The sequence below is a fragment of the Achroia grisella genome, unplaced genomic scaffold (genome assembly GCF_030625045.1).
Source record: "Achroia grisella isolate CSIRO2021 unplaced genomic scaffold, CSIRO_AGI_Agris_v1 utg809, whole genome shotgun sequence".
In the NCBI taxonomy this organism is placed as follows: Eukaryota; Metazoa; Arthropoda; class Insecta; order Lepidoptera; family Pyralidae; genus Achroia; species Achroia grisella.
The window spans coordinates 81,377-148,510 of record NW_026713030.1 but is presented as its reverse complement, the minus strand read 5'-3'; the positions used below and the strand labels follow the sequence as shown (position 1 = coordinate 148,510).

General features: G+C 34.2%; 2 protein-coding genes and 1 long non-coding RNA gene across 3 annotated transcripts; all 3 read right to left on the bottom strand.

The window, feature by feature from the left end:
* Positions 1-6,935: 6,935 nt before the first annotated feature.
* LOC131851905 (uncharacterized) lies at positions 6,936-10,973 on the bottom strand. The gene has a single exon (XM_059202459.1). It carries the CDS (start codon positions 10,971-10,973, stop codon positions 6,936-6,938), a length of 4,038 nt encoding a protein of 1,345 aa, XP_059058442.1.
* Positions 10,974-11,051: 78 nt separating this feature from the next.
* Positions 11,052-13,026, bottom strand: LOC131851904 (uncharacterized). The gene is made up of 3 exons (XR_009357902.1): positions 12,815-13,026; positions 11,987-12,180; positions 11,052-11,190 (listed from the first exon to the last, which is right to left on the bottom strand). It is a non-coding gene; the product is annotated as an uncharacterized LOC131851904 (long non-coding RNA).
* An 11,071-nt stretch (positions 13,027-24,097) lies between these two features.
* Positions 24,098-53,524, bottom strand: LOC131851901 (putative inorganic phosphate cotransporter). Its single transcript, XM_059202456.1, has 11 exons — positions 53,400-53,524; positions 50,288-50,409; positions 45,803-45,982; positions 44,938-45,076; positions 44,246-44,463; positions 43,378-43,527; positions 35,002-35,134; positions 33,060-33,184; positions 28,963-29,082; positions 24,952-25,097; positions 24,098-24,172 (listed from the first exon to the last, which is right to left on the bottom strand). Coding segments are annotated over exons 1-11 (1,380 nt in total). The 5' UTR covers positions 53,446-53,524; the 3' UTR covers positions 24,098-24,171.
* Positions 53,525-67,134: the final 13,610 nt, after the last annotated feature.

The following is a 67,134-nucleotide window of genomic DNA, read 5'->3' as shown; positions in this document are numbered from 1 at the left end:
TTAACTATAATATAAACGAATATATCCTCTTAATACCCAAGGCTCATATAAACACCTCGCAATAATTAAGAAGCACGCCAAATCATCTCATATATAATCAGATCACGTAGTCACGTGCTAAGCTTTGAATGTTCTGTAAAATTTATTCGTTTTCCCTACTGTTTAAATGCTAACAGTACAAGAAGGCGTCTAAACCGCCACAGGAATCTCTATTGCTGTCTTAATGAAGTGCGCATCTGTTTAGTTTGAAACCGCGGTTGCTTTTATCCGGCTCGAAGGATCACTTTATATATGACTTGGATTATATGGGCGAAGACAGAAAAGACCACAGAGTAAGTTGGTTAATTGGGGAAAACAAAGAAAACAGGTAAGCAGTGCATTATAGCTTAATAACGAGGAAGACTTTATACAAAGTCATCTGCTATCTCTCTCTCTGTGTTGCTATCTCTGTCTTATCTACGTCTACCGCCAGTTTACTGTGTAAATTCCAAACCGCTCTCTAGCTGCAAGTTAAGCAGAGCTAGTGTTATAGTGTACTAGACAACTAATTTAAGGTACACAAATACATTTATATATTTTTTTTAAGATCGTTGTATCTTTAGTTAATTTAAATGTATTTATTGTGCAATAAAGTGTTACAAAAAACAAACAAACATTTTTTTGTAAATACACAAACAGAAATTTATACACAGACATATATTTTTTTTGTAAATACATAGAAATCATCCAGAGAGATACAAACAATCATACTCATGAATACAAATGTCCGTACCGTGCGTGGATTCGAAACCGCGACCATCGCAAGTAAGGCGATGTGCTAAGCCGCTAGACCACAATCAAATGCAGTATAAAAATGCAAATTCTCAGATGTTGTTACAGTTTTGTCAAATCCACAAAATCCCTATCCGCTTTTATAATTCATCATTCAAATTTTCAAATTCAAATTAAAATTATGAACGCTAAATTCGCTTATGAACGTTAAATTTTATGTATTACTAGCTGTCTCGGCAAACGTTGTTTTGCCTTAAAATAAAAAATAAAATTTAGGGGTGGACTACCCCTAACATTTAGGGGGATGAAAAATAGATGTTGGCCGATTCTCAGACCTACTCAATACGCTCACCAAATTTCATGAGAATCAGTCAAGCCGTTTCGGAACGAATGTTATGGGAACGAAAACTGTGACACGAGAATTTTATATATAAGATATTTTTTTCCCTACCGTCCAGTTCAGTATATAGATCCAATTGAGAAGAACTGGCAAGAAAATCAATTGAATATATATTTTTTAAAGCCAGTTTATTTACAATGTATATTTATGTAGGTATCTATATCTAACATTAAATGAAAATCCCGTGCATGAACAACTATTGCTATGCACGCTCGTCATTTTAGTAACCGTTTTTTTTGTGTTATAAAAGGGGACTAACGAGCATGCGGCTCACCTGATGCCAAGTGATTACCGCCGCCCATGAGCACCCGCAACACCAGGAGAATGCAAGTACGTTGTCGGCCTTTTAAAAAGGAATAAGCTCTTTTCTTGAACGTTTCAATATCGTATCCGTTCGGAAATAACATTGCTGGAAGGTGATTCCACAATTTGGTTGTGCGTGGCAAAAAGTTTCTAGAAGACCGCACTGTGGAGGACCGCCATTCATCCAGATGGTCAGGATGGTATTTTAGTTACCGTATAAAAATCATTTCTTTTTATGCTACTTACTGGTAGAAAAAGTATAAACACCTATATACATTGCTGGAAGGTGATTCCACAATTTGGTTGTGCGTAAAAAGTTTCTAGAAAACCGCACTGTGGAGGACCGCCATTCGTCCAGATGATCAGGATGGTAATTTAGTTAGTAAGACCGTATAAAAATTACTTTTTATGCGGTCTTACTTACTGGTAGAAAAAGTATAAATACCTATATTCTCATTACTAAAAATAGAAATATAAATATTCTCATGATGACTCTCATGACGCAGTGTAATGTCACCTCTCTCATTAATTGGACATACCTGTCTCATGAATGGGATTCTTTCTCGTCCAAATTACAAACCATAAGCAAAATATACAAGGAAAATGTATCTCGACGCCCGCCGAAAGGAAAATACTGGACAAATTATAAGGAAAACTAACATCATCAACAACGCACCGGCCCACGTAATAAATTCCAATTTATTACGATTTTTTTTCTTTAATAATTGCAATTTTAAGCGTCTAATAAATGTTACAGGTGTATCTTATAGGAAACTAGCTGTGTCCGTGACTTCGTCGTGACAATGTATAGCATTTTTAATTATTTAGGCTAATTTGATGGCCTCGGTAGTCTAACGGTTTAGCACACTGCCTTATTTTATAATGGTCGCGGGTTCGATTCCTCGCACGGTACAAACATTTGTATTAATGGGTATAATTGTTTGTATCAGTCTGGGTGTTTTCTATGTACAATATGTATGTATTTACGGAAGTAAATGTATCCATGTATTTATATGAGTTGTCTAGTACCCATAACACAAGCTTTAGCTAGCTTAACATGGGTCTAGATGGCGCTGTGTGAATTGTCTTGAGATTATTATTTATAAATTAAAAAAGCGAAACAAAAATTGTCATTTCTCGACACAGTTTCAAAAATGACGAATTACCATACAAACTTTCATACCATTTTTATTTTACCCCCTTAATAATAATAATAATAATAAAACTCTTTATTGTGCATAAAAGAAACAAATAATTACAAAAAGGAAATAAAAAATAAATTTTACAAATTTACAAACTTACAATTTACAAACTTAATGTTTACAAAATTTGATAGTGATATTTATTTATATTTAATCCACAGACTTTCAGCTTTAGAAATGACGATACTTCTATAGAATCTTTCAACTGCCCTTTAAACACCTTGGATGTTTGAATCTTATTTTTTATATTGTTCATTAAATATAAATGTTCTGAGGAATTGTTCGACATGATGCCGACAGCCGCCTTTTACCACCGCACCGCTCGCCATCGACAGGGAATTCATCACCACACACTGGGACCTTAGTGGTCCCGAACAGTGCGGTTTCAGAAGAGTTTCCTCCCGCGTACACTTAGATTGTGGAATGAGTTTCCTGCCGATGTTTTTCCACGAGACTACAGCATGGGGTTTTTCAAGAAGGGTATATTAAGGTTTCTTAAGGGTCGGCAACGCGCAAGTGATACCCCTGGTGTTTCAGATGTTCATAGGCTACGGTAACCATTTACCATCAGATGGGCCGTATGCTTGATTGCCACCATAGTAGTATAAAAAAAAAAAACATAATAAGCGTAAAAATATAGCTTATATATGAGAATAACAGATAATCTATAGATTTCATGCAGCAGAATAAAACGTTGTCCTACAAACACGGATATATTATAGAACGCCAAAATAGTTATCTACTAATACATATATTAGATTGTTTACCTTGAGTTCATCCTTATGTGAAAATCAGGTCATCAACAGGATAATAGAAAATAACGTGATTATTTTACGAAAAGGTAACTACTTCCTACATACGTGACATTGTAAGATGATAATTGAAAGACGTCGCTGGTGTTGAGGTAAATGGAATGTATATTGTCCTTTGACACATTCAAAGTCCTTGCTGCTCATCTTTTTTATTAATAAATAGTTACCCGCCCTGGCTTCGCACGGGTGTACAACTAGCTACTCGCCTGGACTTCGCCCGGGTGTACATGTATTATACATATAAACCTTCCTCTTGAATCACTCTATCTATTAAAAACCGCTTCGAAATCCGTTGCGTAGTTTTAAAGATTTAAGCATACATAGGGACGGATAGATAGCAACAGCGTCTTTGGTTTGTACTATGTAATGAAGAATTATATACTCTATCTTACTATATACTTTGTTTTTTATTAATCTAGAATTTTGCTATATCAAATTCAGATTAAAAAATCATTTATTCATGTAGGACATTTTAGCTGCTTATGAACGTTAAGTTTTTTATATTATAATTTTTCCCTACCGTCCAGTTCGGTATATAGATCCAATTGAGAAGAACTGACAAGAAACTGGTAAAAAAAAAAAAGAATTTACTTATTTTTTCTTTTTAAAATACCAGTTTTTTATGATGTGTTTCGTTATAAGTATAGTTTATTTACAATGTATATTTATATAGGTGTCTATGTCTAATATTAAATTAAAATCACGTGCATGAACAACTATTGCCATGCACCCTCGTCATTCAAGTAATCGTTTAGTGAGTAATAGGCCTTGTTCAGTAAATATGATTTAACAGATGTTTTGAATTTATCTAAGGGTAATTCCAATATATCCTTTGGTATCTTATTGTAAATTTTTATACCTATTCCCATAAAAGACCTATTGACATTTTCTAAACGATCCTTATAGTTAAGGAAAAAGTTGGAGTCGTGTCATATCACGGCCGGTAAATCAACTACTGACGCTGGTGTAGCTTTAACAACTAAAAACATAGAGCATCGTGGAAGATGCCGAGAGCTCCACCGACCAGAGTACAACTCTTAAATTATGAATGAATGAAGGATTTTGGGCTATGACCTATAACACTGAGACCTGCATAGATCTATTGTGCTAGCCCATTATCAAAGTTGAGACTTTGTCAAACGTCCGCTGTGACCCGTGTAGGATGGAAATAATGTGTAAATAAATATTATATTATAGCTAGTAGTAGTAATATATGTTTTGCTTTCTGCATTTTTTTCAATATCTCGAATTCTGTCTGCCAGAAGAGTACTCCGAACTCAGGGTAGATTTGACATATTATAAGAGCCTGTAACAGACCTACACGAATAAGAATATTTTGGTTTGATTTATCTGCAATAGGCTGAGTAAAAAGCCATCTGCTTGGATACTACTACATACTTCATTTTCACCTACTTTTGCTGTCAAGTTACCTTTGTAAACTGTATTTCTATTGTATGGTGTACATTAGATAGTAAAATTATATGATAAGAAGCATAACATTAGTCCTTAGTGAGTACCCGTCAATAAGATGGTCACATTCATATCTATCGACGATGGTAAACGATCAATAAAAAAATGTATAAAAAGCGCCTGATAATAACATAACAGCAATGTTTTGAGTAATACCGTTTTTGCATTTCGAATCGAATCAGGTAGGTGTTATTTTACGGAAGTGCATTTCACTACTTGATGGATTTAAATTATTTTGTTTAATTCCGCTATAATCAGCATGTGTGAGACTACAAATATTCGGCGTGGAAACTGCCGTTACGACCTCTTCAAATGGCGATCAAATTCCGACCGTTATTCAGTCTGCATATATTGCGATGGTGATGAGATTTCGGCAACCAAACAGCGACTAGATTTGGTCGCTTAAGATTATATATATATATATAGTAATAGACCTACATTAGTAATTTGAAGTTATTTAGTAGACCAGTTATTTCTATACACACTATTAATCGAAATATATATAACTCAAGGTGACTGACATAGTGATCTATCAACGCACAGCCCAAACCACTGGACGGATCGGGCTGAAATTTGGCATGCAGGTAGATGTTATGACGTAGGCAGCCGCTAAGAAAGGATTTTGATTAATTCTATCCCCAAGGGATCAAAATAATTTTTAACCTTTAGTCTACTTTTATTTAAAAAAAATAAAGTTAAATTCCACGTGGACGAAGTCGCGGGAACAGCTAGTATTTATATACTAACATATTTATATTTCCAAATTACAAAACTTATCAGAGACGACATATTTTACTTTTTATAAAACCAGACAGCTACCAGAGAGCATCACTCTACATACATCAAACATACATAAACTAATAAAGTTGCCGTATAAAGACATATTAAGAAATAGAATAGAATAGAAAATTATTTATTCAAATAAACTTATATTGAAGCACTTTTGAATAGTCATCACATTTTTTTACCGCTCATTCGGACAGCTGTCTCATTACAAGAAGAACGAGCAAGAAACTTGCGTGTTGCTCTTTTAAATAATTTTATTCTTACTTTACAATTTAAGTTTAAGTGTGTGAATACAAACTACCAATTAGCACTAATTCAATTAAATAATCAAATAGAGAAAATATAGAATACACCACAACTGGTTAAATTAATAAGAGGAAATCAGTCATAGTGATTAGAGCAGACCAGTCCCTACAAGCAGCACCCGTTCACGAGTATGATGAATGAGCCTGCCATCACTGCGCTCGACCAAATGTGTGGATTGCTTTCTCCACATAAGATATTTTGATATTTTAATTTAAATATTTTAAATAGACCTACATGAATAAAGATATTTTGAAAATTGAAATTTATTTCTTTTATGGCCAGTATATATTATTAAATCTAAGCTTGGATAGTTCTAAGAATTTGAAAAATATACCTTCTAGTGCCTTCACGTGTTGGGTCGTATATTTCCATATTTTCTCGGCGAACTATCCCAAGGGATTTATGCTTGCAGCGTGACTGCACTAGTGCTAATGAAAGTTTATAACATGTGCTCTGTAAGGGTTTCGTGAGAAATATACATTAGAATATTGTTATTAATTACTGTAATATTATATTTATAAAGGTGTATGAAAGTGGCACAGGTGTCAGAGAGGTTGAAGAATAATCGTCTATCGTGGTATGGACATGTAATGCGTAGGAATGAGGATAATATTTTAAGGTAGGTGTTACATATGAATGTGAATGGTTATAAGCGCAGAGGAAGACCGAAAAAGAGATGGATGGTGTTCTGGAGTAATCATAGCGGATTTTCGGGAATAATGAAATTAAAAGACGCAGAGTAACTTGTACGACTTCTATATTTTTAACTTAATAAAAACTACAAAATTGTATGAGCACAAATCGCAAAAGTGTAGTATTTGCGTAAATAAAATAAGTAGGCGCTTTGACTTCACAACATGCCCCCCGGCATTGAAAGCTACGCTTTCAATCAGACTCCGATGATACTGGTAATGGGCAGATTTTGCTAAAGGCTCGCCGAATAACTCCAGTGGATGTCCGGATATCAGCAACCCGTACTATGCCGTCAAGACCAGGATGAACTCCCACAACTCTTCCCAATTTCCACTTTAATGGCGGAAGATTATCCTCCTTAATTACTACCAACGTATTCAATTTTAAATTATCCTTGCAAGTACGCCACTTAACACGTTGTTGCAATTCTGCAATGTACTCTTTGCTCCATCTAGCCCAAAAATGTTGTCGTAATTGCTCAATGCGTTGGAACCGTGTTAATTTATTTGTGGAATGTCTTTGATAATCTCGGTCTGGCAAAGAAGTCAGAGACCGCCCAATTAAAAAATGGCCTGGGGTTAATGGATTATAGTCCGCAGGATCCGAAGAAAGTGGTGTCAGGGGTCGAGAGTTCAGCACTGCTTCAATTTGTATGAGAGTGGTGTTAAGCTCTTCATAGGTTAATGTACAATTACCCAACACTCTCTGTAAGTGGTATTTTGTCGACTTTACACCCGCTTCCCATAAACCTCCGTAATGAGGAGCATACGCCGGAATAAAATGGAAGTCAATGCCATCACAGGCTGCACTTTCGCCTAAAGAATTACAATTCGTCTTTAGAAATTTTGAAATGTCGTTGTATGCACCCACAAATGAGGTACCATTATCGGAATAAATATTGACAGGTTTACCTCTTCGCGAAATGAATCGACGTAAAGCAAGTATATAATTATTACTAGTTAAATCGCCTACCAACTCTAAATGAATAGCTTTGGTAGTGAAGCAAACAAAAACTGAAATATAAACCTTTACTAGCTTACAACCGCGGCCTTGTCGACTAGCGGACATAATAGGTCCGGCATAATCGACACCGACCGTTTCAAAGGGATAGCCACCAGAAAGTAGGCGCTGCTGTGGTAAATTTCCCATCAGGGGGGTTACAATTTTACCCTTCATGCGTGTACATCTGATACAATTGTGATAACAGGTTTTCGCTAAATTTCGCCCGCCTATAGGCCAATACCTTTCTCTTATAGATGCTAGCAACAATTGAGGACCGGCATGCATTAGCCGTTTATGCTCATAAATAAATAATAATTTTGTAAAAATGTGACTGGACTGTAAAATTATAGGATGTTTTTTATCTTGTGAAAAATTTGAATTATCAATACGACCTCCGACGCGCATTAATTTATTTTCGTCCATAAAGACGTTCAGTTTTAATAGTTGACTGTTTTTTGGCAAATTATCATTATTTAACAGTAACTTGTACTCGGGAAAGGATTCATATTGACTATTTGAAATAATTAAAACTAAGGCGTCGCGTAAGTCTACCTCTTCTAAAAAATTTGATACTACAAATACCTTTTTACAATATTTGATAAATCTTAAAACATAGGCAACTGATCGCAATAGTCTTAAATAATTAGAAAAGCGACTAAATTCAATGAGCCCACAGGAATTGTTATTGTTAATAACAATAGCATTTAGAGATATGTCTGGTTTAATTTCTGGGAGAACTTCAACACACTTCAGTTGCGTAGGCCACTTCGACAAGTCATTCATGAGAAATTGCGGACCAGACCACCATAAGTTTAAACCTTGCAGATTACTAATATCCACACCACGAGATATTAGATCTGCTGAGTTTTCATCAGTTGGTACGTGTCGCCATGTACAATTTTCTGTCCTTTCTAAGACTTCAGCAACACGATTACGTACAAAAGGCTGAAGTCTAGAAGGCAGCATACGTAACCAACCTAAAACTATGGTGGAATCTGTCCAGCAGTAAGCTTGATCTATTCCCAATCTAAGCGACGTGATGACCTTATCATATAGCCGCGCTCCCATCAACGCACCGCACAGTTCCAACCTGGGTATTGTAGTAGGCTTAATAGGAGCTACTCGGCTCTTAGCCATTAACAACCGAACCATAACTTCACCAGAAGTACTGACGCTACGCAAATAAATGCAAGCTCCATATGCACGCTCTGAAGCGTCCGAAAAAACATGCAACTCTAACGACTTACAGGAGTCGCAAATAACAATCCTCGGTACACGAAGATCGTTCAAAAGAGGCAAAGTTTTACGAATGTAATTCCAATGACGATTAATATCATCAGTTAATGGTTCGTCCCAAGCTAATTTTTTAATCCAAAGCTGCTGTAACAATATTTTCATATTAACTATGCATGGAGCCAAAAGTCCCAATGGGTCAAAAATTCGAGCAATCATCGAAAGAATATCACGTTTTGTATTACCATTAGGAACTAGAGAACTTATTGGGAAACAGAGTTCATCAGAATCTGTGTGCCAACTAAGACCTAATAACTTATTTGGCTCATCACTCCCAATATTCAAATCGAATGATGATGCTTGAACGTCCTGAGGATCAATCATCAAAAGAGGATTATTCGATTTCCATTTTCTTAATGGCATACATGCAGAAGCAAGTACATTAGTAACTTGCTTACGTATAGCTTGAACTTCAGCCAAATCGTTACCGCCCGTTAATAGATCATCAACGTAAAAATCATGTTGAATGATCTCGGAAATTTTATCATCCTTGCAGTCGATTCCTAACTGCTTTAGACAGCGTGTAGCCAGAAATGGAGCACTGGATGTTCCATATGTGACCGTGTTCAATATGAATTTTGTAATTGGCTCAGCTACATTACTACGCCACAGTATTTGCTGCAGATGTCTATCAGACGGGTGGACAATTATTTGTCTGTACATTTTTTCAACATCTGCAGACAAAACATATTTATGCTGCCTAAATCGAAGCAATATGGATATCAAATCATCTTGGACGGTGGGACCAATCATTTGGATGTCATTGTAAGAAACACCTGAGGTCGTAGGAGAACTGGCATTAAATACAACACGGAGTTTGGTGCTCGTGCTACTATCTCGCATAACACCGTGATGAGGAATGAAATATTCCTTTTCATCTACCTCAGGCTGTTTATATTCTGACATATGGCCAAGCGATTTATACTCTGTCATGAAGTTGCTATACATATCTCTCAATTCAAGATTGCTCGTCAACCTACGCTCTAAAGAAAATAAACAGTGTTCCGCTCGATGAAACGAATTACCTAAAACAGAAGAATCATGTTTAAGCGGTATACGGACGCAGAAACGACCGTCATCGAGGCGCGTTGTGTTCGCAACAAAATGTTCCTCACACATTCTTTCTTCCGGAAAATAATTTGATTTGGAGCATATCTCTTCCAGCTGCCAGAATCGTGTCAAGTCAGCTCGAATGTCGTCCAAATCATGACTTGCACTAGAATCAATTTTATTAAAATTACATTTTATATCATTTAAATGCATAATTGTGTCATGATGACTAAAGATAGGACCTGAAATTATCCACCCTAATCTGGTTTCGCACAATACAGGCTTTTTCTTACCTAATATTATTCTCCGCGTCCCTACCAAATCCCAAAAGAGATCGGCACCAATCAAGATATCAACATCTGCTGGTACAAAGAACGTAGGATCCGCCAAACTAATGTCAGTAGGGATGTCAATATTAGAAATATTAATTTCGTGACCGGGTACATTACTTGTGATTGATGGCAAAACATAACATTGAAGCTCAGAAGAGAAACTGTTATTCAACGACGTCATGTGCACATGACAAGTTTTGCCTACGCGTAAAGTTGCGTTATTTACACCCATGATTGACTTATCTACCTGACAGGTTTCCAAATTTAATTGTCGACACAATCTCTCAGTCATTAGACTTGATGTACTACCACTGTCTAATATTGCACGTACTATATGTTCGTGATTATTCTTGTCATATAATTTTACCAACGCAGTAGATAATAATACATCACATTGAATTTTATTATAACTAGACATATTTGCTGCTAAAGTTACATTGTCAGAAGCAGCAGTCGTTGAAGACGACGCTAAATGTGTAGTTTCGGATACGACTCTATTTTCATTACGAATATGATGATCATATGAATCAGAGTGTTGTGTCGACGCTTGCATATTTTGCAACCTGGCCTTTTGCATAGATTAGCAAAATGACCTACACGAAAGCAATTGAAACATACCTTAAAACTGGGTAGTACCTTTAGGCGCGCTTCAACGCTCAACGCAAGAAACTGGGGGCAACCGGTTAGACTATGGTCACCCTTACACTTAGGGCAGATTCGATTATGTGATTCTGCTGTATTGGAATTCTGATGTGGATGACTGCCATGAACTGAAACCATAGATTTTAATTTCATAGTCGATTTATGATTTAAATTGCCCTGATTGACACGTGAAAGCTCTAATGTTTCAATCAAATCTGCACGATTTCGGATAAATTCTAGAAAGGTGTCAAAGGTAATTGAAGTATCTTTATGTGAATGCCCCTTAAATTCCTCCCACTCTCTATAAGTTTTACTATCTAATTTATGGGTAATAATATGGATTAAAAGGGTATCCCAATGTTTGACAGGTTCACCTAATGATTCAAGTGCCCGCAAGTTTTTATTTACCTGATCAATTAACCGCTTTAAATTTGCTGATGACTCCTTTGTTATTGCTTCCACATTGAACAAAGAAGACACATGATTTTGTATCAACAGACGTTTGTTATCAAATCTATCGCACAAAAGTTTCCACGCAACAGCATAATTACTAGATGAAAACTCAACTGATTGAATTACCACGGCAGCAGAACCCTCTAACGATGCACGCAAATAGTGAAATTTATTCACTTCGTCTATTTCATCATTGTTGTGTATAAGGCTAGTAAAGGTGTCTCTAAATTCCAAATAATCATCGTATGAACCACTGAATCGCGGTAGCTGGATGGTCGGAAGACGCACCAGCTTATGATTATTGCTCGCTCGAGTACCTCCATCACTACCCATATTGCTCATAGTCTCAACATTAACATTTTGTAAACCTTGGGCTTTCGCGATTGCCTTGAAATATTGTGATTCAAAGTCGGAGCGCTCTTTAAATTGCTCTTCACTATTATCAACTATACATTCAAGGCGCAACTGTACCTGATCATACTGTTCATACAACGACTCAATTTTACCCATACGTAATTGTAATTCTCTGGCATCCGAGAGACTTAACGGTTCATCAGTTAGTGTATGCAAATAATTAATAAATGCAGTTAAACGGCCTTTAAAACTGCCTCGCTTTTTTATTAACTCCTTTTCTTCGGTCATTATGGGATTCGAGTGTTGTCGACCTGGAATTTATACAATTAAAAAATTAATTCTAATTAATGAAATAAAGATCTACGATCAATAGGTATGAATATAAAATATTAAGCTAACAATATGTTAATTCGATAAAGAAATATATTTATATGTATATTATATAAATCTAGTAAATGTACTGTAAATGTTGTGACATTACATATATTACATATGCACAAGCATAAGTACCGATTCAAATTGACATTAATAGAGAAAATACTAGATTGTTTCTTAACTTGCTGTCGTACATACGGCAAATTATTTGTTTAACATAAATGTACAGATTCCTTAAGTACCTAAATTGTAAAATAATATAGAACCTGACAATAAAATTAAACACCAAACACCAAAGTAACATTTAACACAAAAGAATTAGTTATACCTACTTTACTTACATACAACTGACGTGAATAACTATTGAAATTTGCAATTATAAGGCATATATTTTGATAATTAACTCAAACAATGTAGCATTAGTGCTTACTATACTTAATTAAGTAGATTTGTAGTTAATTTTAGCAAATTATGAAAAAGTACTAATATTATTCACAATGCAGTAGGTAGGAAACCAATGAAGTTAAAATAAAGTGATACAGATAAATAACGTAATTATCGTTTACTAACCTTAATAAAGTTTTTGATTTACTTATAATATTACCTGTAGAGTGTTGGGATAAGTTTATTATATAGTAATTTATACTTAACACCACTATAAATTACACTCGATTCACATCCAATGGTAGGTAGTTCTGCCGGTCAACTTGCATCCAATTAATTTCTCTTTTATTTCTTGTATTTCGATTTAATTCCACAAAATAATAACTGATCCGCATTTAATTCACATCCGGCTTCGATATAGGACCATGTTCTGGAGTAATCATAGCGGATTTTCGGGAATAATGAAATTAAAAGACGCAGAGTAACTTGTACGACTTCTATATTTTTAACTTAATAAAAACTACAAAATTGTATGAGCACAAATCGCAAAAGTGTAGTATTTGCGTAAATAAAATAAGTAGGCGCTTTGACTTCACAACAGATGGACTGTGAAAGATGGTATGGTAAGAAAGGAAGTAAATAACGAGATGACTGCGAACAGGGATGAATGGAAGAGAAAAACATATTACAAGGACCACAAATAAATGGGATAAGGAAAAAGCAGATGATGATATATTTATAAAGGTGTATGAAGGTAGATCCTAATAGATCTAGAACATTCTCTGTGCTTGTACATTGTATTCACATTTTAAAAGAATCTCTGGCAGTTTTGTATATCCGTATAGTGTATATTACATAGTATAAAACAAAGTCGCTGTCGCTGTCTGTCCGTCCCTATGTATGCTTAAATTTTGAAGTGTTTTTTTTAATAGTTAGAGTGATTCAAGAGGAAGGATTATATGTATATAATACATGTACACCCATGCGAAGCCTAGTGCGAATAGCTAGTATATATATATATAGATATATATAAAATCCATCGCCCATACTTGCCATAAACTTTACTTTGTTGTTGTATATTGTTATTATTAAACAAGTTTTGATTGTGTTGTTTATACCAAAGTTAGTCAATTGTTCATGTGCCATTTTCTCACTGCAGGAAGAAGCAACAGCGAACGCCAGAGGCAATTCTAAATTGGTCGACAAAGAGGAACAAATCTAAATATCGATTTATGATAATATAATAATAATAATAATATTACCGCATGACGAGAACCTCGTGAAAGCCGAAACTGAGATAGAGAGAAAATATCTCGACCTGGCTCACGAGGTGACCGAAATGTGGTGGGTGATGTCCACCGAAATCATTCCAATCGTTATGTCGGTGAACGGTCTTATCCCAACCAGTCTGGAACAACATCTCAGACGGTTGGGATTCCGAGGCGGCTCACTCCCGGGAAAGATGCAGAAAGCGGTGCTCTTAGATTCTGCCCGCATTGTACGCCGGTTTCTCTCCCTGGGGCCCTGATCCCCCGGCCGACTGTCCTTCTGCCGGGGGTAAGTTGCCATCTCCTCTCCTTAAGAGGGAAGATGAGAATTTTTGGAAAAAAATAATAAAAATAATCTCAGGACAATTCACACAGCGTCATCTAGACCCAAGTATAAGCTAGCTAAAGCTTGTGTTATGGTAACTAGATAACTGATACATATACATAGATTTTTTTGTAAATATATACATATTATATATAGAAAATACTCAGATCGATACAAACAATCGTACTCACAAATACAAATGTTTGTGCCGTGCGAGGAATCGAACCCGCGACCATCGGTCGTAAAGCTAGACAGCTAGACCACCGAGGTCGTCGAGGTTTTCGATTTATGATAATGTAAGTCAATTGTATAATACTATTTCTTTAGACTTGAGACACAGTTGGTGTACGGTGCGTCACCATACAGCCATCAGCATTTTACACCACTCCGCGTCCATACAACGCCCACACATACCACTTTCTCTTCAGTACACCAAATACTCACAAGCAAGCATCAGTCCACACTCAGTCATCGTGTACTCAATATATCAAGTTGGAAAGCAGCTCGGACTTATCATTTATACATCATAGCATCCAGATTGTGTGGGTCCCAGCAGGCTCATTTTTTTTATCTACTATGGTGGCAATCAAGCTTACGGCCCATCTGATGGTAAATGGTTACCGTAGCCTATGAACGCCTGAAACACCAGGGGTATCACTTGCGCGTTGCCGACCCTTAAGAAACCTTAATATACCCTTCTTGAAAAACCCCATGCTGTAGTCTAAAACTTCCTGCCGAAGTTTCCCACGAGCTCATACATCTTTATGGTACCAAAATTCCACAAAATACTGATTTTCCACTCGAAGGAAAATCAGTATTTTGTATCTTCCCAGAAGCTCTCACCGATCAGATTAAGAAGTCGTATATATCGTGCTAAGGTTTGCAAAGTTGTTCTGCTGTTATTCCCCGGCTGGCACAGTCAGCTATATGAAGGTATGATTTCTTGAACAGTTGCGTATCTTGTAAGGCTGTAGAAAAAGGTCATACAGATAGTAACTGTAGCTACTAGTTACTAAAACAAACGATACTCGTTACTACAGTATCATTACATTACTTTTAATACAATAACAACAACAATTTTTTAGGCCGTAGTTATTTTTAGTATTTTTATATAAACTCTATACGTTATTGTTTTTTTGAGTCCTAAATATTCAAATTTGTCATTTTGAAATTCCACATAACAACGTAAAATTATGACATTTTCCATGAAGTGCCTTAAAGGACCCCTTTTAATAATATATTTTAGTCATCATATTATATATATTTTTAAGCTTTTTAATTTTAGGTTCTTAGTTGTACAATTAGGTTATGTAAATACTAGTAATAAATGAAAGTACTTTTATTAGTATGTTATATATTATTTCATTTATTATTTTGAATATTTAAAATTGTAATTGTGCCATAATTATCTTAAAAATGTAATTACCATTGTGCTATTGTGTAACGAGATTTGTTACATTTACTACTTTTTCTTACAGAGAAAAATTTCCATCGCTTTTATTTGGGGTCGGCGTAAATATAAAAAATCTCATTTTTAGCATTTTTTTATTATCGCAAGTAATATTATTTTGACTGGAATCATTACATAGTATAAAACAAAGTCGCTGTCGCCGTCTGTCCGTCCCTATGTATTCTTAAATCTTTAAAACTACTCAACGGAGTTTGAAGCGGTTTTATTTTAATAGATAGAGTGATTCAAGAGGAAGGTTTATATGTATAATACATGTACACCCGAAGCCCAGGAAAGAAACCAAGGATATTAGGTTCTTATAACTCACCAGTTAGAAGCGTTGACTACCAACCTTCTTGCATAAACTGGCCATATAACACAGATACATTTAATAAAAAATAGATTGTTAAAATGTCAAATTCATTCGCTTGCAAATTACTGATCTAAATAAGTTGTTAAATTAATTATTATTTGTTATTTTTAATTCTGATATTATATACACCGTTATATATTCAATCTTTTATTAATATCACTCCTTCTGTATATCAACACAGCTATATCAGCTACCTGCCAAAAAGTCCCGTCAAAATCAGTCCAACGATTTCAGAGATTAACCGAAACAAACAGACAGACAGGCAAATAATTTTAAAAAGTTATTTTGGTGTATGTACTGTATTTATATTAATATGCATGTAAAGAATGGTTATTTCAATATTACAAACAGACACTCCAATTTCATTTATAGGTATAGATAATTACCTATAAATAGAATATATTTACCTATGTTCATACGACCAATGCATTTAACAATACAAATAAAACGAAATTTTTTATAAACGTACAGACATATCGGTATTTCAGTCCCGAAATACAATACGAAATGTTATCGTTATTTTCAGAGTCCTTTTCAGTACTAAGCGGCTTAATGTAATATACCGAAGTTGATGGAGTTTCAGAAATTAATGAGTATACTGAAAGAGGTCTGTTTGAATTGAATTGTATTATAGGTATTATGTTTAGATGTTTTCATTCTTCTTAAAAATCTAAATATATATAACTCAAAGGTGACTGACATAGTGATCTATCAACGCACAGCCCAAACCACTGGACTGATCGGGCTGAAATTTGGCATGCAGGTAGATGTTATGACGTAGGCATCCGTTAAGAAAGGATTTTGATTAATTCTACCCCCAAGGGGATGAAATAGGGGATGAAAGTTTGTATGAAACTTTGTCAATATTAAACCGATCGGGCTGAGACTTTGCATGCATAAACCTACTATGATGTAGGCATCTCCTAAGAAAGGATTTTGATAAATTCCACCCCTAAGTCGGGTGTAAAAGCTTGTAGATGTATATATTTTTAACTATGTTTCAGATAGTTGATAACATATTTATCTTGCAATAGGAGCTTTTCACAGACTATATTACTTTAGTCCTGTCCAATTTTGTTGCATAAAAAACACGGGTACAAACATTTATTTTCATTTACGAATACCGACCCAAATCCATTAGTGGGTACGCCTCGGTCCGCTCGTGGTCTTATCCGGTTCATTAAGTACGATAATGTTACGTAGATATAAAATCAAATACATATATACAATAGCAATAATCTTTATTCAAATAAACTTAATGACACTTTTGATTAGTCATATTTTTTAGATTCGAAACGCAGGCTCACTACAAGAAGAATGAGAAAGAAACTCTCGTGATGGTCTTTTAAATAATTGTGGTCAGAATTGCATTTTTAAATTTTTTTTATTTATTCTATAATACATACTATAACTTATACGAAGGCGAGCTAGATGGCGTATGGTATTTTTTTGTAAATACAAACTATCAAAGCTGATAGATTATGGCATGATATATAGACCAATTCAAACAGGGATCGAAATTACAACATCCTGACCCAAGGTTCAAACTCCTAGCGGTGCTCTCAGCTACCAAAGTTGACATATATTACAATGCAGAATAATACGTAGAAGTCCAATTCAAATAGGGATCGAAAATACGAGGACCTGAGTCGAGGTTCGAACCCCTAGCGGTGCCCTCAGCTAAGTCGTATCCGTCAGAGAGGAGTTGGCCTTCAACCGCTGTATAAGTCTTGCCTCGGGTTTATAATGCCATCTGCACGCGTCCTTTATCGTTCAGTTTCGAAAACAGTAATGACCAATAATTCGAAAAAAAGGAATGTTCTAGAAGAATCGTGTCAAAACTCATAAAGATTCAGCGTTAAAATACTTCCAAAAGAAATGAAATGTTCGAGAAGAATTGTTCTTTAATTCATAAAAAGAAACATAACAATATCGATGTTCTATACGTGACGTTCTATTTTCAAATTTAACTTCGTCAAAGAAAAATAATGTTCGAGAAGAACGAATCAAAAAAGAAAAATAATGTTCGTTCTATTTTCAAATTTAACTTCGTCAAAGAAAAAGAATGTTCGAGAAGAACGAATTCATAAATTCATAAAAAGAAACAAAACAATATCGATGTTCTATACGTGTCGTTCTATTTTCAAATTTAACTTCGTCAAAGAAATGGAATGTTCGAGAAGAATTAATTCATAAAAAGAAACAAAATTCTAATTTCAAATTTAAACATTTTATTTTTAAAATACATTAAATGGCTATTTGAGATAGCAAACAGTTATCTTCACGCTAAATTATTAGCCAAAGAGTCTAAATACAATAATGCTGAACAAAATTTTCTTTTCCTTGAGAATTTTATAAACAGTGGCTCTTTATGACCACGTTAGGTTCCGATGCGTGTCGTAATGGCAGCGTGGCTTTAATATTGGACGAGAATGGAATACTGATCAGGGGTGAGATGCCTAACTGCCTTCGCTAGGAACGTTGGGTGATTGTTCCTTCCATACAATACGAAAATAGAAAACCCTAACGCAGAACAATTCTGGAATAATGAATAAATAACTGTGGACTATTCACATAGTATCAAAGGTCCCAAATAGGTAGAACTTATTGATCTTATCCTAATGTATATATATAATAATAATAACATGTACTGTTACGGAAGGAAGGACTGTATTAAGGCTGGTTAAAAATGAGACACGTTCCTAGGTGAGGTAAAATAGATGTAATCAGCTCGCTAGCAAAAATATAAAGACAATATGGCATAAGAAAACAAACGGTATATAAAAACAGAACGTCAATATATATATAAAAAACATAAAAACTATCAAAAAGGTTGCCATCGTCAACATGATGATGACCACAATGTTACGGAAGGAAGGATGGACTGTATTAGGGCTGGTTAAAAATGAGACACGTTCCTAGGTGAGGTAAAATAGGTGTAATCAGCTCGCTAGCAAAAATATAAAGACAATACGGCATAAGAAAACAAACGGTATATAAAAACAGAACGTCAAAATATATAATTCAAATATATATAAGAAACATAAAAACTATCAAAAAGGTTGCCATCGGCAACATGTACCTACTTAATAAGTAGATAAGAGATTTGCCTGCAGACAAACCCCGACAGGAGATTTGCAAGATTGTATTTTTTTTTATATTAAAATTTGATCTATCAATCTCACCTGATGTTAAGTGATGATGTAGTCTAAGCTATTACACGCAAGCTCAAATAGTGTCTATTCACTCTTGACTTGAAAGACCCAATGTTGTAAGAGGCAGGAAAAATAGACGCTGGTAGAGAGTTCCACTCCTTAGCTGCTCGCATAAGGAAAGATGATGCAAAACGGTTGGTTCGAGCAGCTGGGATGTCAATAGTGTATGGATGGAGCCACTCTCTACGTCTTTGTACGTTGATGGAACGGTGCTGGAGAAATAAGGTTGTGCAGTTCTTGAGCATATTCGTCAAAATGGAGCCTGTAGAACACCGATAGACAAGCCACTTTACGTCGGTGATTAAGACTGTGAAACCTCTTAGCTACAAGTGATTCGTCCCCGATAAGTCTCCTAGCTCGTCTGTCGATTGAGTCTAGAGCGTCAAGTTGGCACTGAGCGGATCCATTCGTAGTATTATTAATGTAGAATTTGAAATTTTGGTTATCTATCTATCTATCTATATAATAAAACAGTAGAGGTCGAATATCTGCACATAGCGCCAGAACCGAATCAGAGAGAAGTTAGAAGCGGAAAAGAACACATATAGATTTTATTCAAATTTATCGTTTCTCCATCTGTTTGTATAGTCTAATCTTCGTAACTGATGGACCAATTTAAATGAAATTTTGTATGGAGATAGCTTACATTCCGGGTCAAAATTCAAATTAAAAAATCATTTATTCATGTAGGATATTTTAGCCGCTTATGAACGTCAAATTTTTTTTCGTCAACGTACAAACTTGAATATCTTAGATAGTTTTAATCGGAAAATTAAGTAGTTCCCGTGATCTGCTTAGCTTGAGACTAGAGGGCGCTGTGTGAATTGTTAATAATAATAATGCTGAGTAGTGGCCAATGTTGCTGGATGATTTTCAGTAATTGTTCTTAGATATTATTGTATACTAGCTGCGCCCGCGGTTTCATCCACATGAAATTTATAGTCTATAAGGCCGTTCAAGTATTACATGTTCACATCATTATTGTAGAAAAAATCTGATATTTTAAAAATATATTAAAAGAAGCCAGTTTGTTTTGAGTACTAATGAAGTACCCAATGTAAAGATTATTACGAATATTGTAAGTAGCGTCATCTAGTAAGTATAGTTCGACCTGCTACACTGACTTTGGTCTATAAATACGGAGGTCGGTAGTTGCATAATCCTCTTTGGTTGGGTGAGCCGCGGCATTCAGTCGACGAGTGCAGAGCGTGCCGGTTGTGTTTTGGATACTAAAGTGAATTGTATTAGGAATGGGTTGATCCCAGTCTTAGTTGGACCTGGGGGGAAGCTGCAAGTAGTGAAGGCGAGTGTTAATGCATTCTAAAAGAGCTCTTTAAACCTACACCCGTGTCACAAGTCACGGGTGCTACTTCGGGTTTCTCTTGCGGTAGTCGGCTTCAAAGCCTCAGTCGTCCATAAGTAGTGCTTCTTACATACATAAGTACTATGGGGCGGCGGGAAGGTCTTTGCGTTGCTTATTTTGGATGACATGGGGCTGGGGGAGTCTAGATGATGACTACGTCATCGGTAGTTATTTACTTTTTTCACGAATAGCAACCCTCACATTATCTTTGCTAAAAACACAATACACTAATTGAAAAATGTTTACGTAAGGAAGGGGGGAGGGGGAGAGCTTTGGTTACTTTTGCCGACAAGGGGATGTGGGGCGGGGGATGGGGGGGGGGTAAATAACTGTAATAAATCTGTTTACATAATATCTGAACGGCTATATGTTATTCTAATGTATAAGCTATATTACTGTAAATATTCATCAAAATCGGTTCAGTAGTTTTTGCGAGTGACAAACATCCATACTCACAAACATTTGCATTTATGTTATTACTAGGTAACCCGTGCAACTTTGTCTGCGTTTCATTTCTTCACCTTTTGCAATATTTTTCATTGCAGCTCCGCTCCTATTGGTCGTAGCGTAATGTTATATACCTTATAGCCTTCCTCTACAAATGGACTATCCAACACAAAAATAATTTTTCAATTCAAATCAGTTCCTGAGATTTGCGCGTTCAAACAAACAAACTCTTCAGCTTTATAATATTACTATATATTATGATATATTCATGTAACATTTTTTTTATTGAACCGGATCTTAAATTATCTACACATATAAATAAAATTGGAGTGTCTGTTTGTAATATTGAAATAACCGTTTTTTACTACATACATATGAATGTAAATACGGTACATACATAAAAGTAACATTTTTTACAATTTTCGTCTGTCTATCTGTCTGTCTGTTCCGGCTAATCTCTGAAATGGTTGGATCGATTTTGATGGAACTTCTTTTGGCAGGTAGCTGATGTAATAAGGCGTAACTTAGGCTGTCTTTGTTTTAGACAAATTAAGTTAAATTCCACGCGAACGAAGTCGCGGGCGCAGCTTGTAATTAACAAATATATTACTATTGATGTAACAGGTTTTTTAGTTGAACCGGATCTTAAATTATAATTAATAAATATCAGTAATTAATCATTTTGAACAATGTTTACTGCCGCTTCAAACTTTGAAAGAGTCGGCCTATTGAAAAACTTGCACAACTTTTATGATTAATCATTAAACTTTAAATTTATTGCCTCTCATTAATGAATAGATTACGTCCATAAATAGCATAAAACAAATTCATTGTTTCCGTTTGTCTGTTCCTCCATTTACATCTCCTAAACTGGACGCGTGACGTCTCTATCGTTTTCAGAATTTGTATACAGATGTTCAATCATTACATAGTATAAAATAAAGTTTGCTGTCGCTGTCTGTCCGTCCCTATGTATTCTTAAACCTTTGAAAGTACGCAACGGATTTTGAAGTGGTTTTTTTTAATAGATAGAGTGATTCAAGAGGAAGGTTTATATATATAATACATGTATACTCGAGCGAAGCCGGGCGAGTAGATAGTTAGTTATATAATGCTCTTTCCCAGAAAATCAGCTCCTCCTACTCAGTATAATTATATTTTCTAACCATTCAGAAAACTCATTTAATAATACGTACAAAATTTAATCTAAATCGATCCAGCCGTTTAGTAAAAGGTACATGAAAAACATAACAAACAACCATATTTTAAAAATACCTGCTATTTACTTATACTTATTTATATATATATTTTTTATTATTATTTTGTTTATGTTTAATTTAAAAATTACTTAAACCTTTATCAAAATTCTTATATCATGTCAATAACCTACATTAATCAAGAAATAAGAAAGAACATTTGCTTCTAATTATTATTAGATTTACTATTATTTCTTGTACTATATATTTATATATATTGCTTTTTGACACGTATTCTATTTCTATTTCTATTTCTAATATTTTGTACAATAAAGAATTACAAAAAAAAAATTTTTTTTCATAATTAAACAATTAAGAGTCATTCCAGTAACTCTTTATTTACTTTAACTTCCTTGTTAGTTTCTAACAAGCAAAGTTCATAAACAATTGTTTAGAATGTATTTCTGCAAACATATATTTAAAAGAGGAACACGCAAGTTCATATAACATTCTTCTTGTGATGAGTCTGCGTTCTGAATGAGTGGTTGAAATAAAAAAAATACTTTAAAAGTAAAAAAAAAAACTTCATTCATTCATAATTTAAGAGCGTCGCCCTTATCGGCAGAGCTCCCGTTACCTTTCACGATCTTCATCCAAAAAAATGCTTATATTAAGTTTATTTGAATAAAGATTATTTCTATAAGCAAAGCCGATACTCACTAAACGATTACTTGTATGACGAGCGTCATGTACGCTCGTAATTTAAATGAAATTTTGTATGGAGATAGCTTACATTCCGGGTCAAAATTCAAATTCAAAAATCATTTATTCATGTAGGACATTTTAGCCGCTTATGAACGTCAAATTGTTTTTTTCCCCAAGTATCGTTTAGAAAAAGTCAATAGGTCTTTTATGGGAATAGGTATAAAAATTTACAATAAGATACCAAAGGATATATTGGAATTACTCTTAAATAAATTCAAAACATCCCTTAAATCATATTTACTGAGCAAAGCCTATTATTCACTAAACGATCACTTGAAATACGAGCGTGCATGGCAATAGTTGTTCATGCACTGGATTTTCATTTAACGTTAGACACCTATATAAATTTACATTGTAAATAAAGTGATTTTTAAAAAAAAATTCAATTGAGTTTCTTGCCAGTTCTTCTCAATTGGATCTATATACCGAACTGGAAGGTACGGACAAAAAGAAAATTATAATGTCAAAAATTTATGTTCATGAGCGGTTAAAACGTCCTGTAGGAATAAATGATTTTTGAATTTGAATATAATCCACACAATATTTGCTACCGTTTGAAATCTTATCTTAAATCAAGTCGCAATTTGGTCGATAGATTAAAATAAATAAATTGTTACATAAAAATCAATTCAAACGTGCATTGACTTGCTTTGTGTACATATTTTCTTCTGAATACAAAAGGTTCTATTCTCGCCAATTGGATACGAGCAATGACAATATTTATTCGATTCTATAGCATACAGACGCTTATGAAAGTTTAAAATGTTTTCAATTTATGTAACACTAGAAAAGAACAACACAATGGGGTCACTTGATGAGGCCCTGTTACCTTTAGAATATTCTGACTTGTTCAGTATTATTATCTGTGCTTTTTTATGTAGTAGTATTGGCAAAGAAGTGGCCTATAAACAGAACTACGGATATCACGTTATCATGTCACACCCGTGATACTCAATAGTTATTCTGGAGGACTAAGATGGTTTGCCCTTCTCACCACGCGCTCTCTTTTTATAGAAGGACAGAAATAATACAGTAATATTAATAAACAGTTTAATTTATACTATTAAGTTATTCTAAGAAATTTAAATAAAAAAAATTATTTACATGTTTTCAATCAATTGAAACTATTTGCTGCCCAAGCTCTGGAAAGAAAAAATACATAGGTATATGAAAATCAGTATGAAAATAACTAAAAATGTTTGATATGACATATTATAATAACTGTAATTATTGTGATTTAATACTATTTTGTATAATTTGTATTTTTACAAAAGCTTAGACTACAATATTTCTTTTAAAAGAAGAACAACAAAATTTTCTTTTATTATTATACATATCGCTGATTAAATGACAAAGGGCTACAACGCAAAAAAAACTGAAACTATTTTTTTTCCAAAAATGATACCTAATTCGTCATAATTTTTATATTAAAAACGACAAAATAACACTTATAGATTCGTAAAAAGAGTTAAAATATCGCAGTGAAAATTTTGATGAGCTCTCCTGTAAAATTTACCGTTTGCGTCATGTGGCCGTTGGCATTTAATCAGCGAGATATATATATATATATATTTAATTTAAATTAATGCAAATATGAACGGACAGATGGCCGTTGGGGCAGTAAAGTCCTCGAGTGGCGACCACGGACCGGAAGACGCAGCGTGGGAAGGCCTCCAGCAAGGTGGACCGACGATCTGGTCAAGATCGCTGGAAGGCATTGGATGCGAGCAGCGCAGGACCAATCGTCGTGGAGATCTTTGGGGGAGGCCTATGTCTAGCAGTGGACGTCTTCCGGGCTGTGATGATGATGATGATGATGAATGCAAATATATATTAAACAAATAATTTATTTGAATTTGTTTAAAACTCTCATTTAATTAAATTACAGAATGTTACAAATTAAGTATGATTGAATAATTACCAACAAATTGCATTTACTGGCCGTTTGGGACGAGGTTCGTTCCACGGCTGCTTATCCGCCGTGATGTACCGTATGAAGAATAAATTTGTGAAGAAGTACACGCCGGCTGCAATGAAGAATACCTTCCGCCATTCTGCTGGATCAGACTGTTAAAAAAAACAACAATAAACAAACAAATAATTATTACTCAAATCAACTCAATACAAACTAGTAGCAGTGGATAGGATTTTTTAATACTACTACCATAGTAAGACAAACAAACATACGGCTCATCTGATGGTAAATAGGTACCGTAGCCTATGGACGCCTGAAACACCAGGGGTATCACGTGCGCGTTGCCGACCCTTAAGAAACCTTAATATACCCTTCTTGAAAAACCCCATGTAGTCTCGTGAGAAAATCTCGACAGGTAGTTCATTCCACAATGTAAGTGTACGCGGGAGGAAGCTCCTCTGAAACCGCACTGTCCGAGACCACTTAGGTTCCAGCGTGTGGGGATGAATTCCCTATCGATGGCGAGTTGTGCGGTGGTAAAAGGTGGCCGTAGGCATCATGTCGAACAATTTTCAGAACACAGTCTATTGTATAATCGAAGTATACTATACGTATATTTGTGGTCTTACACATGTTAATAGTTGCAGAATTAAATGACATACAAATCAACATTATTTATATTATTAACCGGGTTTTAACACGAATCATTTTATGCCAAATACAGGTATTTACCTCTCTCGACGTTTCGACTAGGTTGCACTAGCCGTGGTCACGAGCTGACTGGAGTAACAGCGATGTCAATGTAGATAGGTGACAGCAGTTTTTTCATCTACCGTCACTAGATTGTTTAACGAAAGTTCGCGACACATAGCACTCACGGTATCCGTACACTTTTGACTATTGATGCTACTGAACTTTGCTTGTATTTATTTATGACTGGATTCCATGCAGATGATAATTTTAAGCTATCCCCTCTGTTGAGATTGAGATATTTCTTTATTTTAATTGCTTCCCGGATCATTCGTGTATAATAGTGGTGAGTAGAGAGGATCTTAGTCGAGAGAGGTAACTTTGTTTGCCATGAAATTATTCATATTAAGATCCGATTTATAATAAATAATATATTATTAAATTATAACACTTTATTGCACCAACATATAAAGGACATGAAAAAATTAAAAAAAAAAAAAAACTAAGTACAAAAGGCGGTCTTATCGCTAATGCAATCTCTTACAGACAACCTTTGAAAGAGAGTATTTACAAAAAAAAAATAGAGTAGGTGGCGCATTAGTGGAAACAATAAAATTGTATATACTTATGTAAACAAACTAAAATATAGTACATACACAAATTTACATATATATACATACATATGAATACACAATAATATAATATAATAATATAGTATACATCAAATAATTATACATAATCAAATGTTATACATATAAACCAGAAAAAAAAAATGTATATTGTTGCGGGTAAATGATACGATGTTGTTGGTCCAGACGATGTGTATTACAGATGATAATAAACTGACAAATGGGAAAAGCGCAACCAATAAATCAGACACAACGCGTAATGGAGGGTCGAAGGGTTTGCGATGATGCCTGGCTTCAAAGGCTTGCTAGAAATAATGATCTTATATACTAAATAACAATAGGAAAATGTAAGGTGGGGTCACACAGTTTGGACACGGCAGTGCTTAGTAGACAATATTGAATTTGTCTTACTAGACATTATTAAATGCAATTATTATTTTGATGTATCTAGGTGACTGTGTCCCATATATATCAAACACGAAAGTTTAAAAATATTATAAAATCATTGAGATTTTGAATCACTCGTTTCTAGTTCATACAAATGAATGATTTCACAATCCAAACTGAAGTCTGTACTATACATATACTGGTTTTAATTTAATAAAATAAATAGTAATGTTTGATTGTTGAACTATTACATGTTCACATGTACATATAAATTATATCCATCATAAATCTAATATAAAATGATAAAGAAAATGTTATTTGTATTCACAAAACAGACACTCCAATTTTATTTATATGTATAGATTATATATACATATAAATAAAATTGGGGTGTCTGTTTGTAATATTGAAATAACCGTTTTTTACTACATGCATATGAATATATATACGGTCCATATACCAAAATAACATTTTTTATAATTTTTGTCTGTCTGTCTGTCGGTCTGTTTGTTCCGGCTAATCTCTGAAATGGCTGGACCGGTTTTGATAAGACTTTTTTTGGCAGATAGCTGATGTAATAAGGAGTAACTTAGGCTACTTTTATTTTATAAAAATAAAGTTAAATTCTACGCGAACGAAGTCGCGGGCGTAGCTTGTAATTAACAAATATATTACTACTGATGTAACAGGTTTTTTTGTTGTTAAATTATAATTAATAAATATCAGTAATTAATCATTTTGAACAATTTTTTCTGTCTGTTATATTTTGGATTTTATTTTATTTTAGAAAAAAAACGGATAAAAATAAATTCCACGCGGACGAAGTCACGGGAACAGCTAGTTTCATATATGAATGCAAAGTCATGATTTATATGAGTTATCAAAAGGATCTAAGAATAACAAAAGATGTATTGGCACATTTGATTTATTATTTATGAATTGTGGCTTTGATAATATAATAAATATTACTATACAATATAATAAAAAATATATAATTTATATCTTTATATTTAAATACAAGTTGTACTCGCGACTAATGTATATATATATATAAATAAAATTGGAGTGTCTGTTTGTAATATTGAAATAACCGTTTTTTACTACATGCATATGAATATAAATACGGTACATACACCAAAAGAACATTTTTTACAATTTTTATCTGTCTGTTTGTTCCGGCTAATCTCTGAAATGGCTGGACCGATTTTGACTTGACGTTTTTTGGCAGGAAGCTGATGTAATAAGGAGTAACTTAGGTTACTTTTATTTTAGAAAAATAAAGTTACATTCCACGCGGACGAAGTCGCAGGAACAGTTAGTTTATAATAATAATCAAATAAAAACAATGTATAGAGCATCTATACAGCTTTTTTTTTATATTTGTACACAATATGTGAAGAAGACAATCCCATTGTATATATATCTATAGTAATTAACAAAAATAAAAAAAAAATCAACTTGAAATACTTAAAATAATATGATTTTGTCCAGAACAAAAACTATGCTGCAAAATAACAATTCAGAAACCACTTCAGAAATTTACTATTTTAATATATGTAAATATAAAAAAAAAATTCGTCGAACTTCAGTAATGAACTCTTACAACCTTACCTTTTCACCGTACCCACAAGTTTATATAAGAACGTGCACCTAAAACTGCACTAGCAGATTCCTACCAGATTTGGCTGGACAGAGAGAGGAACACAATCAGTGAAGGTGAGTGTGCATCACTGAAACCTACACCCGGATCACAAGTCCTGGGAACTGCTCGGAGTTTTCCTCTCTGCCACACGATGGACCCGGCACCCGCACGGTGAAGTGTTCGTAATCTAAATATATATAACTCAAAGGTGACTGACGTAGTGATCTATCAACGCACAGCCCAAACCACTGGACGGATCGGGCTGAAATTTGGCATGCAGGTAGATGTTATGACGTAGGCATCCGCTAAGAAAAGGATTTTGATAATTTCTACCCATGAAAATGTTCATCCCCTATTTTATTCCCTTGGGGATAAAATATTTTGGCATGCAGGTAGATGTTATGACGTAGGCATCCGCTAAGAAAAGGATTTTGATAAATTCTACCCATGAAAATTTTCATCCCCAAGGGGATAAAATAGGGGATGAAACATTGTCAATTTCAAACCGATCGGGCTGAGACTTTGCATGCCTAAAGCTACTATGAGGTAGTCATCCCCAAAGCAAGGATGTTCATGAATTCCACCCCTAAGGGGATAAATTAACGCGAGCGAAGCCGCGAGCAAAAGCTACTCGTTTATAAAATAAGTTAAGTTAATGGGTCAACTCACCTCGTTTTTAACAACAATCCCGCAGACAAGAGGCGCGATGATTGATATTATGTTGGCCAAGAAATTCGTTATCGACATTAAATTTGCACTGAAGTTTGGCGCCAAATCTATGTGAGCCAACTGGAAGTACAAATAAATAATTAATATCTCACTATTCACACAGCGCCATCTAGTCCTAAGCTAAGCATAGCTTGTGTTATGGGTACTAGACAACTGATATAAATATGTAGATACATTTTTTTGTAAATACATACTTATTATAATAATAATAATAATATGCTCTTAGATTCTGCCCGCATTGTACGCCGGTTTCTCTCCCTGGGGCCCTGAATCCCGGCCGACTGTGCTTCTGCCGGGGGTAAGTTGCCATCTCCTCTCCTTAAGAGGGGAGATGAGATTTTTTTTATAATAATAATATAATAACATCTCAGGACAATTCACACAGCGCCATCTAGTTCCAAACTAAGCAGAGCTTGTGTTATGGGTACTAGACAACTGATATAAATACATGGATACATTTTTTTTGTAAAATACATATTATACATAGAAAATACACAGACCGATACAAACAATCATACTCATGAATACAAATGTTTTTACCGTGCGAGGAATCGAACCCACGACCATCGGATAGTAAAGCGGTGTGCTAAACCACTAGACCACCGCGGCTGCCATATTATATATAGAAACCACACAGATCAGTACTGTTTGTATTGGTGTCATATACATTAACTAGCTACTCGCCTCGACTTTGCACGGGTATACATGTATTATATATATATATAAACCTTCCTCTTGAATCACTCTATCTATTAAAAAAGCCGCTTCAAATTCCGTTGCGTAGTTTTAAAGAGTTAAGCATATATAGGGACAGACAGCGACAGCGATTTTGTTTTATACTATGTAATGATACAAGTGGTTGTACTATATGAGGAGTCGAACCCACGACCACCTGGGGGGAAGGGGATTGTTAGTAATGTGGATTGATAACCCCATTGCTAGCAATGTACCATGTCAGGTCGACCTCCACGCGGTTCCCCCTGGAAACCATCGTGTTAAATTCCTGGTGAATTTGCACGATGGGCTAACTGACCTGACCTCATGCTCATCCTATCATCCTCCACTGGTGCCCCGCCAGCGTAAACCGTTAGCGCAGGCGGGTGCACCATTCCATTATCAACCCTAAAAAAAAAACCCACGACCACCGGAAAATAGGAGCTCTGCTCAACCACCTAGACTGTCATTTGATGTCGATTAACAGTAATTAGTAGTAATTCATAAGTTCAAATTCAAATTCAAAAATCATTTATTCATGTAGGACATTTTAGCCGCTTATGAACGTCAAGTTTTTACATTTTTTTCCCTACCGTCCTTAGTCATACAATTATATAGTACCTATAGTTACGAGTTATGCGTCAAATTCAAAGTCAAAAATCATTTATTCATGTAGGACATTTTAGCCGCTTATGAACGTCAAGTTTTTCCATTTTTTTTCCCTACCGTCCTTAGTCATACAATTATATAGTACCTATAGTTACGAGTTATGCGCCAAATTCAAATTCAAAAATCATTTATTCATGTAGGACATTTTAGCTGCTTATAAACGTCAAGTTTTTATTTTTTTTTCCCTACTATCCTTAGTCATACAATTATATAGTACCTATAGTTACGAGTTATGCGTCAAATTCAAATTCAAAAATCATTTATTCATGTAGGACATTTTAGCTGCTTATAAACGTCAAGTTTTTATTTTTTTTTCCCTACTATCCTTAGTCATACAATTATATAGTACCTATAGTTACGAGTTATTTATTCATTAGTCATACAATTATATAGTACCTATAGTTACGAGTTATGCGCCAAATTCAAATTCAAAAATCATTTATTCATGTAGGACATTTTAGCTGCTTATGAACGTCAAGTTTTCCATTTTTTTTCAAATTCAAAAATCATTTATTCATGTAGGACATTTTAGCCGCTATGAACGTAAGTTTTTACATTTTTTTCTTCCTTAGTCATACAATTATATAGTACCTATAGTTACGAGTTATGCGTCAAATTCAAATTCAAAAATCATTTATTCATGTAGGACATTTTAGCCGCTTATGAACGTCAAGTTTTTTATTTTTTTTTCCCTACCGTCCTTAGTCATACAATTATTTATATAGTTACGAGTTATGCGTAATTTAGAACTTGACACTGCTTGACATATATAGACTTATCTATACATATAAATAAAATTGGAGTGTCTGTTTGTAATATTGGAATAACCGAATAACCAGACAAAATTTTTTTACAATTTTTGTCTGTCTGTCTGTCTGTCTGTTCCCGCTATCTCTGATGGACATTTTGACAGACAGACAAATTTTTTTTTTATTTTACATTTTATTTTTTTCACGTCTGTCTGTCTATACCTAAATAAAAAAAATTTGAGTGTCTGTTTAAATAACAGTTTTTTACTACATGCATACGAATATAATTACGGTAATCTCTGAATTTTTGTCTGTCTGTCTGTTTATTGCCGCTAATCTCTGAAATGGCTGGACCGATTTTGACGGGATTTTTATTGGCAGGTAGCTGATGTAATAAGGAGTAACTTAGGCTCCTTTTATTTTAGAAAAATAAAGTTATATTCCACGTGGATGAAGCCGCGGGTGCAGCTTGTCTTTATATATATTTTTTAACAATAGTTTTAAAGTACACCCTTTGTAGGCGTTAATAATAAAAAAAAGCAAAAAGGGATCAAGAGCAATATTTTCAAAGAACAAACACATTTTGTCCATTGCTGTTTCTGACAACAACATCTACCGATTATCCCGACCTTGGTATACGGTAATGTGCTTTGAATACTAAACATAAAAACATTTTTATTCCAATTCAAAATATTCTACCATTTTAACCTGAGCTGTTAGATTGTTTGATTGGTAGATTGTTAGTAATGTGGACTAATAATCCTATTGCTAGCAATGTACCACCTCAGGTTGACCTCCACGCGGTTCCCTCTGTAACCCATCGTTATAAATTCTTGGTGAATTTGTCACGGTGGTCTAACTGACCTGACCTCATGTTCATCTTATCATCCTCCACTGGTGCCCCGCCAGCGTAAACCGTTAGCGCAGGCGGGTGCACCATTCTATTATCATCCTTAAAAAATCTTTGTAATGTTGGTCTATTACAGACTCTTATGATATGTCAAATCTCCCGTCAGTTCGGAATGATTCCGAGATGAGAAGAACTGATAAGAAACTTAGTTCGTATTTTTTTTAATGTTGTACATATGTACAATAATACTATTTCATTTAAATTCAAATTTGGGAGAATAGAGTGACCACCAGAATATGCTATATAAAAATAATCAAAAAATCTAATCAGTGTTCGCAACCTGAACAGACCAGTCCACAAGCAGCACAACCAGGTTTTTTAAAAAAGAACCTGTGCTGTTACCTCTCGAATAATGAATCTTTCAAAGAGTTTTTTTTTTTTTATACTACTATGGTGGCAAACAAGCATACGGTCCATCTGATGGTAAATGGTTACCGTAGCCTATGGACGCCTGAAGCACCAGGGCTGTCACGTGCGCGTTGCCGACCCTTAAGAAACCTTAATATACCCTTCTTGAAAGAACTTCTCAGTGTAGCAGCACATAATTGGCAGGGGAAAGGCACATTACTGACAATCGTGTCAGTAATGTACTAATAACCCTATTGCTAACAAAGTACCATATCAGGTTGACTTCCACGTGGTCTCTTTGGAAACTGTGATAAATTCATCGTGATTTACTACTGGACTAACTGACCTAACTTCATCATCTTATTATCCTCCACTGGTGCCTCGCTAGCGTAAATTAGCGCAGCTGAGCACCATTCCATTATCCATAAGTAAAAGAACCAGAGCCTGAATCGAGGTTTGAACTCCTAGCGGTGCCCTCAGACTAAAGTCGCATCTATCAAGCGTGAGTTAGCCTTCAGCCGCTCCATAAGTCCTTTCGCGGGTTTGTAGTGCCATCTGTACTCGCCCCCTATCGTCCGGTGAAGCTGTAAAGGCCAACAGCATTAGAGTAGTCCGAAAAAAGCTACTGAGATGATCAGATAACTCACCAAGTACCCAGTAAAGTGGCCAGCGTTTATACCAACTGACATTGTAAGCATAAAAATCGGCAACACAACGTTTTCAGGTGTCGCATACGACAAACCGATCAGTGCTAATGCTGGACCCCAAAAACCTGAAAAAATCAATTATTATACTTAAATACTAGCTGTACACGCGACTTCATCCACGTGGAATTTAATATTACTTTTCTAAAATAAAAGAATTTTTCTAATATAAAATTAGCCTAAGTTACTCCTTATTACATCAGCTACCTGCCAATAAAAGTCCCATCAAAATTGGTCCAGAGATTAGCCGGAACAGACAGACAGACAGACAAAAAATGTAAAAAATTTTTTGTTGTATGTACCGTATTTATATTCATATGCATGTAGTAAAAAACGGTTATTTTAATATTACAAACAGACACTCCAATTTTATTTATATGTATAGATTAGTAATTGTCTTTGTGGATCTTATTTCTGAGGAGTATGATGACCAGACCATGGCAGATTTAGTGATAAAATCACTAAATTATTAATCTTTGCACGATGATAGTATATTTGATGATGTTACCAATAATAATATAATAACATCCAAATACAACTCGCATAACACCATCTAGTCCCACGGTAACCAGCTTCTGTTATAGGTACAACTGATATAAATACTGATAGATATATATATATTTAAATACTTAGAAAACCCCACACCAATACAAACAATCATACTCCTGAATACAAATGTTTTGTCCGTACAAAGAATAGAAGGTGCGACCATCGGGAGTGAAGCGGTGTGCTAAACGCTAGAGAACCAAGGCCGTCAATAAATATAAATGTGCTATATTTAATTGAATTAGGTGTTATTTTGGATTTATATTATTTTGTTTAATTCCGCTACAATTAGCATATCTGAGACCACAAATATTCGGTGTGGAAACTTGACTACCGTTACGACCTTCTCTAGTGGCGATCAAATTCCGACCGTTATTGAGTCTACACCCATATCGCGACACGTGTTTCGCCTCTGGACGAGGCATCATCAGGCGTTGAATGGAGTTCGGATGTAGCTTAGAATCCTAGTGTTGTCTCTTCGGCTACCAAACCACTGTTTGGTAGCCGAAGAGTCAACACTAGGCTTCTAAGAAAAAGTTAGTCAATAACGGTCGGAATAGAATAGAATAGAATAGAATAGAAAATCATTTATTCAAATAAACTTAATTTAAGCACTTTTGAATAGTCAACATTTTTTTAAATCTACCGCTTATTCGGAAGGTGTCTCATCACAAGAAGAATAAGCAAGAAACTTGTGTGTTGCTCTTTTAAACAATCCTTGTAAGTTCACATTTTACAAGTCGAAACGTGTGAATACAAACTACCAACCAGCACTAATTTATTTAGGCTCAAATATAAAAACACAGTAAGATTAAATCAGTCGTAGTGATAAGAGCAGACCAGTCCCTACAAGCAGCACTCGTTCACGAGTATGACGGATGGGCCAGCCATCACTGCGCTCGACTATATTTTAGGGAGCCCTATGACCCGGCCCACCAAGCCGCCAGATGTCTGGACATTTTAGTGAGCATGACTACTCATTCCACTCGACCACGTCACAGCTACAAAAATTACTATATGGTAGTTACAGTATTCGCACTTTACATGAGGATGCATGCGGCAATCAATACAAAAGCCGCTACGCTATCATATATCAAGAAAGCAGTATGAAAAATAAATTATAACGTTGTCCGCAAATAAACTTATACTTGCTATATATTGCTATCATCTATAAATTCATCTATCCATTATATATGAATTTGATCGCGATTAGAGAATGTCGTAACGGTAGTCAAGTTTCCACACTGAATATTTGAATATTGGTCTCAGATATGCTAATTGTAGCGGAATTAAACAAAATCATATAAATCTGTCAAGTAGATAAATATGATAAACTTACCAATGGTATTAAACAGTCTTCTTGTGTTAACACGACTCATTCTCTGGGTTCTTATAAGTAGATCAGAGATAAAACCGCATATGAAGCTTAGTAATGTCATCACGATATATGGCAGAGACGACAAAACACCATTCTGGAAAGAAAATACGTGCTTTCTTTGATTTGATACGAAATTAAAATTAAAAAATCATTTATTCGTGTAGGACATTTTTGCCGCTTATGAACGTAAATTTTTTATATTATATTTTTTCCTTACCATCCAGTTCAGTATATAGATACTGTGCACGATGTACCTCTTTGTTTATTATTTATGTATTTTGTCTATTATTTTATATAGAAAAATATATATGACATTGTGATTCTTGTTCTGCTAATTATTATACTTTTGTACATAATATTATATTATTGTTTCCTAAAACCCGTGTTTGCATAATTATATCTACCAGCTCCATATATATACAGTCCTTCGTTCACAGATACAATTGAGAAGAACTGGCAAGAAAATCTATTGAATTACTTATACATTTTATTTAAAAGCCAGTTTATTTACAATGTATATTTATATAGGTGTCTATGTCTAACATTAAATGAAAATCCCGTGCACGAACAACTATTGCCATGCACGGTCGACATTCAAGTAATAGTTTATCTAATATGTAGGTACTGTAATTTTAAGACATGGAAGAATAACAAATTTATTAATTATATGGGCATATATTTTTATTGATGATGATGATGATGATGATTGTTATTATTATTATTTTATTTATATATATTATATATCTCCCTTTGATGGGGAGTTAAACTTGTCATTGCGGGTGAATATCACCAAACAATGACAATTATAAAAGAAATTATTATGATGACCAAAATTTGCGGACTATTCTATTCTAGGTGTTTAGAATTACAGCTTTTTGGAGAAGTATGAAAGTAAGTGGGTGAAGCTGTAATATCTTGAGGCTAGTGTGTAGGGATGTTGGGATGACACCTGTGGACGAAATAATAATTGGCAGAGTTTTTACTGTTTCTACCTGCCATTGCAGTTTTAGTTCTATTGCCAGATCAGTATACTTAGTAATTTTTTCTGTATGTATGGATAGAAGATTATGTGTATTTGGTATTGCAATATCTATAAGGTAAACTATTTTATATTTCTTATCATGTAGTGTTATATCTGGTCTGTTGTGATGTACAGTTTTGACTGTTATTATAGTCCTGTCCCAATACAACCTACAACCGGGAGAGTCGAGTACTATCTGCGGGGTGTATTTATAGTAGGCTAATTTTTCGGTGATTAATTGATATTTAGTGCCTAAGTATTGATGTACTATTGCAGCAACCTGGTTGTGTCTAATAATAATAATAATATAATAATAATAATCTCAGGACAATTTACACAGCGCCATCTAGACCCAAATTAAGCTAGCTAAAGTGTTATGGGTACTAGATAACTGATATAAATACATAGATACATTTTTTTTTCGTAAATACATACATATTATACATAGTAAATACCCAGACCGACACAAACAATCATACTCAGGAATACAAATGTTTGTGCCGTGCGAGGAATCGAACCCGCGACCATCGGAAGTAAGGCGGTGTGCTAACCGCTACGCCACCGAGGCCGTCTGTGTTTATAATCAGATTGTGTTATTAATTTACATGCACTAGTTATATGTTGTTCTTATTATTATTATTATAAATTTTTTTACTATATGAAGATCGAAGTAACTATCATGACTAGTACTAAACTGCTACACCACTGAGGTTCACAAATAAAAAATTTCCCTTATACAGTAGGAAAACCCCATCGAATAAGACCTTCCTTTAAAAGTACTGCAATTTCAAAATCGAATTTCATAGGTCGACCTTTTGCTTGGGCGTATTGGTAGGGACGAAGAAAATAAAATTTTGAGATGAGAGCACTACCCATAGGTGGAAAACCCCAATGTTTACTGCACGTGTTACGGGCACTGTTTATAAAATAGAATATTTTATACTAGCGACCTTTTCCCGACTTTGTCCGGGGTCAACTGTTTACATAATACAAATAAAAACTATTATCTATCTATCTATAATATTCAGTATCATCATCATCATCATCGCAGCCCGGAAGACTGTCCACTGCTGGACATAGGCCTCCCCCAAAGATCTCCACGACGATCGGTCCTGTAAACTCGCATCCAATGCCTTCCAGCGACCGACCGACGATCTGGTCAAGAGACTAGATCGTCGGTCCACCTTGCTGGAGGCCTTCCCACGCTGCGTCTTCCGATATTCAGTATACAATGCAAAATTTAAGTAAAATATAAGTATAATATATATATTATACTTATATTTTACTTAAATTTTACTTAAACTTAAATTTTTTAAATATTTTACTTAAAGTGCTCGTGGTATCAACCGCGTTAAATATCAATAATAAATATAGCCTACATGTTATTCTGATGCCTAAGCTATATTACTGCAAAGTTTCATCAAAAACTGTTCAGTAGTTTTTGCGTGAAAGAGTAACAAACATCTATAGATTAATTGAAACCCTAGTTCTACAAATCCATTTCGAACTTGACCGTCTTTTCAAATGGAACATTCATACTTACAAACTTTCGAGTTTATTATATTATTATTAAGATTAAGATAGAATTTTATGTTAACTATATATCATCATTACATAGTATAAAACAAAGTCCCTGCCGCTGTCCGTGCCTATGTATGCTTAAATCTTTAAAACTACGCAATGGATTTAGAATTTTACTTAATTTTTTTTATAATAAAAGATTTTTCAAAAATAAAAGTAGTCTATGTATATAATTACATCAGCTACATACCAATAAAAGTCCGGGGCGTCAAAATCGCTCCAGCCATTCCAGAGATTAGCCAAACAAATAGACAGACAGAAAAATTGTAAAAAATATTATTTAATGTACGTACCGCATTTATATTCATATGCGTGTAGAAAAAAATGGTTACTTCAGTATTACAAACACTCCAATTTTATTTATATGTATAGACTAGCTTTCAACCATGTGAGATACAAACTATCCTAAATTTAGTAATGACATATTGTAATTAAATATTGTAATGGGTGAAAACTGTGATTGGTACAGTTTATATTAAATAATATAAATATATTGGAGTAATTGAAACAGTCATTATTAAAGTTCAAACTTGTGGCGGCGTGGTGGGTCACGTCGATGTGCTCCCTATAATATGATTGAGTGCAATGATGTTCATCCGTTATACTCGTGTACGGGTGCTGCTTGTGGGGACTGGTGTGTTAAGGTTTCGAACACAGATTTGATTTTTTTTTTTTTTTTTTTATATAGCATATGCTTTTCACTCTATTCTCCCAAATTTGAATTTAAATGAAATAGTGTTATTATAAATTGTACAACATTAAAAAAAAACGAGTTGAGTTTCTTGTCAGTTCTTCTCATCTCGAAATCATTCCGAACTGACGGTAGATTTGACATATCATAAGAGTCTGTAATAGACCTACATGAATAAAGATATTTTGAATTTGAATTTGAAAATAGACTAATAATGAAAACAAAATTATTATGTACTAGCTGACCCGAACAATTTCGTCTGCTCACTTGACATTTATCATTGTATGTAGCCCAATTCATGTAATATTTTTTTAAGTTATAGCTTATTTGTTATTGTAAACTATAAGCTATATTCCTGTAAAGTTTCATCAAAATCCATTCAGTAATTTTTGCTCGAAAGATTAATTGAAACCCTAATTCTACAAGTCCATTTCAAACTTGACCGTCTTTTCAAATGGGCTCTAAGTATTTTCAACTGTTTTTTAAAAGGCTCAATTTCGGTGTTCGCTCAATGAAATAATGTTTCGTACAAATTTTGGTACGGAACACTAATTGCTAGGATGACTTGCACTTACTCGGTTTTTCGTTGCGTGCGCCGCGTAATGGCTGAATGGCCAGCAATCAATTATAAGGGAGTTGAACAAACGAATTTTCTGATTGCGTGGTAATCACTTAATTATATATTTACGTCATCGACATGTAATAATATCAGGTAAAAAAAAACGTATAAATTGGTTTGGATAGGAAAAAGAGGTATTTTTCAAACTTTTTTTTGCATTAAAAACGTATTTTTGTGTGCTTTTAATACTAGAGCTGTGACAAAACAACTTTCAATTGACAACTGACATTTCGTTCAGTAATTATAAATCGTTAAGTATCCATAATGAGTATTTTGTTTTACCCATCACAGTAAAGGTTGAAAGTAAAGTATTTTTGCATACTTTATTTGTATGTTAAAGTATAAAGTATAATTACCAAAAATAAAGTAGGATACGTTATTATAGAGTATGGTTGGCAACCCTAATCTCAAGACAATTCACACAGCGCCCTCTAGACCCAAGTCAACCTAGCTATAGATTGTGTTATCGGTACTAGATTACTGTTATAAATACATATTTATTTATTTATTTAAAACAATACAAATTCTGTGCAAGGGGCCGTTCAAGTATTACATAAGCAGGTTTATTACAATTATTTACTTCCCCAACCACTTGTCAGCAAAAGTAAGCAAAGATCTTACCCCTTCCGCCATGCTTACGTAAACATTTTTCAATTAATGTATGGTTTTTTTAGCAAAGATGTGAGGGTTGCCATTCGTGTAAAAAAGTAAATAACTGCCGATGACCTAATCATCATCTAGACTCCCCCCTCTGGGGGGGGACTGGGGGGGGGGGCATGTCATCCAAAATAAGCATAGCACAGATTTTACAAAGGTTTAGAACCAATGTGTGTTGCCAGTGATTACTTACGGCACAGAGACGTGGTCGCTAACTATGGTCCTCGTGAACAAGCTCAAAGTCACTCAGAGGGCAATGGAACGGGCTATGCTCGGAGTTTCTGGCGGGAGGAGATCCGCAGAAGAACCAGAGTGACCGACATAGCCCGAAGAATTAGGACACTAAAGTGGCAATGGGCACATAGCTCGTAGGACAGATGGCCGTTGTGGCAATAAAGTCCTCGAGTGGCGACCACGGACCGGAAGACGCAGCGTGGAAAGGCCTCCAGCAAGGTGGACCGACGATCTGGTCAAGATCACTGGAAGGCAATGGATGCGAGAAGAGAAGAACCGATTGTCGTAGAGATATTTGGGGGTGGCCTTTGTCCAGCTGTGGACGTCTTCCTTAATGTGATGACGATGATGATGAAATTATTTCATCATCATCATCATCATCTCAGCCCGTAAGACGTCCACTGCTGGACATAGGCCTCCCCCAAAGATCTCCACGACGATCGGTCCTGCGCTGCTCGCATCCAATGCCTTCCAGCGATCTTGACCAGTTTCACAGATTGATATTTCGTATCATACTTTCTGTAACTAATGTGAATTTAGGAACTATTTGGGACTGCAAATATTTTCCCCTAGTACTTTCACGGATGAATCTTTCTTCAATCAGGTACTTAGTTTTGTAAATACATACATAATAGACATAGAAAATATCCAGACCGATACAAACAATCATACTTGTTAATAATTATTGGTACCGTGCGAGGAGGAATCGAACCCGCGACCATCAGAAGTGAAGCGGTCTGCTAAACCGCTAGACCATCGAGGCCTTCAAAAGATTACATATAATTTCTAGAAATGAACTTAGGTTTTCATGAATTTACCGTGCGGTTGCCAGGTCCATCGTATGGCAGAGAGGGCAAACTTCCACCAGCTCCCGGGACCTGTGACCTGGGTGTACGTTTCAGCGTTACAACGTTATATAACTAAATAAAAAACAGATTGTACCATATCTTAATCATAATAATATTATACGCGGTAGTTTGTAGGTATGGAAGTTTGTTACTCTCTCACGCAACTACATTGATGAAACTTTACAGATATAGCTTATGCATCAGATAACACATAAGCTATATCTTATATATAAAATTCTCGTGTCACAGTTTTCGTTCCCATACTCCTCCGAAACGGCTTGACCGATTCTCATGAAATTTTGTGAGCGTATTGAGTAGGTCTGAGAATCGGTCAACATCTATTTTTCATCCCCCTAAATGTTAGGGGTAGTCCACCCCTAATTTTTTTTTATTTAAAGGCAAAACAACGTTTGCCTTGACAGCTAGTTTTATATAGAAATATAACATGAGTGAAACCGTGGACATAGCTAGTTCTATATTAATAATAATTAGTAGTCGGCCAATCATCGAAATTGACCATAATTAAGTTAATGATAGGTTTGCATATTATTAAGGTTCTATCGTCAAAGATATACTTCTATGCGTGTGTGTCAAATACTGGTAGAGCGTGTAACATTTTTTTCATTGATATTCATATTGAGTGTGTAGTATTTTTTATGCATATTTAAAAAAAAATAGCATTTTGCACTCCTTCTCTATATAAACTATATGTGTTCGAAATTTCACACTCCTAAGAGCAGTTTGTTTTTCATTTACAGCTAATAAAACCAACGAATTCAAATAAACAAAATTAAGCAAAGCGACAAAAATATAAGAAGTTATTGTTCTTTCCCTTCAACTGTTTGCTATAGAACCTTCCATTATCAATATTTCCGGTCAATATCAATATTTCCGGTCAATAGAATGTACCCTTTATGTTTTTATAATAAGTTCAGTGAGCAGATAAATTGGAAAAGGGAATCTGCAAGGCCATTTAGTGTACTAGGTGCGCCGCGCAGTTTCTATCGCGTTTTTAATTTATAGATACAACGGCCACCGTCAACCATTGCATTACTTGTTTGTTGTGTTTATGGCTTTCCTATCATTCTGACTTTCTGTTTTCTCATCTTCTATGCATCACTTGCTTGTGGTATTTACGACCATCTCAAACCATTGCATCACTTATTTGTTGTATTTATGGGTTTATTATCATGATAAGTTTCTTTTTTCTCAGCTTTTATGCATCACTTGCTTGTGGTATTTACGATCATCGTCAACCATTGCATCAATTATTTGTTATATTTATGGGTTTATTATCATGATGAGTTTCTTTTTTCTCAGCTTTTATGCATCACTTGCTTGTGGTATTTACGACCATCGTCAACCATTGCATCACTTATTTGTTGTGTTTATGGATTTACTATCATTCTGACTTTCTTTTTCTCATCTGCTATGAATCACTTATTTGTTATATTTATGGGTTTATTATCATGATGAGTTTCTTTTTCTCAGCTTTTATGCATCACTTGCTTGTGGTATTTATGACTTTACCATCATCCTGGTTGCGTTTTAAATTGAAAGATACAACGGCCACCATCGACGACTGCATCACTTGCTTGTTGTGTTTATGGCTTTACTATCATTCTGACTTTCTTTTTTCTCAGCTTCTATGTATCACTTGCTTGTGGTATTTATGGCTTTACGACCAGTTTATTTTTCTCAGGTACTAAAGATTATAGCGCAATATTTAATAAAAAATTTAAACCATCCTCAAGAATTGAGACATCGAATGTAGAAATTATTCTTCTATTTATTTATTTATTAGCACACAAAACAGATTATACTTTGTACAATAATTTGATTAGGAGCGTGTTTGGTACAAAACTGGATTGTAATCAACACTAAATCGCTAGTTCCAGAGTGTTCTTATCGCTATGCAAATATATTTCTTCTATTCTTACCGCTAGTTCCAAATTCATTCATTCATTCATTTCTTTTCTTCCGCTAGTTCCAAAGATACATTCATTACAATCAGTACAAGAATTTGATTAGGAGCGTGTAGTTTGGTACAAAATTGTAATCCAAACACTAAACCGCTAGTTAGTAGTCAGAGTATTCATACCGACATGGAAAAATAATCCTTTTTTCTTATCGCTAATTCCAGAGATAAGAGCGTTCAAACTATCTCTACAGATTTATATTTTCTAGCTAATCCGCTCATCTTCAACGTTCAACTTTCCTTTCTCAATTTTCCAATTTTGCTATATTTTTGGTTACTGCTCTGCTCCTATTGGTTGTATGTTGTTATGTTAATTATTATCTTTCACCTTATATAGGCTATGCAACTGACAATATGACCTTTCTCGGTAAATCGGACATCCAACACAATTTTCAATTCATACTATCCGAGACTATTCAGCCAAAGAAACAAAATGTTCAATTTTATATATTAATATATATATATACATAGAATTGAATATATGAAAATTTTTCTTTTGCTTCGTATTTTGGCTTATAATAAACTATTTTTGGGTAGATCAGGTTAATGGCTTTAACTTATAATGCAATGACGCTGGTACTAATTTACATACCAAAAAGTAGGGGAAATTTTGAGAATGGTGATTGCGGACCTGTGTGAAGAAAAAAAAATTGTTGGGGTCCATGTAGACCTGTAGACCTAAAAAACAAGGACGTAAATGAAACTTACGCTTTGCAAGTTGAAGCCAAGTACTTTGCTGAGGTAAGTAGGCATTTCCGACATCAGAGTAAAGAATCCCCAATTCTGACCGCAATGAGCAATGATAATCGCCCAGAACGGCAACGAAGTCATAATCTTCAGCCATGGCGTTGGGAGTTTCTGAAAAATATACAATCATCATTATCTGAGAAAAATTTGTTGGTCAGAGGCATTGTCGATGTTGTATTTTGATCTAATACAATCCTGTTGGCAGCAGCTCGTCATTACATCTTTACTAAAGGATATAGATCAAGTGCAGATGCCACTTTAAAACCGCGGAAGGACTTATGAGCGTCTGAAAGCAAACTCCTATCTGACAGATACAACTTTAATCTTAGGGCTCCGTTAGGTTTTAGAATCTCAGCTCTGGCCGTCGTAATTTTGATCTCCGTTGAAATTAGACAACCGATCCCCAAATCGGAGGATGTCATAGTGAGCGCGATACTTAACTATAATTTCTAAAGTTAACTTGTCTACATTTCAAAGTTTATTTGAACTGCCGTGTCTCTGATTAGATTTGATATCCGCATTTTCATCTACTGGACTATCAGTAAGAAATACAAATTGACGCTCACTAACTTTTGAGTGTAGTTCAGGTTAGGTAGGTTGGGCCTGTCTTACACCATCTACAGGGCAGGCTAACGCCGCCACAGTGTTGTAATTTTGCTAACGCGACCTCGTGGCATTGACAATGGCGCTGAATCAGATGTTATAATTGTTAGCTTATGCAGTTTCGATGGTCTAGCAGTTTAGCACACCGCTTTACTTCTGATGATTTCCGAGATCCTCACACGGTACAAATATTAGTAATCATAAGTATATTTTTTGTATCGCTCACCTCTTGCTCACCAACTCGTCCTAATGACCTTTGAATATACAAAACTTCCTGCTCTGATATAATCTTGGATGTTTCAGGGGAAGCTGAACCTAAAAATATATACGCTACAGCCCATATTGCAGCGAGAGTTGCGTTCACGTAGAATATTGCCTGCCAGCCCCATGCTGTTGCTATAAATCCTGATACCATAAGCTGCAAGCCAATGCCTACTTGTGAACCTGGAATGATAACGATTAACCTTTAAATTTGGGGGGAAGGGATTGTTAATAGGTTAAGGGAAGTAGGTAATGGACTCATGATAGTATTACTAACAATGTACCATATCAGGTAAACCTCCATGCGATTCCTCCTGGAAACAATCGTTATAAGTTCCTAATGAAATTTCCACTATGGGTTAATTGATCTGACGTCATGCTCATCTTATCATACTGCACCAATTATATTAAAGGCAAATAATATTGATCTATTTTCAGTTTGACCACAGACTTTAACAATAACCAGCAGAGTACATATGCGTATATATATTATTTTTTTTATTGATTACATTTATTTTTATTAATATATAAAAAATATTAGCACTCGTTCTCTATATAAACTATAAGTGTGGGAAATTCCATACTCCTCCATTCGCGCAATTTCGTAAAAAGGGGTACAAAATTTTCACTTCGCGTATTAATATGTACGTGAAATACCTGAATAAATAAACGTGCCCAGTACCCCTTTCTCCTCAATTGGAATCCATTGACTAATGAGATGATGTGTACAAGGGTAAGTAAACGCTTGTGTGAGACCTTGTAGCATACGAATAGCACAAACGAGTTGCCAGCCACCCTGAAAAAAAACAATTTTAGAACAATTTTTACGTGTGTTATAGTAGAATCTTTGGTTAATATATGTACAGCATTCATTCATGTAGTAGTTTCTCGTTGCTTCTTACATCGCGGTACTATAGGACTGCAGGAATCTGATGATGAGGGAGACATAAATTAACATAAATGTCAGTGAAATCATAATAATAGCATTAAAGGTAAGCTGTATCTGAGAGACAATCTAAAGAGTCAGTAAAACGGTCAGGTAGAAATTTATCTTCAGTCGATTCATAAGTCCTTCCGTGGATTAGGTTGCCTCTCAAATCGATTTCCCATCCAATTCAAACTGAGATCAAAATTACGGCTTTAGCTGAGGTAGGTAGCTGATGTAATAAGGAGTAACTTAGGCTACTTTTATTTTAGAAAACTAAAGTTATATTCTTATAGCCCTAGCGGTCCTCTTAGACTAAAGTCGTATCTGTCAGGCAGGAGTTGGTCTTCAGCCACTCCGTAAGTCCTTCCGCGGGTTTGGTGTGACATCTACACTCACACTCTATAGTCCGGTAAAGCTGTAAAGGCCAGCTGCGGCCAGCATTAGAATAGTTAAAAAGCATGTTAGAAGTACTTTCTGTACTGATTCCATTTTTGCTTCTATTATTGTCTAGTATCTATAATATAAGGACTACTTAGGACTAGATGGCGTTGTGTGAATTGGCCAGGAATATTATTATTATTTTTACATACTTACTATACTGGGTGCTTTCGGTAGCAACGCTGATGCTATCGAATTGACTGATACTGATACGAGGATCAGTATTTTCCCGCCAAACCTCTTCGCCAGCTCCCCGCTCGGGATTTGTAGTAGCACATATCCCCAGAAGAATGATGATAGAATGATAGTCTTTATCCACGGACTCCAGTCATAACTCTGAAATAAAACTAATCGAATTTAAAAAAGAAGGAGTTACACCATTGAGTTCTTCTATTGTTACTATATTGATACCTAACATATTGCTAACATATTGTTACCTAAGAACTTCGTCATTTATGAAACTATTTGAAACATTCTGAAATTGAGTAATTATAATGATAATGATAGTTTTTTTTTAATTATCCTACTATATATATAGTCTACGTCCTTTCTCAAGATCTAGATTATTTGTGTACTAAATTTCATTTAAAACTACTGATCCTTTGGTGTAAAAGCGCGGCAAATAGACAGAGTTACTTTCATATTTCGAACATTAGTGAGGATAGTGCTATAACAGACAGATGTTCGGACAAATATTAAGCATACATATAATTTAGTATATGTATTGCATTATATACCTATATTGATACCAATAATTGTTATCATGATGACCCTAAAGTATGCAAATAACTCATTACTATCAAGTAATGGAAATTTTCTAACTATGTATATATCACAAACCGGTTTGCGCTCTGAATAGCTTGTACTAGTTATTTTTTAATCTTTTTATCGATTGCACACGCGTAACAAGTCAATATTATTTATGATTCTATCACTCATTCCAAACTCAGACTCATCACGAGAAGAATTAGCAAGAAACTTGACCAACACGAAGTTTCTTGCTGATTCTTTTTGTAAAGAGTCTGCGCTCCGAATGAGTGGTAGAAGAAAAAAATATGACCACTTAAAAGTACTTATTTCAAGTTTACTTATATTTCTATATCAGTGAAGTTAAGCAGGAACGCAGACTCATCACAAGAAGAATTAGCAAGAAACTTGAGCAACACGCAAGTTTCTTGCTCATTCTTCTTATCCAAATATATAACCTAAGTAGTATTGGACAGTGCAGTTTCAGAGGAGCTTCCTCCCGCGTACAATTATATAGTGGAATGAACTGAGAAAATTTGCTGACATTTTCTCAAGAGACAACGTGATTCTTTAAGAAGGCTATAAGGTTTTTTTAGGGTCGGCAAAGCCCCTGGTGTTTCAGGCGTCCAGTCCATATCAGATACGGTCCATAGGCTTATTTACCACTAACGTGGTGTATATATATTTATTATATCTATATATTCCGATTAATTGTTTAGTACAAATAGCTCTACTTAGTTTACGACTAGATTGCGTTGAGTTTTTCCAGTTTATTCATAACCAGCTTTTAGCTGCGACTTCGCTCGCGTTAATTTATCCCTCTAGGAGTGGAATTTATTAAAATCCTTTCTTAGGGGATACCTACGTAATAGTAGCTTTATGCATACAAAGTCTCAGCCCGATCGGTTTAAAATTGCCAATATTTCATACAAACTTTCATCCCCTATTTTATCCCCTTGGGGGTAGAATTAATCAAAATCTTTTCTTAGCGGATGCCTACGTCATAACATCTACCTGCATGCCAAATTTCAACCCGATCTGTCTATCGTCGATCTGGTTTGGGCTGTGCGTTGATAGATCACTATGTCAGTCAGTCACCATTGAGTTATGTATATTAAGTTTAAAAAAAAAATCTTTATGTAAATGTTGTATGATTAGATTCTAGATTAAATTAACACTACTAAATAAAGCAATACCACGTTATAACGACACTTTGGTGATACCGAGACATTAAAAAGTTAAACTTTTTACAACGTAAATTAATTTTAACGGTTGTCTCCAGGGCGAAGTGAAGCGTTAACCCGCTACTGTGTAACTAAGTTTAAACTAGAAAAGCCGTTTAAGTTTCTTAACACTAATAATATTATATTATGTTATAAACAACAACCCACTTCTGTAACAACTGTGTATATCTGCGTACAACTTAGAACTACTTAGCAGATCTATAACTTCAACTGATATAAACCTCAATTCAGTACTATTATATGTTAGAATTCACATCAATATTGTAGAAAATCCATTGTTTTAAAAATATTAAAAGATTTTTATATTATTACAAATATTGTAAATAGCGCCATCTAGTATTTATGGACCGAACTAAGTTGTTAGTCCGTTACCCCCGCATCTCTCCCTACTACACTGACTTCGGTCTATAAATACGGAGGTCGGTAGTCGAATAATTCTTTCACCGCGATCTTAATCTGCCCTCCATCAAGCAGTTTATGAAGGAAGCGTCTCGACGCTACTTCAACTCTGCCCAATTCCACCCTAACCTGCTTATAGTCAGTTCCGTCGATTACGAACCGAGAAGTAATATCCGACATACGCGACAACGTCGCCCGAGGCACGTTCTCATTGACCCCGACGACCCCATAATGGCAGGAAACCTTCCCACGGGCCCACTCGTTCTACCCCGACCACACTTTCACACACACACGACACCGTCCTCGCCGGCGAAGACGACGACCTCAAACACATAATATCGCGCATTCAACCAGGCGCCTGCGCGCACCCGGGCGCTCCACACAGGCGGCCCCGAGCGCCCTTCATAATTCAAACGGAGATCGATATTACGATGGCCTGAGCCGAGGTTCGAACCCCTAGGGGTGACCTCAGACTAAAGTCGTATCCGTCAGGCAGGAGTTGGCCTTCAGCCGCTCCATAAATCTTTCCGCGGGTTTGGAGTGCCATCTGCATTCGCCGTCCGTTAACGTCCGGTCGACGACCACAAAGTCCAGCTGTAGCTAAGCATTTGAATAGTCAGAAAAAAAAAAAACTAACTTACTCCTTCATTGCGATTTAATAATATCTTAGATGCATTCAGTCGACGAATAAGTACGCAGAGCTTGGGTATGTAAATGGCAATAATATTTTTGTAGAAAAAACTTAAAATTCATAGCGCTCACAACATTATCTGATTGCACAAAGAATGAGTGCGCAGCGGTTTCTATGTTGATTATCGCATGCCTCTTACTTGTTATTCTGTAATTATTTCATTTAAATAACATATATTCAAAAGAAACACACAAGTTTCTGGCATTCTTCTTGTGTTTAACTTGCGTTCCTAATGAGTGGTAGAATAAAAATTATGATGATGATGATGTCAAATATATATATATATATATCTATATATAATAGATACATTTTTTTCTATAAATTCATACGTAATATAAATAGAAAACATCCGGATGGATACAATCATACTCGAATTGATTCCTCTCACGGCATAAACATTTGTATTCATGAGTATGATTATTTATATCGGTCTAAATATTTTCTTTGTATGTATTTACAAAAAAAAAAAAATGCATGTATGTGTTTATATCAGTTGTCTAGTATCCATAACACAAGATTTGCATATTACACAGCTTGGAACTAGATGGCGCTGTGTGAATTGTCCTGCTATACTATTGTTATTATTATACTGTACCCGTGACTTTGTCCGCGTGGAATTTAACTTGATTTTTCTAAAATAAAAGTAGCCTAAGTTACTCCTTATTACATCAGCTACCTGCCAGTAAAAGTCCCGTCAAAATCGGTCCAGCCATTTCAGAGATTATCCGGAACAAACAAACAGACAGACAGACAAAAATTATAAAAAATGTTATTTTGATGTATGTACCGTATTTATATTCATATGCATGTAGTAAAAAATGTTTTTTTCAATATTACAAACAGACACTCAAATTTTATTGATATCTACCTTATAATAATAATAATAATAATAAGTGTGTTGTAGACCTTGAATATATTGTAAAAAAAAATATTTTATATATATATATATATATATTCATAATAATATGTAGTAAAAATGTTTTTTTCTACATATTACAATTTGTAGACATCAAATTTTATTGATGTCTTGGATTATTATAATAATAATAATAATAATAAAAAAAAATATTTATTGCAGTTATAGGTTATGTTACTTAATTAAGTTGTACATAAGAATCAATACAATTTTAACATACAAGTGTAATTGTCATCTGACAATAAAATTTAATCTCAGATGTCAAGTGTAATTATCATCTATTAACTATATAAATTATTATTATTTTTATCTGTCATCTCCCCTCTTAGATGTCATATACCTTCCCCTGGGACAGAAACCGGTATATGCATATTATTTCATTAATATTATACATAAGACCGTTCACCGACATAACGATTGGAATTATTATTATTATTATTTCATTTATTTCGGATATTTATCCATCCATTTTATGTTAGTAATCAACTTATTAACTATGTTAGTTATTTACAATTTCATACATTTAATTCATATATTTATGTCTTATATTGGATACGATATATATGCAATTATATAGCATATATACCCTATCATAATCATCTAGTGTATGTAGTCTTTTAAAACTATACGTATATTTGTCTTACCCCTTCTTTACGAGGGTCTGTCATATCTACAATGGCCATACTCATGTTGACTCTCATGCAGAACGAGATGATCATACCAGTGCTAAGTAACGCAGTCTGCAGATGTCGAACTCCCAGGCCCTCTGGAAATAAAAAAAAAATACATAATACGACACAATAACGACAATTCAAATTTAGAATGTCTTAATCATGTAGGTCTATTACGTTATTGGATATATATATATATATATTCATATATATGTAAGTTTATTATATTATTTTGTATTGTATTATGTTATATGTATATTTATAACATTTCTTGCAATATTGTTACCATCATTACAGTTATACCAGGCGCAAATCTAATCATTTCTCTCCATCCTAAGGTTGCCTGGAAGAGATCGCTTTTTAGCGATAAGGCCGCCCATTGTTACCTCTTTGTTTTGTTTATTTTTTATCATTTTATACATAATTGTATTTTCTGTAAAATTAAAAAAAAAATACAAAAATTCAAATTAAAAATATCTTTATTCATGTAGGTCTATTACAGACTCTTATGATTTGTCAAATCTACCGTCAGTTCGGATTGTTTTCAAGATGAGAAGAACTGGTAAGAAACTCAGCTCGTATTCTTTTCAAATAAATGTTGTACATGTTTACAATAATATAGATTCATTTAAATTCATATTTGGGAGAATAGTGACTACCAGCATATGCTATTGCAAAAAACAAAAAATCTAATCAGTGTTCGCAACCTGAACAGACCAGTCCCCACAAGCAGCACCCGATACACATGTTACCCGCACATTAACTATCACTTGGTAATTTTAAGTAGCTATGACATGACGTGGTCGAGTGGATTGACTAGTCATGCTCACTAAATGACTAGACATGTGGCGTCGTGGTAGGACGGGTCATTGGGCTCCCTAAAATATGGTCAATACGTCATACTCGTGAGCTAGTGCAGCTTGTAGGGACTGGTCTGCTCTAATCATCACAATTCGTTTATTCTTATTTAATTACTCAACTAGTCAGTAATGTACAAAATAACTTCCTAGCTCGAGCCATTGGCGCGCCGTGATTAGTTTGCTATGCAAATGTACAGCGTGATTTCAATCTGATCACCATCATGAAGGAAACGTCCCGACGATACGTCCAATGGCACCCGAGCCCGCTTATAATAAGTATAGTAAGTACACCACACCACACATACACAGACACACGTCACCGTCCTCGCCGGCGAGGGCGACGATCTCAATCACACCATCCAACGCAATGAACTAGTCTAACATTAAATTAGAAATCTCATATATAAACATTCAAATAATCGTTCAGTCAGTAATAAGGTTAGATAATAATATTATAGTTTATATCAAAAGTTCAAGTTGATACAACTGTATCTGTCTATCTATCTTATATATAAATTTCTCGTATCACAGGTTTCGCGTTTACAGTCCTCCGAAACGGCTAGACCGATTTTGATCAAATTTTATACGTATATTCAGTAGGTCTGAGAATAGGTTTTTTTTCAATTTTTGTAATAAAATTTTTATTTGTATTTTTTATTTATAACAATTTTTTTAACCCCAAGCGTTAAGGGGTGGCTCACCACAATTTTTTTTTTTCGTTTTTCGACAAAACAAAGTATGTTGATATTTTTACTATATGGCATTAAAAATGTATGTATTTTTATATATAGCCACATAGTAAAAAAATCAAAATATTTTATAGCCTAATTTTTCACCCTTCTATTATCAACCCCTATTTTTAATAGCGATATTAATTTATATAGCAAAACTATTGCCGGGTCAGCTAGTACAGATACATACATATAATAAATCATTTGAAAATGCTAAAACAAATCCTAAAGACACTTTATATTACGGAAATGTACGGGTTACAACCCAAAACTATTTGTGCGAAGGTACTCCTAACCACAAACCCTCTACCCTAAACCCTCTTTTACACTTGTTTAGTACTCGGTAATAGATTTTAAAGGATAAACTTACATTTATTATCTACACTGACTGTATCCTGCGGCTTTGCCTGATTTGGGATAAACAGGGAGTTAATTGAGAGGATTCAGCTTGTATGAACTTACAGAATCTATTAAACTGAATACTATTCACATATATAATTAATAGAAATAGATATAGAAGTAATCTTTATTCAAATAAACTCATTACAAGCACTTTTGAATAGTCATATTTTGATTCTACCACTCATTCGGAATGCAGATTCATCACAAGAAGAATGAGCAAGAAACTTGTGTGTTGCTTTTTTTAATAGGTGTTTTTTATATAAATTATTACTGTAATTATATCAAGTAAGAGGCATGCGATTATTAACATAGAAATCGCTACGCACTCATTATTAGTGTAATCAGATAATATTGTCAGTGCTACGGATTTAAAGTTTTTCTATAAAAACATTATTATCGTTAACGAATTCTTCAATTTTATAGTAAGCTTTTTTTGCAAAAGAACTGTTTTATTTGACATTTAAATCTTTTTTCTGGCAGATTTATAACAGACTCTGGTATTTTATTGTAAAACCTTACGCAATTGCTATAAAACGAATTACTAACTTTAGCCAAACGACATTTAGGTAAAATCAGTTTGTTATTGTAATACTAAAAGTATTATAGTTGAATAATGATTTCGAATTATAATTGTTAGAATTTTAATGTTTACATATTAAAAGTAATCATTATGTACCTTAATTAATATTTTGCCAGATGAGACAGTCAGCTGTCGACGTTATGGTGATCGCAGAACTAGACATACCTACATTTTACACGGTATATGGGAGCCAAGTCGTAGGGGAGCCTACCGTTCTATTTCGGATTAATTTATATTGTAATCGGTGTTTCCATTACCGGAGATTTAGTTAGAGATATTAATAGACACACACAGTTTTAATTTTCTGTTTTTGATGCTGGCAAGTTTAGTATATACGATCTTTGGGGTCAAGTCGGTTGGCAAACCACTAGACCGCAACATATCTATGTAATAAAAATAATTATTATACATTAATTAAGGTTTTATTACAGTAATTAAGATATTAATAATCGTAATAAAATCATTACATAGAGAAAAAAAAATTATAAGCAAAAATTTAATGAAATACTTACTGGGTCTAACATTTTCAACCTTTACAACGTTTTCCGGTTTTTGCATGGTTTTTGTTTATTAATTAATAGTATTAGTTAACGTAAGTTAGTAATTATGTAAGTTTATCACATCCATTGCGACTCCATACCACACACTAAACTACTGACAGAATTATTGACATAATAGTATAAATCTCTTCAGAACAGCAACCGAAAAGCGTTGTTGTTGATACTATATTTTTTGTACATAATATTTTTATATAAATTTTGTATTTTGAATTTAACAATAGATAAATATTGATGCGAGAGGAAACACCACTACATATCCTATGTGGTTGTAGCTCACTCATGCATACACGAAATATGTCGTTTGGACAGTATACACTCTGTATTGAGGAGATACGGTTTGTGTCTCCTCAGGATAGAGTGTCTCTCCTAAGAATATCATTTGATTCTTGTCCCTGACGGATCTAGATAGCGAATTTTGAAAAATGGCGAGCAGTACTAGTAAAAATGTAAATATGGGAACCTCTGCGGCGATTTGAAATTTATTTAACTGCCTGAGAAATACTTTATTCTAGAGTGATATAGACTTATGTGATATGTATCCATATGATTAAAAAAAAATTAATTATACTGATGAAACCGGGGCTGGCCACTAGTTTATACATAAAGTTGTTTCCAATCATTTCCCTGTTCCCAATAGCGGCACCGATAAATATAATGTAAACAATAAAAGGTTATCAATGAGTCAAATAAATTGTAGACAAATTAGTACCTTATGAGATAATGACAATAAAATGTATTTTATTGCCAAGGTAATAAAATATACATTTGAACTCAATTATAGATACCACTCTAACCGCATGTACAGTACGCACCATGTAACACGTGACGAAGACTTGCGGTCCAACACCTATAAAGAAAAATAAACAGAGAGATAATCGCTTGCTGAGTTAAAAATAATAATAGATTTGTGAGTGTCTAGTTACAAATTCCTATCATCATCTACTTCTTCCTTATACCATTTGTTTGTGATCGGCGTAATATGTTTTTCGCTTCCATTCATCTCTGTTCGCCGTCATCTCGTTATTTACTCCCTTTCTTACCATATCATCTTTCACACAGTCCATCCATCTCTTTTTAGGCCTTACTTTGCCCTTATAACCATCCACATTCATAAATTCCTAGTTTATCTCAAATTGAAACGGTGTTCGTTTATCTACACCTCCGTCTGTTTTTGTCTGTATATTTGTTTGTTTATTACACTTTCATACTAACATGAAATTTATCATATGTGAAGACATAAATATTTCGTTTATATTTGAATTTAAAATGTATTCTTTTGTTTTAAGAATAAATAAATTATTAACAGAGGTGAAAAAATATACATACGATATTTATTTACTCCATAGATTTTGTTCTGGGACTCTTTCACATAAAACCTACTGAACGGATTTTGATGAAGCTTTCCAGTAATATAGCTTACACATCAGAATGACATAGGCAATAAATCTAGATAAAAATATCCCATTCAAAAACATAAATGTGAGTTTTAATATTATGATATATACAAATTGAAAAAGAGATGAGATCGTGCCAAGTTCAATGGTTCGAAATTTATCAATATAAAATATAATTTCTTCTTATAACTTACGATAATATACGTCTGTTTTTTCTCATATATTATTACTTTCGATTGCTGTTTATTACATATTAAAATAGGAACCGACAAGTAACATGTTTAGAACTTTATATTTCATATGAAAACGACATAATATTATATAAGAAGAAATGATATTTTATATTGTTTATATTTCAGGACATTGAATTTAAAATGTATTCTCTTTGTTTCAACAATCAAGGTATATATCAAATATTAAACTTATTATTTCACATTTATGTTTTTGTTGGGATATCATTACTTTTTGTACATAAATTATACGAGGTGATTTATAAAAATTAATACCAAATTATTTTTGATAAATTACTGTATTTTCGTATATTTATTATAATTGTCTTTTTTTTGTGTTATTTTCTATATTTTCTTGTAACTTTTAAATGTTCAAGTGCAATGCCAATTCAGTATCTTTTTCAAATCGGGGCGGTAAAACAGATGGTTGTACTACTGAACGTTAAGATTTTGATGAGAGTCCAACGTAAACCTTCCCTTTATTAAATATAGAGGAGCCTATGTTGAGAAGAGGACTGCTAAAACTAAGGCCTTGTGATTTGTGGATGACATATGTTAAGCAAATAAATTGTTCTAGATAAATATACATTATTTAATATCTGAAACTTAGTATTGACACGTTATAGTTCGTAAAGACGATTATGTAACAAATTGACTGTTATCTATTGAATTCTCAAGAAAACAATTTGTTACCAATGAGTTCTCATTCTCGAGTTAACTATACATTCCTACTTATAACTATACTAAAATTGTTATTAATTTTTGGTTTAAACTATTGTCTATACCATACGTATTTACTAAAATAATGTAATAATAATATAACCACAAATATATAAGTATAATTTAAGAAAGCTATGAATTTCGTAGCATAAATCGCAACCTTATAGGTTAGATATCGAGAAACAAAACATTGAGTTTCATCGCACCGCTCCCACACGGCGCCGCCGCGGCGCCCTATACCGAAATGCCTATTATTTAATAATTATTTATAAAAATAATGATTTTACACTATCGATGTGCGCTAAATATTGAAACAATAATTAATACCAAATCTCAGTTAATATATAAATACGAAATTCGACTATACTCCTAGTTATAAGTACGAGTATATTTTAGACAGGATCTAATATATAGCAACTAGTGTTTACCGCTCAATGCAATATTTGAAGTTTGCTAGTTATCGACACTGATGTGAAGAGGTCAACGTAAATTGGTAATGATCGACGTTTTCATACAATATTAGTTTCCGTCCAGTACAAGATGAGATATTTCGCCAGGGATCAATGTCAATTGGTGGCTATCGACGTTTTCATAGAATTTTAGTGTTCGTCCAGTATAAGTTGAAATAGAATCAATTAAAGTGAAAAATTGTAGTAAAATGATAACAATTTACCAGTTTCATTTTTTCCTTTATATATCTAATTACCTATCTGCATACCAAATTTGAACTTCCTCATCTTCTTATAATTTTGATCTATAGTTGATCAGTGATAAAAATGACGATTTTTGGACATTAATATCTAAATAACCGTTTGAGATATGTTTATGAAATTTGGAACACATATTTATCTCGCAGGTCTCAATATATGAACCAAATTTGACAGGTTTGTGTGAAAGAGTTTTTTTGACTTATGAGGGGGTCAAAAGTAAATTTTAAATATACACACGGTATTTTCTTATTGTTTCTTCTAGTACCCATAAAATAGACTTTGCTACAACTAAACAACACTATGAGTCGATAGATCATTATTATTTTTTTCTGTCCCTATATATATTATATATCTACGCAACGGATTGATTTTTTTAATAGATAGAGTGATTCAAGAGGAAGGTTTATTTGTATAGTACATCCAGGCGATCAGAATCATTTAGTACCCATAAAATAGACTTTGCTAATTTGGAGCTAAACGGCACTACGTGTAAGTTTATATATTTACACCTAATATATGTAGTAGTATAATAAATAGTGTCTTATGTATGCCACCTACTTATTATATATACAATGACTTTTAGGTTGACTAAATTATGAATGAATTACTTTACTATTTTACTGTATTTTCTTATTGTTTCTTCTGTGGACACAATAAAGAGTTATTAATTTTTTTTTTATATATATATTATATATCTCCCGTTGGAATAGACAAAAAATCACCAAACAATGACAGTATAAATGATGAATGATGAGGATGGATAATTTTTAAGTGGAAGACAAAAATTTGCGGACTATTCTACAAGTGTTTAATATTACAGCTTTTTGGAGAAGGATGAAAGTAAGTGGGTGAAGTTGTAGCTGGTTTTGTAGAGACAAGGATGTGTTTTTTGCCAAGTCACTTGTTCTCATTGTTAATTTGTTTTTTGACAAGGAAGAGTGTTTTTAAATGAAACTGTGACCTCTTCTCATGAAGCGTTTATTGCAACAACTTAACGTTTTTGAATTACATAGGGGTGGAGCATCCACCCTTTTTATTGGTGCTCATTAAGGCGCGTGATGAGCGGTGCTTGTCACTGGTTGAGTTTGTGATGCCGTCATCGACGCAACGTCTGACGTCGACCAGTGTTGGTTGAGGATGGCGCCTGTGGGTTTGAGTATTATACTGCTCACAGCAGATTTGCTACTACTGTTTTAACACTCATATTTTAATTTTATTTAATCAGTAAGATTGTTTGCAATTGGACTATTTAAAATTTTTCTAACTATAGAGCATGTATCTAATACTGTAGATTTCTGGAGTTCAATGAAGAATGTTTTATTAAGGTGCAGTTTATTTAATGAGTTGTGTAGAGAATTTGGGATAACGCCAGTAGAAGATAAGATAATCGATAAATTAATATTATTATTTTTATTTTATTGTATATATATATTTATATTATATCTCCCTTTTTACGGGGGTAATATATTCAAACACGCGGGCCTTAGCCAAGCATGGATGAGTTATGTGATGAAGAAATAAATTATTATTATTATTATTATCACTATCGTCTCACTCTTAGCATTTGCTGGTTTTTTCCACACTTACGGGCCGAAATCAAGTAAGTGCAGTGTGTGTGTGTGTGCGAGCGTGTGAGTGCGTGTGTGTATGTGTGAGTGTGTGTGTACTTCTTGTGTGACTATTATTATTATTATTTCTGCAAACAATTACGTTTTTTTTGGTATTTCAATTTCTGGCGGGTGGTACGATGTTGAAACTCAGCAGGTGGTATTAATCCGAACAATATTATTATCCCCGTGATATATGCTGCAATATCTCACCGCAAAACCAATGGGTCGAGTCTGTCAAAACGTCAACGTACGATACCACATGTGTTTAATATTGCTGCTTTCTTCATTGTGATATATGTATTCGGAGGTAGATTCAAAACACGTAGGCTGAGTTGTAGGATCGTTGGTATTACGCCTACACACATTATTGTTATTATTATTACTAGCTTTTGCCCGCGGATTTGCTCGCGTTAATTTTTCCTCTTAAGGGTGGAGTCATCAAAATCCTTTCTTAGGTGATGCCTACGTCATAGTAGCTTTATGCATGCAAAGTCTCAGCCCGATCGGTTTGAAATTGACAAAGTTTCACAAACTTTTATCCTCTATTTCATCCCCTTTGGGGTAGAATTAATCAAAATCCTTTCATAGCGGATGCCTACGTCTACCTGCATGCCAAATTTTAGCACGATCCGTCCAGTGGTTTGGGCTGTGTATTGATAGATCACTATGTCAGTCACATTTGAGTTAAATTTCAGCCCGATCCGTCCAGTGGCTTGGGCTGTGCATTGATAGATCACTATGTCAGTCATTTGAGTTATATATTATTATTATTATATGATAATGTCGAACGTTTATTATTTCCAACGTGCTGTTTCGAATTCAGTTGAATGAATATGCTCGCCATTCTAAGCTTAACTGAGGCCAGAGGGTAAGGTTGATGCTGATGAACTGCAGCATCCAATTGGATTGCAGACCGCTCAATTGACTACATATCCCGTTGGTAGTTGCGAGCCAATCTAACTGGATGGCCTTTGTTACTGATCCCAACAATATGCAGCGTGAATGGCGGATTTCCATTCAAAATGCATTGTAATTTTGAAATGACGACGGTTCCAATTGCAATAGGGATTTTACGCGACGAATTTTTTAAAATTTTTTTGAAGAAATATTTTTACTTCTTTACTAGCTGGGCCCGTGACTTCGTTCGCAACTCGTGGGGTAACTTGAACCGTTTACGCAGCGCACGCAAGAAAGCCCCTGAATAATTTTACCCGTTTTTGCAACATTTTTCACTGATGCTTCGCTTCTATTGGTCGTAGCGTAATGTTGTATAGCTTAAATCCTTCCTCGACTCGTGGACTATCCAACACAAAAATATTTTTCTATTCGAACCAGTAATTCCTGAGATTTGCGCGTTCAAACAAACAAACAAACAAACTCATGAGCTTTATAAAATTAGTATAGATTTAATTCAAGTTACTAATAGACCATATTATAAATACCTTATTAGACGAATATATGAGTGATAAGAAATATAAAAATAAATTATCTGTGTGGTCACGCCACTGATGAAAGCATTCTGCCACGGCGAGCTGATACAGCACCCGCTTCGGCCAGTAATCCTCCTTCTTAAAGGTGGACAGCATGTGGGTGGAATCCCAGGCCACAAACGCTTTGAAACTCGCGTTGTGACTCGACTCCAGCTGACGGTACAGCAGCATACAATAGGAAGTTGGGTACACTGGCTGCAGTACCACAGTGGTTCTTGGTTGGTTGGTCCTCTTTGCTCTTTGTTTGCCTCTTCTTCTGTACCATTTATTTTTGATATATTTAAAACTCTTTAACTATTAAACCTACAATGAGAATCACTGGCAGTTTTTATATTCGGTTATCTGTACATATAAATAAAATTGGAGTGTCTGTTTGTAATATTGAAATAACCGTTTTTTACTACATGCATATGAATATAAATACGATACATACACCAAAATAACATTTTCTACAATTTTTGTCTGTCTGTGTGTTCCGGCTAATCTCTGTAATGGCTGACCAATTTTGACGGGACTTTTATTGGCAGGTAGCTGATATAATAAGGAGTAACTTGGCTACTTTTATTTTCGAAAATATATTTTTTTTATTTTAGAAAAATAAAGTTAAATTCCACGCGTACGACGTTGCGGGTACACAGCTAGACCATGTTTAAAATAGAGTTCTTTTTATACAATTGTTTTATAATTACTTCTGTTACTGGTGCTCCGCTTTAATAAACATCTACAAGTCTTTTATTTTCATTCATTATTTCTTTAACTGAAATATATTTACCTTTCATTATTTCTCGGTGTTGATTGAATTGTGCGATTTATAGAACTGATTTTTTTTACCAATAAGTTCAATATAATATTTCATGATAATATAAGTAACATTATCGTTAATTAATATTACTACTATATTTTTGAGTGCATTAAGAATATATATTTTATTATACCTCGGACAAAGAATTAGTCTAGCAATTCAAAGAGGGAACGCTGCCAGTATCTTCGGACCTTGCCTAAAGGGACCCCTTTTAATAATATATTTTAGTTATTCTATTATATTTTTTAAGCTTTTTAATTTTAGGTTGTAGTTGTATAATTAAGTTATGTAAATGATACAATTAGTTTAGTATTTTATTATACTTTTTACTTATATCAGAATGGGATGAACTGGAAAGATACAATGAAATGGAATTAATTAGAAGAAAATCTTTATTTATATAAATTTAAAATAAATATTTAATCAACCGTATACATATTTGCTATACCATTGTAGTATAAAAAAAAAGTTTATGATTGCATCATCACATTCAGAATGCAGTGTTGGCTGAGAAGCATGGCAAGAAATCGGCTGATACTCTTTTGAAATAAATATTATACATGAAAAGCATGACGAGAATTTAGCTACTATTATTTTCATATAAAATTTACAGAATTTGACAGGTTTAGAACTATATGTGAATACAAATTACCATGTAATACAAAATCATAATAAAAAGAAAGAAAGCAAATGGTGCACATCAATCGAATAGAAAGTGTGCAGAAGAAGTTCATTAAACAACTAAATTATCGCTTGAGTCTCGTTGATAACAACTATGAGTTGTTTTTATCAGATTATAAGACTTTTTGCCTCGCACAACCACATTGTGGAATCACCTTCCAGCAATGGTATCTCCGAACCGATACGATATTGAAACCTTCAAGAAAAGAGCATATTCCTTTTTAAAAGGCCGACAAGGTACTTGCAATTCCCCTGGTGTTGCGTGTGCTCATGGGCGGCGGTAATCACTTACCATCAGGTGAGCCGCATGCTCGTTTGTCCCCTGTAAAAAAAAGATTATGAGTCTAGAAAATCGTCGTAAACAGTTTGATATGGTTTTCTTATATAAATTATTGAATAGTCAAATTGATTCTCCCTTTCTCCTATCATCCATAAATTTTAACGCACAAATACGTAGACCTGCACGCCTCTCTCGACGCTCCAGTAACATGTTGGTACGACCACGATTTAAAAAGAACTATACCAGTAATTGCTTTATACCCCGTTCCGTCAATATGTATAACACAAAGTTTGTTGACTTGGATCCGTTTTGTTGCACCTTAGTTACATACAGAAAGAAACTATTCGAAACACTACAGTAAGCCCTTTTTATTTTTATTTTTGTTATTATAATGTTTGTACTGTAATATTCTTATTTATTTTTTCTTAGTCATTTTCTTTGTAGTTGTATTGTTTTATTTGTATATTTATATGTTTTTATAACGACTGTTTGTTGCCAAAATAAAGAGAAAAAAGAAATAGTTTATTTCATAGGAGACAAAACATGAACATTAAAATTGATCGTAAAAATATTTTCGGAAAATATTTACACTCAATAAACTCTTGAAGAGACCATTGTAAAAATTACTTTTATTTGTATATTTATATGTTTTTATAACGGAATATATTGTTTGCCAAATGTAAATTATCTTAGAATATATAAGATCCATCCCCATATACAAACGGGATCAATTATTTCATGCAGTCAGAGAGGTCAAAACATTGGTCTACAGCAGCTTCATAAGTCCTAAAGTTTGGACCCTTTATTGCTATTATAGCATATAAAAGAATTGAATAGTTCTAAACCAAGAATACATATTTCAAATATTTTATATAGAAACAAAGAAACCACTTATAGGTTTTCAACATGTAAGAGAAAATATTTACAAATATAAACAAAAATGTTAATATTAATTGAAACGCTACAATAAACTTCTTATAACCGAAGAGAGAGAGAGAGAGAGTGAATGATCCATTGCAACATAATAAAACAAGAACACAAGAAATACACATCGCTTTTCCATACTATAAAATTTCAATGTTGTCTATCATTTAAATCGGTTCTATAGTTTTGGCATGAAAGTGAGACATACAGACAGATATTCTTATTTATAATATTAGTAAGGATGTAAGGATAAGAAAATAGTTTTGATGACTAATTGAAATTTATAATGAGTTACAAATTAATAACGTCTGTGATATCTGGAAATACAACCTAATCTCCTACAACCCTTTTTCGCATTAAAAAGTAACCTTTGTTTTTTTTCAGATCTAGACTATCTGTGTACAAAATTTCATTTAGAGCAGTTCAGTAGTTTTCGCATGTAATATTATACAGATTAGTATTATGAATATAATATTATGACCATTACATTACTAAAAATTTTAAATGTCATATTTATTTATATGTAATAAACAGTCTAAAAATTTCTTTAACTTTAAATCATTTAAATCGGTTCAGTAGTTTTGGCGTGAAAGCGAGACAGACAGACAGACAGAGTTACTTTCGGATTTATAATATTAGTAAGGAGTAAGGATGGCGGTATTTTGTATGCAAACTCACTGTCCACCGTCAACATATTTGCATTAAGCCTTAATAGCATCAACTTCTGCTACTCGATTACACGCTTGGGATTAATAAATTTAATTGTATAGGAATATAACATGATATTAAAAGACATTTTCTGTGTAAAATCTATTTATTTTGTTTTCACAAATTATTCTCCGAGGGAAATAATGGAGTTGTTATCTGTTCGTCGTTAATTGTCATTGACGGCCTCGGTAGTCTAGCGGTATACATGTCACTTCATTTCTAACGGTCGCGGGTTCTATTCCTCGCACGTTTTTGTGTCAGTCTGGGTCTTTTCTATGTATATTATGTTTGTATTTACAAAAAAAAAAAATATCTATTTGTATCAATTATTGCTTTAGCTAGCTTACCTTGGATCTAGATGGCGCTGTGTGAATTGTCCCGATATTAATATTATTCGTTCAATTAGGACACTTTTAGGTTATTATATCAATCAAATGTCTAAGAATATCTTTCAGTCGTTTAGTACCTATAACACAAGTTCAGTTACGCTTGGCACTAAATGGTGCTGTGTGAATTGTCCAGGGATACTATATGATTATCTAAATATATATAACGCAAAGGTGACTGACGTAGTGATCTATCACCGCACAGTCCAAACCACTGGACGGATCGGGCTGAAATTTGGCATGCAAGTAGATATATATAACGTGACAAAGGTGATTGACTGACTGACATAGTGGTCTATCAACGCACAGTCCAAACCACTGGACGGATCGGGCTGAAATTTGGCATGCAGGTAGATGTTATGACGTAGGCATCCGCTAAGAAAGGACTTTGATTAATTCTACCCCCAAGGGGATAAAATAGGGGATGAGACTTTGTAAATTTCAAACCGATCGGGCTGAGACTTTGCACGCATAGAGCTACTATGACGTAGGCATCCCCTAAGAAAGGATTTTGATAAATTCCACCCCTAAGGGGATAAATTAACGCGAGCGAAGCCGCGGGCTAAAGCTAGTCATCTATGTAAGTAATATCTGAATCTATTTTAATTGTATATGTTAAAAGAATGAATTATATGAAGATAATATAGACATAGTACGTCCGTACATAGCAAGAGTGCAATGTACGTAAACCATACACCAGACAAAGCAAGTTATACCTCATACCATAAATATTGAAGTTTAAAGACCCAACAAATATCTAAATTACACTTTAAACTTCTCGTATAATAAGTATTTTTAATATATACTTTTGTCTACTCGAGTTAATAAACATTTTATTAGTATTTTACTATTGCATGAACAATAATTTTATATTTAAATAGCTGTGCATTAAATATAGCATTTAATGAATGACGTCGTGCAACGATATTACATTATAGTTTCGAAGTTTCATTTACACAGACAATGAAAGTGAGGCTTCGTACTTAAACTTTCATTTTATTACCTAAAGCATCTGTTAAATCATTGTTACTGAGCAAAGCTTATTTATTACTCTTCATAATGGTAGTATTTTCATTTAATGTTAGACAGTCACCTATATAAATATACATCGTAAATAAACTGGCTTTTTAAAATAAAGTAATTCTATTGAGTTTCTTGACAGTTCTTCTCTATTGGATCTATATACTGAACTGGACGGTAGTAAAAAAAGGAATTATAATGTAAAAAATTAAACGTTCATAAACAGCTAAAATGTCCTACATGAATAAATGATTTTTTAATTTCAATTTGAAAGTGTCTAGTGTGCGCCTCCTGCCTTCTCTCACTATGTTAATAATATAGTAGTACATCTCAATACCAGCTTGTCTTTAGGAGACAGAGGATAAAATAGGGGATGAAAGTTTGTATAACTCTTTTTAGATTTATGACTGATTGAACTGAAATTAAAGATTGGAGCTACTATGATGAAGATGTTCGCTTAAATAGGATTTTGATAAATTTAACCCCCATGGGGATGAAATAAGGGATGATGCAGGATGTAAATGTATTAGTTTGAACCTATCAGTACCTAATGGAACGAATAAATTAAGACGAACAAAATAATTTTTAGTTCTTTATGCTACTTTTATTTTAGAAAAATAAAGTTAAATTACGTGGACTAAGTCGCTGGAACAGCTAGTTCCAATTATATATTTCCTAATTATATACTATTTTTAAGAAAAGATTACAACAATTTGCGTTGTTAAAGCCAACATTGTAGCCGTAGTTTTTGGTAATTGCGTTGAACAGGCGTTATAATTTTTATTATTTCTATACCTTCAACTTAATCGATATTATTATCTACTTTCACTACTGTTTCTAATTGTTCCACGGATAGTTGCTGTTCTAAACTTATTATTTGTAAAAACTAAAAGATAAAATTAAATGTACTGTTGAACTGTGCATCAGAGTTTGTTATTAACAAATTCCATTGTGTCCACTACGAGACATGCGTTATAAGTTCAAATATAGTCTCAAAGGCTCTATTGTAAGTAAATTTAACGGCGTGCTTTTGAGTACTTTATGAATTCCACCCACTGAGCACAAATTACCTTCTAGAATACGTAAGCATTTTTAAATTATATTTTATTAAGACGCTCTGTAAAGGTTCTTAGTTGGTAGGAAAACGCAACACGTATTTCATTAAGTGGTTTTAAAGTAATGAAGAAATGTTCACTGCAGTTTCATAATTAATTATGCTAATTAGAAATAGTTATAGCTTGTTTTAATTAGTTTTGTTTCAATTAAATGAAAATAACAACAGTTGAGAACAAATCTAAATATATATAACTCAAAGGTGACTGACGTAGTGATCTATCAACGCACAGCCCAAACCACTGGACGGATCGGGCTGAAATTTGGCATGCAGGTAGATGTTATGACGTAGACCACTAATCAAGGATCCACTAAGAAAGGATTTTGATTAATTCTACCCCCAAGGGGATAAAATAGGGGATGAAACTTTGTATGAAACTTTGTCAATTTTAAACCGATCGGGCTGAGACTTTGCATGCCTAAACCTACTATGACGTAGGCATCCCCTAAGAAAGGATTTTGATAAATTCCACCCCTAAGTAGATAAATTAACGCGAGCGAAGCCGCGGGCAAAAGCTAGTTATAGTATAAGTAACATCGTTGATATTACGATGAAAAATAATATTACCAAAATTATTAACTGCGGTTTTGTTTTCGATATCTGCGTTTGAAAGGTCCTAAATTATCTAATAATGAATATAAATTGTTATATTTTTATTATATTTACAATATACTAAGACTAATTTCATGGATTTTTTTTTGTTGATGATAATGGTATGGTGCACCCGCCTGCGCTAACGGTTTCCGCTGGCGGGGCACCAGTGGAGGATGATCAGATAAATATGAGGTCAGGTCAGCGTGACATATTTACCAGAAATTTATCAGGATGGTTTCCAAGGGGAACCACGTGGAGGTCAACCTGACATGGAGTTTCATGGATTCACAGAGGGAAACTTCGAGCAATTCCCGGGATTTGTACTCCGGATGTAGGTCTAAGGGATTCTTTGTTGATTTACGTAAATATTTCTTCTCAATCGGAACGATTGAGAAGAAATATTTACGTAAATCTAAAATCTAAAATATCTTTATTCATGTAGGTCTATTACAGACTCTTATGATATGTCAAATCTACCGTCAGTCCGGATTTCGAGATGAGAAGAACTGATAAGAAATTTAGCTTTAGTATTAGTAGTTTTTTTAAATAAATGATATACCTGTTTACAATAACATACTATATTACTATATTATACTAGACATGTGGCGGCGTGGTGGGCCGGGTCATTGGGCTCCCTAAAATATGGTCGAGCGCAGTGATGGCTGGCTCATCCGTCATACTCGTGAAACGAGTGCTGCTTGTAGGGACTGGTCTGCTCTTATCACTACGACTGATTTAATCTTATTGCATATTTATATTTGACCCAAAAATTAGTGCTTGTTGGTAGTTTGTATTCACACGTTTCGACTTGTAAATGTAAACTTACAAGGATTATTTAAAAGAGTAATACACAAGTTTCTTGCTCGTTCTTCTTCCATTACTAACAATCTCGCTCCACCCACGCGAAAATGTTACTCTTTCACGCAAAAACTGATGAGACAGATTTCCGAACGAGTGGTAGATAAAAAACAAATTGTTATGACTATTCAAAAGTCCTTAAATTAAGTTTATTTGAATAAATGAT

What these genes read in the sequence shown, in the direction of transcription:
- LOC131851905 (XM_059202459.1), bottom strand. Translation starts at nt 10,973, where the DNA reads ATGCAAGCGTCGACACAACACTCTGATTCATATGATCATCATATTCGT.
- LOC131851901 (XM_059202456.1), bottom strand. Translation starts at nt 53,445, where the DNA reads ATGCAAAAACCGGAAAACGTTGTAAAGGTTGAAAATGTTAGACCCA. An exon ending in TTGGCTTCAACTTGCAAAGC is followed by an intron (nt 35,135 to 43,377) that starts GTAAGTTTCATT and finishes TTTTCTTTCCAG; the next exon opens with AATGGTGTTTTGTCGTCTCT. An exon ending in GCCACTTTACTGGGTACTTG is followed by an intron (nt 29,083 to 33,059) that starts GTGAGTTATCTG and finishes TTGTACTTCCAG; the next exon opens with TTGGCTCACATAGATTTGGC.